A 71,203-nucleotide genomic window follows, 5' to 3' on the forward strand; every position below is an offset into this window, starting at 1 on the left:
CCTCCTCTCCCTCCTCCTGTCCCCTCCTCCTCTCCTCTCCCCCCTGCCTCCTTTCTCCTCCTCTTCTCTCTCCTCCCCCATCCCTCCTTGAAGGGACCACTGTCATCCATGGTCACTGCCCCCAGGAGCTTGGCAGACATTCTAGACATGCTCTACTCCCTTGCCACCCACATTTTTCTATCTTTTGGACTCTGCCATCCCCAGTCCCCACAGCCCTCCCTATATTAGGAAGCAGCTCCAAACCTGCTCTGGCTTCCTTCTGCTCCAGAACCATGCTCTTCACTGAGCCACAGGGGTCTCTGCCTACGGAAGTCCTCCCAGTGCCTCCACCTGCCCAAGCCCTTCTGCGGCTCCCCTTTGCCTCTGAGTTAAAGCTGTTCTTGCTCAGTCCCACCTACCAAACCCTTTGAGCTATGGCCATGTACCTCCTTGGGCACCTCCCCGGGCTGCCTTCCTGGTCTGTATAGCTCTCTAACCAGAATGAGTCACACGGCACACAACAAAGGTCAAACTCCAGGCCTTTGGAAATGCTATTCTCTCTTCCCCAGGGTTTCTCTTCTGCTCAGGCTTCCAGGCCTGGATCAGATGTCTGCTCTCTTTTGAGTCCATATGACTTCAGAGTTCCTTACCCACCAGCGGCATTCTCAGCTCCCTTTGTGGCAGTCGGATGACGGGGCTTAGATCTTGCTAGTGGAGGTCTCCTGTGGGCCAGCCCCCAGCTCAGCAGGAAAACCTGCTCCCGCTGGCTGGGGCAGTTTCTTCCCGATAGGTGTGGGGGGCGTCCACATTGTCGTGACAATGTGAAGCAGCTGGCCCCAAGAGTCTGGCCTGTCCCTGGCACACTGTGGACAGTTTTTCCCCTCCTCAAGGGTGAAGAGAAAATATCTGAATTATCTTTGCATCCCTAGAAGCTAGTCTGAGTCTGGAACAGACTATGTCAGTAAATGTTAACTAGATAAAGGAGAGAACTCATCAGAGCATAAGGAACAGACAACAGATGAAAGAGAGGAAGCAGGGAGGTTGGAGGCAGGAAAGGACACATGAGACACACACTCATCTTGGAGTGTGCTCCCAAGGCATGCACTGAAGTACCCATTTTATAGATGTGGAACCTGAGGCCAGAGGAGGCCTACGGAATCACCCCAAGACTACACACATGTGTGAACCTGTGACTACATCTGGCTTAATCTTTGAATGACTTATGGTCATTCTCACTGAGGGCACAACCCATGGAGGGGTCTGATCCCAGGATCCTGAAATCATGACTGGAGCTGGAACTGAGTCAGTCTCTGAACCAAGTGAGCCACCAAAGTGCTCCAGATATCTGAAATGTATTTAATGCAATAAACATAATTTCCATGAATCACCCCAGAAAAACCTCTATAAAAATTGTTATGTTTTCCAGGGCTGCCTGGGTGGCTCAGCTCATCTGCCTTCAGCTCAGGTCATGATCCAAGAGTCCCAGGATTCATTCGGATCCCTGCTCAGCGGGGAGTCTGCTTCTCCTTCTCCCTCTGCCCCTCCTGGCTCATGCGCACATGCTCTCTCTCTCTTTCTCTCTCAAACAAATAAATAAATTTTAAAAAATTGTTATGTTTTCTAGCCTTTTCTCTGTGTTTGTTGCACAAGTGGTTAGCACAGATTTTTATACCATTTTAAATCCTGTTTTTTTCATGCGATAATACATTGTAAGCACATCTTGATGTCATTAAACACTCTTCGTAAGCAGAGCTGTTAACCTTCATGTTAGTCACATTCTAAGTGTGGGGTCCTGTCGTAGGTATGGGTCGATATTCATAATTTACTGTGAAGATGCACCATAATTATGTGGTCTTCTCCTGTGGTTAGGCATTTGGGCAGCTTTGGTTTTTCACTATTGTAATGGTTCTACAATAAAATTTTATGAGCATAATTTTTTATCCATGCTTGGGTAAGCAATTCGGTTTGAAAAGTTAACCATTGCAATAGACTGAATTGTGCCCCTCCCCAAATTCCTACAGCTCTTCCTCGACCTATGATGGGGTTACGTCCTGATCAACACAACGTAAGTTGAAAACATTAAGTCAAACGTGCATTGAATATGCCTGACCTGCTAAACATCCTAGCTTAGCTAGCCAACTTTAAACGTGCTCAGAACACTCTTGCTGATATTAGCCTAGAGTTGGGAAAAATCATCTTGCACAAGACCATGTTATAAAAGAAAGTGTTGAATAGCTCATAAAATTTATTGAACACTGTGCTTAAAGTGTCAAAGAGGATGTTTGTAAGTGTATCAGTTGTTCACCCTCACGGCTGTGGCATTGCTTGGGGACCATGCTCACCAGCCCTGCAGAGCATCATGGGAGAGGTGGTACTGCCTGTTGCCAGCCCAAGAAAAAGATCAAAATTCAAAATTTGAAGAACAGTTGCTACTGAACACATATCACTTTCACATTCACCATGGTACAGTCGAAAAATCGAAAGCCGAACCATTCTAAGACAGGGACTATCCATCTCCCGTAGCTCTAACCACCCAAGTGACTATGTTTGGAGACAGGACTTCCAGGAGGCCATTCAGATTAAATGAGATCATAGAGCTGGGGGTTTGGAGAGAAGAGGAAGAGCGAAATCTCCGTCTCCATGCACACGCATGGAGGAAAGCACGCGTGAGCACACAGCGAGAGCACACACATTAGCATACAGCGAGAAGGTGGCCCTGGCCAGGAAAAGGCCCTCACCAGAAGCCCACCAGGCTGGAACCGTGAGCTCAGACTTCCAGCTTCCAGAAAGGTGAGAGAGTGAAGTTCTGTTGCATCAATCCCCTGGTCCGTGGTGTTCTGTTACAGCATCCTGATATAAGATGGATTTCATGTGCATGGTCTTAGTTGTGGGGAAGGCGTTATGGCTGTTTGCATTTGTAAAGCCTAATTGTACACCTAAAACATATATATATTATCGTATACAATTCTGCTTTGATAAAAGTGTTTTAAGGTAAATATCAGTGTTTAGATGGAACTGATTGACTACATCATATTTCATCTGGGTAAGTCCCTTGTTTTTGGAGATTCTTGCAAAATTTACACAGTACCCTCTTCATCCACATCAGTGATGCTTACTGGTTGGGTCATTCATCACATCCCCATATGCGGGACCAAGCTCCTCAGGGGCTCTGTTGCTCCCTGGGTTGATACGACTGGGTGATTCCCATCTTCCTCTGAGTCAGTTTCCTCATCAGTAAAGGAGGGATGGTTACACACTCCTTGAGGTCACTGTGAACTGAGACTGTGAGCCACGAGAGTTTGGTGTGAGGGACATGCTTCACACTGTGTATTTTTGGCATGATTGCCGTGGGAAAATCATACACGCTCTTGTGAGATGCCAAATTATATTCAGGCAGACCAAGCCTTCCACCCTCTCAGAACTCACCATCAATCAGTCTCCTCAGTGAAAACCTGGACCAGCTTTCTTAAAGCGGATTGCACCCCGTCACCCAGGAGGCTTGATTAAAATGCAGATTTCTGGCTGGGAGCCAGGGGTATGGAATGAGACTCTCCAGGATTGGACCCTGGGAGTGGGCATGGCCACATGCCCTGGAGAGATTCAGACAACTACCTCCCCAGCACATTAATCATGTTAATGAGACTCTCACCAGCTCCTGTGCATGTGCATTTATCCAGCTCCTTATCCAGTGCTAAGGACACAGCGGGGATGGTCTTCACAGGAGGTGGGACCGTAATTGCCCCCATTTAACAGAAGAGGACAGTGAGGCTCAGATGAGTTGCCACCAACTCAAAGGCGTGCTGCTGGGCTGAGCTCCCAGTCTGGGTCTGTGTCGCTACTAATCTCCACAGAACACATCTACCTGCTCAACAGACCTTTATTAAACGCTCACTAAGTACCAGGTTTGGTGTAGGCGTTAGAACCCAACAGTGAGCAAAACAGAAGAGGTTTCTCCCTACACTGTAATCATGGGAAATGGGCATTTGAAAGGTGTACTAATCAGGTGAGGGTAGGTTTTGCTGCTGTAACAACCGTCCCTCCAATCTCCAAGCTCAAAACAACAAAAGTATTCCTCACTCATGCTGCCCATCCCCCATGGGTCATGGGCCCCTCTGTTCCTCCCTCAGGGGCCGGAAAGATGGCAGTTACTTCTCAAACACTGCCAGTCAGCAACGCCTGTGGGAGAGAATGTTCTGGAGGACTGCACAACAGCTAGAGAAGTCTTTCTCCCCAGAGTGACATAAATCAGTTCCGTTCACAGATCACTGGCTAATAACAGTCACATGGGCCCATCATCCCAGGAGGGGCCAGGACAGATTCTGTGAGGATCTGCCATGTGCCTGGGGTCAGGGAGAACACACAAGAAATAAATTGCTAGCAGGGGAAGAAGCTCATTTACAATCAGAACACTGGCCAGCAAGGAGTTAAACTGGAGTTTGGGGATAAAGAGACAGGGGTGCAGAGGGCCCTGTGCACAGAGGGTGCCTTAGATGGGATGGTCTGGGGGAGTGACACTGAAGATGTTGAAGGAGTCTCAGCTTTGGGTTAAGGGAGGCCACTCTCTTGATAAACTTTTCTTTGTTTGGTGAACAATGTGGATTTATCAGGTTCAATTTGTTGGAAAGCCCAGTCTAGGCCCTTTCCTGAGTGTGTTGATATTCTCTGGATCAACCCTGGAAAAGCCACTGTCCTTTCTGAATTCAGTTTGCCCATCTGTAAAATGGGCACCATGGCCCTGCTGACAGGACCTAAACTGGCTGTCCCTACCACAGAAAGAGCCTAAAGAGCCATTGCTGTTGCTGTTAGTTATTAATGTCCAGCATTTTTTTTTTTAGAAAGAAAGAGAGAGGGAGAGAGAGAGTGTGTGTGTATAGGACAGGGAGGGGCAGAGGGAGAGGCAGAGAGAGAATCTTAAGCAAACTCCATATCCAGAATGGAGTCAGAGCAGGGCTCGATCTCACGATCATGATCTGAGCTGAAATTAAGAGTCAGAGGCTTAACCGACCCAGACACTGGGCACCCCAAGGGCCAGTGTTTTTAAGTGGGGAAATGTATAATAAAAAGTTAGGTCTCTGACTCAATATCCTCAAATAGCAGTAGAGGAGGCAAGCCCAGCCCAGGACTCCCACACCACACCAGCTGGGGCCAGTCCGGTCAGGGTCAACCTGTCCTGTAGGGCAGTGAGTTGGCTGTCTCTGGCCCAGAGGACCTCTGAGGTTCCCTGGGAGTGTTAGGAATCTCGGGGGTCTGTACACTTGCTCAGTGAGAGCTGGGAAACTGTGAGTGTGCACGAGTGTGCAAGTCGGCTATGTGTGTATTCATGCGGTATATGTGGGATGATGAATGTGAGACTGCCTTGGAATGAGTGATCAAGAGTGTGTGTTAGCTCTTGTGTGTGAATGTATTACTACTGTGTGTGCATATACACTCACGTATGTGTGTGTTGTGGTATACGTGTGTGTGCAAGCATAAGAACATGTGTGTGCGGTGAGTCGATGTGTGTGTATGTTGTGTGTGTATGTATAGGTGAGCGTACGTGGTGTGTAAGTGCCCGTGTATGTGTGGTATACGTGAGTCTGTGCGTGTGCGTGATGTACGCGTGCATGCACATGAACGAGCAGCGAGTGTGTGTGTGTTTTAGGAAGGATGATGCCCAACGCTACAATTGGAGGTTGCAAACCAAGATTATAGCTGATTGCCTCAGAATTAGAATAAAAACATTCATTTTTAAGACCTGGGGCAGAGGCAAGAAACACTAAACTCCGTTTCCTTCATTTCCTTAATCAAACCTTTTAGCGTAATCTTATCCCCTATCTTGCAAATCCTAATCCTTACTGGCGAAACCCCAGAGCCCAATGAGGAATGCAATCTTTCCAAAGGACTGAAGTGATAGCGGTCAGTCTCTGGGGAGAGGGATGAAGAGAGGCAAGTCCCACTGGATGAAAGAGGCCTGACCGCACCCCGCCGCCCCCCCCCGGCCCCGCCCAGCCCTGCCCCCGGACACACACCCGCTGTCTCCGTGTGCAGCTCCCCTCTCCCAACCCAGGGAAGCAGGAATCAGGCAAACAGGTTTGTTTGTTTTTTTTTATACCTTTTTTTTCCCAATTTATTTATTTTCAGAAAAACAGTATTCATTATTTTTTCACCACACCCAGTGCTCCATGCAAGCCGTGCCCTCTATAATACCCACCACCTGGTACCCCAACCTCCCACCCCCCCACCCCCGCCACTTCAAACCCCTCAGACTGTTTTTCAGAGTCCAGGCAAACAGGTTTTGATGGGTGAGACGTCCTGGACTTCTGTGCTGTCTCAAGGCGGGTCTCCAGCCCCCAAGCTCCCCTCCCATCCCCGTACCGCCCCCTCCCCCGCCGGGGTCTGGTCCCCATAAAACCCGGCCACCGCCTGCCGCATGAAAGGGGAGCAGGGAGATGAAGTGCAGCCCCACAGCCGGAGTGGGGTGGCCGGGTCCATCCGGAGAGCCGCCGGAATCACGTGCACCTCTGACCCTGAAGCCCAGCGGCGTGTCCTTCCCCTCCTGCTCCGGGTCTCAGCGTGGGGCCCGCTGCGACGGGGCCCTGTGAGAGGCAGCCCTGCCTCACAGGAAGGCACCGCGCACGGATTCCAGGCCTGTGGTTTTCTCCTCCTATTTGTAATCGTTTGAATGAGGTCAGAATTAAAATCCGTTTCCATGGTGAGAAAGGGAGGGAGGGACTTAGAAACCGACACAGACCGGCTCTTGAGAGAGACAAGAAAAGGGGCAGAGACTGAGAGACCGGGACTGGAAGGCAGGAGGGAGGAAACGGAAGGGCCCAGGACGCTGGGCTGGGACGCAGAGGCTGGTGCGTCCGCCCATGCAGGTCGCCGACCGCTCATAGAGCAAGAGCACCATCCTGGCGCTTGCTCCCTGGGACGGGGTGAGAGGTGTCCGGAACAGGGGGCTCAGGTCTCTGCCCCAGGCTTTGCCCGCGATCTCTTCCCCCGCACCTTCCCCCCACTCCGCCCAGAACCAAGGGGAGGGAGAGGAAAGGAAGGGGCAGCAGGAAAGAAGGAGTAAGGATGGGAGGGAGGAGCAAAGAGGGCCTGGGTCAAGAAAAAGGCAAATGGGAAAAGGGGCATGAAGGCACAGCCATCTGAAGACAGACCCAGAGGCAGAATGAGGAGGCAGGGTGAGGAGGTGGCCACGGGAGGCCACCCCAGGCAGGAAGGAAGGAGCCCTTGGCCTTAAACGCTGCAGCCCAGACCATACCCAGAACCCTGTGACCAGGTGGGGGGGGGGTCCCCTTGCTGGACATAGGGAAGGAGGATGATGGGGGAACTAGAGTCCACCTCCCTGGAAGTCCCAGGAACTTTGCTAGCTCAGCCCCTGCCCCATGAAGTCTCTGCTTTGGGGCACTGGAACTGTCACCTGAGGGGCGCAGAAAGGTTGAGAAATCCATCCACAACCACAAAGCTGACCAGTGGGAGAGAGAGGAGGCAAACCAGGGCTCCTCCTGCCACAGCCCCCCAGGGCTCTTCCTGAGCCTTGGGCCTGGCAGGCTGTTAGAGGGCTCTGTGTGTCCACGCCTATGTGCTAAAGCTGCAGACTTCAGCTCCCATTCAGGTCACTTGGAAATATTATTAAAAGGCAGATTTAGGGGCACCTGAGTGGCTCAGTAGGTTAAAGCCTCTGCCTTTGGATTGGGTCACGATCCCAGGGACCTGGGATGAAGCCCCACATCAGGCTTTCTGCTCAGCAGGAAGCCTGCTTCCCACCCTCCCCACCCTCGCCTGCCTCCCTCCCCACCCCACCGCCCCCGCCTGCCTTTCTGCCTACTTGTGATCTCTGTCTTTCAAATAAATAAATAAAATCTTAAAAAAAAAAAAAAAAGGCAGATTTGGCTTGGGCATTCTAAACATTTTTTAGAATGTAAACATCCATGGCTGACCAGTTCCGGTGAAGGCTGATGCTGCTGGTCTGGAGACACACTTGGAGCCGTGAGGGACCATGCCCTCCTGAGGATGGCAGCCCTACAGGACTCAGTTTCCCAAGTTATTCAACCAAAAGACTGAGGGATATCCTGGGGAGCGGGGAGGGGAGAAAACGAGGAAAAAGAGAGTCCTGGGAGCAGAGGTGTTCTGGTTTAAGTAGAGGAAGACTGTTGTCAGCACCTGCTTCACTGGGAGGCCCAAGCCCAGAGCAAAGATAAAGAAGTCATGGTCACGGCTGCCCACAGGTGGTGCTTCATGCCAGCAAGGCTATGGCAGGGACACTAGTCACCATACAACACCTGGCCTGGGACCCTGGTGACCCCTGGGTGCCAAGTAACCCCCCGGGAAAAGCCCTCAACCTTTCTGACCCCCAGCCTCCTCATCTGTGTAACAGGGAATACTACATAATCTGACCTTGGGGGACAAACACAAAATCTGCACTCCCTTCCTGGGGGTGACAATAGGAACCACTAATGGCGGGGGACTTGTAAACAACACAACTTTCTCCTCTCACAGTCCTGGAGACAAGAGCTCCGAATCAAGCTGGGGGCAGGGCCACATTCCCTCTGAAGGCTCTCGGGGAGATGCTGTCTGGTGCCTCTTTCTGCCTTTGGTGGCAGGTGTGTGTGAGGGGGCAGTCCTTGTCTCCTTGTCTGTGGCAGCACCATTCCAATCCATCAGCCCCTGTCATCACCTGTTGTTGGCCCACACTAGGGCAGGAAACATGCCCTGTCTATTTCTCCCTACAGAAGGTCTAGAAGCAGAAACGGACAGAATGGGGACAGGGCAGGTCAATCACTGCCCCTGTTCTAACTTCCCTTCCGAGAGCTTCCTCGAGGGCTGCTTTGAACTCAGACCTATTTCCTTCTCTCTGCAGGCTTCCAGCATCCCCCAGACGTGACCCCCACACTTCCTCCTTCCTTCCTCAATATTTGCCCTGGGGAAGCGGGGGTGGGGGCTGCCGGGGAGGGAGAAGGGGCGGTGCTGTGCGGATCCATGGGCAGTTGCTGCTGGTCCTAGGACACGTGCTTCTGTCTGGCCAGTACCTTTCCTGCTAGAACCACTATCTACAGCCTCATTTCAGCCTGGAGGAAGGTATACCAGCACTTCCCTGTCTCAACCATCATTTCTCCTGCTTTATCGCCCATATCACTCTTGGCAGTACCCAACTGGCTTCAAATCCCCCGGGGCCTGCTGGGCCCCAGCACTTCTCATTCAGCAGCAGGTCAAGGGTGGGGCCCAACTGTCAGCATTTCTCACAAGTTCCCAGGTGATGCTGCTGCTGCTGGTCCAGTTGAGAACAGTGTTCTGAGATGAGTATCTAAGTTGGGTGTCATTAACACCATAGTATAAATAGGAATGACAGATTCAGAGAGGTATAGCAATTCACCCAAAGCCACACAGCTCCATGGGCTGTGCTTCCATGGCTCATGACACTAGTCCTCAACTGGTCTTCAGCCTCCATGTTCGCTGCCCCACCTCAGTGCCTGCCATCCTCCTCCCACTCCCCAGCATCAGACCCACCCTCGCAGAGCTCTACGCTCATGGAGAGGGAAGACATTGACCATGAACATGGCAACTCCAGCACCAGGTGGGAAAGGCAGATTCCTATGAGCCCGAGGGCCAACCAGGAACTCTGGAAACACCTGGGAAAAGGGACGGCTTCCAGATGGGGAATGAAGGCAGGCCTCACAGAAGGGACTTTTGAGCTGGGTCCTGAAGGACCAGCTGACCCTCCAAGGTGGAGTCAACTTCCTCATGCTTACAGATCCACTTCCTCATTGAAGCCCCCTCCTATCCCACCAGCTGCACTCAGCTCCCCCAGCACAGAAAGGAGGAGAAGGAGGAGATGCATACAGAGAGAGGGGGAAAGGAGCAGGAGGAGGAGGAGGAGGGAGGGAGGGTCCCATCTTGGGCTCTGAGGCACAGGGACTTTACAGACACCCTGGGAACCAGCGCAGGTCTGTGTGACTGGTGGAGGTTAAATGTAGCCACAAGGCCCAAGTTGGGAAGCCATTCTTCAATTTGTAATAAAACCCCCGATGTTGGGATGACACGCCGTAAATCAACACTCCACGAGTCCCATCCCGGAGTAATCTTTTCAATTATCTGCTTGCCCAGTGCATGTCTCCTAAGACGATCAGAAATGTGCAGCAGGGATGCCCACCATGGCCAGGAAGCACTGAGGCCTGAAGGGTCAGTGTTGGGCTCAGGGGCCCCAGGCACCTCCCAGACCCAGCTGGCCACACCTGGAAAGCAGCTAAGCACTGTGGCACTGGGGGCAGGGGGGAAGGGCTAAAAGGAGATCGGTGTATCTGCAGTATCTCAGGAACAATATCTCTGGGCACACTTGGCACTCCAGGCTCTGGGGACTGAGCAGGGAGCAAGGCAAGCTCCCTGCCCTCATGGAGCTGACCTTGCAGTGGGGGAAAGAGACAACAGACACAGGTAGAAGGAAGCGTGATAGAAAATGGGCAGCTCAAGCTATACCAAGACCTCTCTGAGGAGCTGCACTCTGAGCTTCTCAAATCTGCTCTCCCACTCAGAGGCTGGGTGATTTGGAGAGTTACTTAACCTCTCTGGGCCTGTGTGAGAGCTCCACGAAGGGGAGGAGACATCAGCACGTGGTGAAGCATGGAAAAGTGAACTGCTTCCTGGCTGCCCCATTGCTCACCTCTCCTGCCCAAATTCCCCTTTTAGTTCTTGCTTCTCCAGGGAGCCTTTCCTGGTTCCCAAGTAAAGTGCTTCTCTTTCTTCTGTAAGCCCCATTACCTGGTCATTCATTCTCTTCACCCGCTCCTACGCATCCAGCTACTGGCATTCATGTTTTCTCACCCCTACAAGACTGAGAATTCCTTAGGCCAGGATCCCAGTCTGACTTGACACTGTGGGCCTCTCAGAGCTAGCGCAGGACATGGTGGCTAAGGGACAGGTGTTCACATGTCTATAGCCCTGATGGGGGATGGGTGTGGGACAAATAGGTAGGTGAATAAATAGGTAGGTGGACAGATGGAGACTCGAATGTGTGGGGGATAGATTGGTTCAGGTGTGGATAAATGGATGGGTAGATGAATGGGTGGGTGAGTGAATAAAAATCATGGATGGATGGATGGATGGATGGATGGATGGATGGATGGATACATACATGAATGGATGGATGGATGGGTGGATGAGTGGATGGGTGGGTGCTTGAGTGGATGGTTGGATGAGTGGAGGGGTGGATGGATGGGTAAGGGATGGATGCGTGGAAGGACAGGTGGCTGAATAGCTGGGTGGGTAGATGGCTGAGTGGGTGGGTAAATAAATGAAAGTCAGGGCTTGGAAAAATAAGTGGATTAGAATTACGGGTGCTGAGGATGGGCAGCTTTGCAGAAGAGGTGGAGTATTTCTCCCTCAAAGATAAAGAAATTTGTTCTGAGACATGAAGGGGGGAGTTGAGAAAACATACATTTTTTTCCCTTCATGTATTCAAACATTTCCCTGGTGCTGGGCTGGTTTCTGGGGATCTAAAGGAATGGGCTGCGTGGCAGAAGAGGGAAAGCGACAAGGGGGTGGGTGGTATGGGTCGCAGTCAGCACTATTTGAGCAGAGCCGAGGGGACCAGGAAGAGCCATTGACCTCCCACTGGTCACCACAAAGAGGGCCACTCAAGGGCTCTTCCATGCCAGGTGATGCTGTCTTCTAAGTGGCCCCAGCTCTTGGCAGTGAGGTGGCTTGGCACCCTCCTTTGCTACCTCTGGCAAGCCTGCCCATGCCTGAGCCCTGTCTCTGGAGCTAATGACTGCCTGGGCTCCCCGGAGACCACCACCATTTGGCAAACGCTTGTAGAGGCCAGGGGATTTTCCTTGGTGGTTCCATGTGACAATGCTCCCCACTCCCCGGGATAGAATATTCTCCATCTTGTAGATGAGGAACGAGAAACTCAGGAAGGTAAGCCGTTTCACACAAGGTCACCAGCTGGTGGGGCTGAGGGGTTTGAATTCGTACCCTGGACCGAGTAACCCCAAATCTCAGGCTCGTCCCCCCACACTGTGCCACTGCTCTGCATGGATGTCCCATCTCCGTTGCTAGGGTAACCCCCCTCCCAGCCCAGCAGTCACCCCTCCTGGAGCGTGATTCTTGCACCTGACATCATAATCCTCTGTGACATCTTAATCAGCTCCCAGGCAACTAACAGTGCCCACAGCAAGCAAGCCCAGTGAGTCAGCGGGACCTGGACGGGGCCCACCTGCCCTGTATCTGCCTTAACCCTTGCCTGCCCACCCCAACCCGGGTGGTGGAGTCAGGCAGGTAGTGCTGCAGGCCCAGATGATACTGCTAACCCTCCTGAACTTTCATCTCCTCGTCTGTAAAATGGGCATAAAGATTCCTGTCTAGTGGTTGCAGAAGTCATGCAAGGCTCTGCCAAAGGTGGTGAAGGCACTGTGTCATCTTAAGGAGTTATTATTGTCATGATTCTGCTCTGAGCTGGGTATCCTCAGAGTCTGGGTCTCCAGCAGCCCCACAGAGCTCCCTGGGAGAAAAGGGGTGCACACACACTTTCTGTTGTGGGTTGCATTGTATTGTCCCCCAAAATATGTTGAAGTCCTAACTGTTTCCCATGCCTTCATACCAGCCAGTAGGACCTTGTTTGGGAGATGACATCTCAGAGGAAGAAATCAAGTGAGGACAAGGCCATACCCAAGAAGGTGGTGGGACCTTAAGAGAGAAACTTAGACACATGGAGGGAGGATGATGTGAACACAGACGGACCATATGAGGCGGATCCTGCAAAGGCTTGTGTCTACAAGCCAAGAACCACAGAAGATCCTTGGCCACCACTGAGGCAGGAAGAGACCAGGAGGGCCTCCGCCCAGAGAGTGTGAGGCCCTGCAGACCCCTTGATCGTGGAACGCTCACCTCTTGAACTGTGAGAAACCATATTTCTGTTTTAGGCCCTCCATTCTGTGGTGCTCCCTACGCTGCCCTTGGAAATGAACACATGTCCTAAGGCAACAACCTCAATTCCAATTCTCAGGGGGTGGGGCCAAGTCTCTCAGAATCACATGGACCCTATACAGTGAGGACGCTGGATGGCTTCCAGCAAGCCGCTGAACCCATCTTCCAGAAATCAGGACTGCAATCCCCCCTTCTGGGGCAGAGGTGAAGAGTGAATGGCATCAAGTCTGAGAAGTGTCAGCAGAGGCAGAGGGGGTGGGATGCTTTACTTGCTGGCATTCTGTAGCATGATTTCTATTTTTTAAAATTCTCATGGGAAGCCCTGAGTCTCTGCTCAGAAGTGCCCTGGCATCCTGTAGAGGACGGTCAAGCTCCTCGAAGGCTCCTCTTGGAAGCCACCCCCACCCCCATCCCACCCCGGGCCTTACACACGGACCACAGACCAAACGTGGCAGAGCAGGGGACATCTTTGATGCCCCCTCCTTTCCTCCTCTGTTCTCCCCCACCTTCCCCCTCCCTTGCATCTGGCTCCCTCACTAGCTGAGACCCAGAGCTGGCCTTGGTGTTTGAGACCTATTCTGCCCCAGCTGCACCAGCTGAGCTGAGGGGCCTACTGTCCCCGCCTTGGACATCCATGCACATGTGGGGAGGGAACAACCACAGTACAAAACATTTGTTTCCTCTCGGTTTGTTGGCCTGAGCCTCCTTTGCAAGGTTCAGATCCTCCCTCGCTCTCAGTACCTGATCCACCAATTTTGCCTCCCCTGAAATGGAGAGCCCAGCGCGAGCCCCATGTAGCCAGGAGGATTCAAGGAGCGAGTCTCATGGTGGGCAATCCTTACGCCATTAATATCCTCCTCGTGCCTGAGGTTGGAAGCAAACCCAGTTCAGTGAGCCCCTTGTCTTCAGCCACAGCCTCTTGATGCCCCTATTTTCTCATCTGTTAAGTGGGTTAATGGTGCCTGGGTTTAGGGGCTGGAGGACACAGTCACTGAGATGATGAAAGGGCTTACCACAAAGCCAACATCACCACCTTCTCCCTCCACTGCCTTCTTCACGCTGTGAGGGTGAAGTCTAAGTGTCAGTCCAAAGAATTCTTCCAAGTTTGCCCCACAGGATAGAAAGGCATCAATACACCCCCACAGGCAACCAGAGGCTCCACGCAGGAATCACTGCCCAGATCCGTTGAGAGTCTCAGGGAGAGGTTTTCTCTCTGTACTCAGAAAGTAGAAGGAACACCCTTGCCTGAGAAGTGGGGAGGGGTGGGCTGGGCTGGTTTTGTTTTTCTGGAAGGATTGTAAACAGGATAATGAGGACTTGAGAAGGCAGCTGTAATGTAATGACTATTATCGCTGGGGGAATGGAGTCCAGGGGAGCCCCACGCTGTCCCATGCTGTCCTCCGATCAAAAGTCCAGAGCATCTGGGAATGTCAATAGGCAGGGAGGGTAGCTGTGGAAGACTTGGGATTGCTTCCCCACCTCACACCCTGCACACCCTGCCCCTTCCCACCTCCCTGCTGTTCTTTTCTGAACTGGCTTATTCTCTCCCACTTGGCACATCCAGACTGTGTCCGGTCCTCCCAGCCCCCACTTCACAGGCTGCCTGAGCCCCAGGGTCATCCTTCTCCAGGGAACTACTTGGCACCTGAGAGGGAACCCCACGATGTGAACTTACACGCCAGTCCTTCCAAGGACAGCACCCAGGTCATGTCTGAGGGTATCAGCTTACAAGCTGCCATTCTCCGGATGGGGATTTGGAGCAGGACCATGAGAGTTCCCCAGCTGTGCTGCATCTGGACAAGTGTCTTGACTTCTCTGAGCCTCGACCTTCTCCCTAGAAAAAGTTTCAAACATCTCCCCGTCATTGCAAGGCTCAGATAACGTGTGAGATGGGAAAGTGGGTGTATCTTCCGGGATATGCTATAAACCTCAGTCACGGTGGCTGTTCCTGTCACATCGTGCCATTGCGTGACAGACCATCGTGTGACAGGAATCTTCTGGAAAGCCCACTGACCTCTTATAGTCAGAAAACAAATTTTACCTCAGGCTTCCTCAGTGCCAGGCACCGTGCCAAGAACTTCACTTGCTTTCTCTTGTGTATTCCTCACAACATAAGGTGGGCAGATGGCATTAGGCCCATTTTCCAGATGAGAAAACCAAGACAGGAAGAAATCAGCAACTTTGTTAAAGCCACAGCAAGTATGTGGGAGATTTTTTTTTTTTCAGTCATTTGAAAATACTTCCTGAGTGTCTGCTATGTGCTGAGCCCCGTGCTTGGTGAATTCACCCTGATGGGGCTCAGTGTGAAGGGGGCGAGACAAATAACAAACAAAGAAAGAGATCATAAAATGTCCAATGGCAGCACGTGTTATGGAGAAGAATCAGCAGGATAGACGGGCCCTTTGTCTGGGGGAGAGTTCTGGAGCCTTTAGAGAAGGTGGTCCAGGGAGCCTTCTCTGAGAAAGCCACACTGCAGCAGAGATCTTGGAGGAAGAGAGGAATGGAGCTCTGAAGGTGTCTGAGAGAAGAGGAAACACCTAGGGACTCTCCCCGCCTCCACCCCCAGGCAGGGTGCCTGGATGGCTGGCTGTAGGATTGAGCCAGGTTTCAGAGGAAGGGAGAGAGGGAAGGAGGGAGGGTAGAGAGAGATGAGGGGAGAAGGAGGGCATGGATCCCAGATCCCCAGGAGCCTCACATGCCCTGCTGAGGGGTCTGCAGACTTTGGGACCGCACCTCCAGGGGTCTGTGCCCCTCCCTACACCACGCAGGTGCAGGGCACTAAGCGGGAGCTGGGAGCCAGGCTCAGGGTGTGGTAGGGATGAAAGGACACTGCTTGGGGGTCAGAGGGCTGGTTTGGGGTGGTGTCTCTAGACACTGGCCCATCTAAGTCACTGAACCTCTCTGGACGCCCACTTTCTCATCAATTTGAAAGGGCACAGCAGTAGCCGCCTGGGGCTGGGTGGGTAGGTTGGGGGAAGGCCGTGTAGGCAGGAGCGGACGAGCCAAGCACTGCCCTGAGTCCCTGGGGCTGTGTCAGGAACAGCTCCAAACACTTAGGAGGTGTTCTTTTTTTTTTTTTTTTTAAAGATTTTATTTATTCATCTGACAGAGATCACAAGTAGGCAGAGAAGCAGGCAGAGAGAGAGGAGGAAGCAGGCTTACCGCTGAGCAGAGAGCCCCATGCGGGTCTCCATCCCAGGACCCTGGGATCATGACCTGAGCCAAAAGCAGAGGCTCTAACCCACTGAGCCATCCAGGCGCTCCTAGGAGATGTTCTTATTCAATTAATCATCACCTAGAAAAAGAAAGGGAGGCTAGAGAAGGCCAGTAACTCCGCGGAGACTTCTTGGGATTCTAAAGGTGGCCTCCTCCGCTTCTCTCCCACCGGACGCCCTCCTCCCTCCCCCAATCCCCAGCGGCCTCCCCTTACCTGGCAATCACGCTCCCTGCTGGCTCAGGTTACTGGAGGCCCTGAGGGGTCTGTTTAAACAAGTGTGTCTGAGCCGGAAAATCAAACAGACAGCGACCCTCCGGGGCCGCCGCGGGACCACCGCCGGGGACTACCCCTGAACCTGATAAGGCCGGATCTCTTTTCACTTAATTGGGCTGAGGCCAGGGGCCTACCTTTCCATCAGATAGGAGGTCTCCCCAGGGATGGAAAGGGTCCCCTTCAGGTGGGCTGTCGCGCACCCCTGGCTGGGAAAAGAGAAGCCCAAGGGGCTTGGGAGCAGCATCGGCCGGGGAGGTGCCCTGTGAGAGTTTGCGCGTTCCTGCCTGAGAAGCTAGGGAATACTTCTGCACCCCCAGAAAGGCCCGGGGAGGGAAATTCAGCATTCCGAGGAGGGTAGGGCCTGTGGATAAACGCCCCAGGGCCGCGACCTCCCAGCCTCCTCAGGCCCGACACTTGGCATTCCCCACGCGGCCAGGGGAGGCGCTGCGGAGCGGAGGTGGCCTCCTCGGCCAGGACTTTGGGAGGGACACCAAGTACGTTGTGTAATCCGTTTGGGCTCCAGATGCCTATCTTCAGAGGAAGAGGCAGCTAGAACTCCCCTTCAGGTTCAAAGATTTAAAGGCGGCCGAGCCAGCAATAGAGGGGGTGACTTCATTGCCCTTTTAAAAGAATCATTCAAGAACTATTCGATCTGCACTAAAAGGGTCTGTCTTTACCGTTAACCCTAAGGTTCAGCTCTCTGGCCCTATGTGCAGCTGGCACAGTGGGGAGGGATGCTCCGGGCTAGGAGTCTGGTTGGTGCTGAAGGTTTTCTGTCATCCGCTAGTCATCCATTCACTTCTCCTCTGAAGTGTCCCCTCTTTAAGGCAGCCTGGTGCTAGCCCCGGGGGCCCACACAAGCTTGCTAGGGGAAGCGAGACCGATGCCCACTCATGGGGATCAGAGCGGGGCAGAGCGGGGCAGCCGGAAACACCACGCTCTGTGGAGGGGCAAGGCTTTGCGTTCTTTGCCTTTCTCCCATCAGGGAGTCGAGGGTAGGGGTCTCTAACGTGGGGTACGTCTGAAAATGGGGTATGCTGTGGGGCGCACTGAAAATACCCTGTGGTGCCAGGAGAAATCTTAGAACATTTCATGTCTTTTTGTTGTTGTTGTTGTTGTTTTGCTCCTGTAAATATTTAACTCCAATTTCTCCATATTGTAAACAAGGGATACAAGCAGACTTGCTGCTTGGATAAAAGCTTCAAGATTACGAGCTCAGAACAGTGCTTGGCAATAGTAATTGTCACTAGGTGTTAACTGCTATTAACAAGACTTAGTTCCCCATCCTCGCCTTCCGGTGTTCAGTTTTCCAGTTTCCTTGGACTCAGATCCTCCTCATACAGTCTCAGGAGCACGACAAAGCAGGGTCCAATATAGGGATGCAAGTACTGGGGTCTGGGCGGGCGCTGTCCACTGGCTGCGGTCAGTGGCAGGCTGGGCCCCGGAATCCGCGATCCCAGGGGGCGTGGCTCTGTTGGAGTTTGACTCCGCCCCTCAGCGCGCACCAGAAACCTGCGGGTCTGGGGAACCTCTCCCTGGACAACGCAGCGCCAAACCCGCTGGAGGTGAAGGAAAACAGAACTGGAACAAAGCCGCCGGCATTTACAACCTCCGCGGCTCACCTGCCCGGTGCCAGAGGCTGGAAGGGCGCCACCAGACAATTCCCACTCTTTCCTACATGCGTGGCACAGCGGAAGTCGTCTGTGCTGAAACCTGTCCCGGCGCCTGCGATGCCCAGCAGCGCGGCCTGCAGCACGCGACTTCAACTCTCCAAATCTAGGTTTTCTCAGCTAAAAAGAGAGATGCCCACCTCGGGGATTGTTGTGAGAAGTAACTGTACTGGGCGCCTGGGTGGCTCAGTGGATTAAGCCACTGCCTTCGGCTCAGGTCATGATCTCAGGGTCCTGGGATTGAGTCCCACATCCGGCTCTCTGCTCAGCAGGGAGCCTGCTTCCTCCTCTCTCTCTCTCTGCCTACCTCTCTGCCCACTTGTGATCTCTCGCTGTCAAATAAATAAATAAAATCTAAAAAAAAAAAGAAGTAACTGTACTAAGGCATTTGAAGCATCTTGCACATGCGGGTGCTCAGTCAGGGTGGGTTCCCACCAGCACCCACCGCCCCCCCCCAGGGAGGTGGGGAAGGATGAACACTGGGTTAGGGTTGGGGAATCCGCATTTTAGTGCCATTTCTGCCAGTTCTGTTAGTCCCAGTCTATCTGGGCCTCAGTATCTCTATCTATCTATGCAACACTGGTGTTCCACTTAGTACTGATTGAGCACTAACAGCATGCTGGAAGGGTCCCAGCCACTGCCTCCCCTAGCCCTTCACTCTGCTCAGGAGGGCGGCTGCTGCGGCTCTGGGAGCACCTCAGTTCACTTCAGGGGATGAACATCCTGGTCCCAGTTGACAGGCAAGGAAAGGGAGCCTCCAGGTTCTCAAGATCTCGGGGCCGAGGGAGGGAGGAGTGCATAGGGCAGAGGCCAGTTGCTGTCTTTTCCAATGGCTGACGTTTGGTGCAAAGAAAGTGCAAAAAGGTTGAGACTTTTGGGGGGGGAGGGGTCATCCTCTTGGAGATAGCAGGTCAGGTCAGGAGGGAAGGGCCAAGTGAGGTGGAGTCTGGTGTCCTTTCCTGGGTCCAGAGCAGAGCAGGGCCAATGGCCTTCCACAGAGCAGCACTTTTGCCACCCTCCTTTCCTACCCTCCCACTGGCCCTAGGAGGAAGGTGTATTGTGCAGCTCAAGTCCAGATGTGGAAACTGAGACTCAGAGGAGAAATTACTAGCTCCAGCCCATTGGTAGGAGAGGTAGGAGCCAGAGTGGGGAGGGATGCTTCCCCAGTGCTCTCAAAGGCTGCTCCAGAGATGGGACACTGTCTGCAGAAAGAACTGTCTGGAGTTGCATTAGCTTCCGAGTGACTTGAGGGCAGTAATTCTAACTAAATCATGGGTGCATGACGGGGGTGGAGTGGTGGTGAGGGAGACTCCATCTGAGAAAGGGACAGACAGGCAGTGAAGAAAAGAAACATGGCACAGGAGAGAGACAGAATCACAGACAGAGATCACAGAGAGGGAGAGATAGAGGCTGTGAGATCCATCCTAAAAGATCAAGAAATAGTCCCTTCTGGAGTGAGAGAGAGTGAGGATGTAGGGAAGGAATGTCAGAAGCCAGGGACCCAGGAGAGAGAGACCAGAGAAAGAGGCATGGTGTGGGAGTTGGGGTGGGAGAGGGGCCATGGGTGGGCTCCTCCAACCTCATTCTCCACCCCTCCTCCCAAAAGGGATGCATCCCACAAAGTTCTGTGGGCTGCCTTGATGGCAGGCCAGTTCCATGTTTCTGAGGGCCACTCCCTAGGCTTCCCTCCAGGGCTCTCTTTTCTAGTGTCAGCTCTGGATTTCCTTGGTACCCCAAACTGGCCTTCCATTTCACTTAATACATCATCTTTCAGTAGTGCCTGGATGGCCGGAGGCCCTGGCTGTCAGCACGGCTGTATCCGTGGCTGTGGGCTGTCTCTCTTTGCCTGGGCTTCTCTGCCTTCCAGCCTGTCTGTGTCTTTCCCTCTGTCTCTTTCCCAGGATTGCAGAACTGGGGATGAAATCCCAGGTTCCTCACCAACACAAGTACCTTGGGCCTCCCTGGATTTTCCTGCAGGGGTGGGATCCCCCAGTCCAGAGGAAGGCCCCAGCACCCCCACCCCCCATGCCAAGTGCTCACAGCAGGGCCAGGAATCTGCCACAGAGCGGGAGTCAGCAGCTTGGCCTGGTGAGCAGCTGAGGGAGTGCCAAGGGCCGAGCTCACTGTATCTGAGCGGGGAAAGAGCCTGCCCATTTTAAAGTGAATAAACTGAGGCTCAGAAAAACTGATCCTCAGCCATTGGCTGCTGGTCCATCTCACACTCCGTGTCCATTCTCTTCTCTGAGAGAACGGAGATCCTGGGCTTTTGATAAATTCATACAAAAACTGAAAACTGTTCAAGATTCTCAAGCAGGTGGTAGGCAATGGGGGAGGAGCAGGAGAGAAGTGCACTAAGAGCTGAACCCAACACAAATTTTTGCGGATTGGGGGCGGGGCTAGGAGGAGGTGCCACCAAAAGCAGCCGGCACCTTCCGTATTTCAATGCATTCATTTCATCTCTTGAAAGTGCAGTGAGAGAGATCGCTCCCTGCAGTGTAAGGAGTGCATTTCGGGGGTTCAGACCCACCTACATCCAGATCCCGACGGCACCACTAACTAGCTGTGTGATCCCGGGGAAGACACGACGCTTTACCTCCCTGATTCTGTTTTCTCATGGGGGGCGGGGACTATAATAGTGCGCGTCTTCCAGGGCTGAGAGGATTAAATCGGATAAAGTTTTCGAGACCTCTAACGAGAGGCCTGACACCAGCTCAATAAAAGTCAAATTCTCTTCTCCCCATTCCCTCCAATCCCCTAACCCTTGTCAGAACCGAGACGGGGCCCTCAACCGGGCTGGGCAGCGCCTGGCGGGGAGAAGGGCAGGCCGTCCTCGGCGCAGGGAGGGCAGAGCCAGGATGGAAGACGTTTGGTCGGCCCCCGGAGCCTCGGGGTCTGCCTGACATCTCCAGGCTTAAATAACCGTGCGCCTTTGTTATTCGTCGGCAGCAAAGTGGTTCGTTACGCCTGATTGGTCTAATTGCTTTGAAATGGGATATATTATCTATAATTATAGAGCTCTAGGAGGAGCCGGCCGGCCTCCGCTTTCATCTTCCCCAAGTGCACCCTCATGTCGCGATCACATTAATTTGGGCCATTTGAAAGGGGGCCCCCTCTCTCCCCCGCCGATCCAGGCCCCCTCACCCGCTTCCGAACTTAAAGACACAAGGAAGCCCCAGCCTGAGCTAGGGGAAAGAAGCCAGTGGGGGAAGGGCGGGAAAGGGGGAAGAAGCGGGGAGTCGGACTTGTCTATTTCTTCCTGGCGCTGGGTGAAATCCACCGCACTTGGGCAGTTGCATCCAAAAAGCTGGGCTGACTTAAGGCGGAGGAATTAGAAAGGAGGAGAAAACATTTTTTACAAGTAGTTTTTTCTATTTCTTTCTCTTTCTTTCTTTCTTTCTTTTTTTTTGTCTTTCTTTTCTTCTTCTCTCTCTCTCTTTCTTTCTTTCTTTCTTTTTTTTTTTTTTTTTGACTTTATGTTAAAGAAGGGCTCCTAAACTCTTAAAAGGTTTCAGTTCTGCCTAGGTCCCGGGAAAGCAGAAAGCATTTTGATCTGGATCCGTGCTGTAGATATTCAGCCAGTAGCTGAATACCCCCTGGAGTTCCCAGCTCTTTAGAGTTTTTCTCTGGGAAGCTGTGAAATCCTCCCGAAGGATACCATCAGTGACTCCCAGACAGTTTCCCAAACCTCTGACTCCCAGCCCTTTACTTCCAGGCGACAGAGGCCAGAAGACTGGAAGACGAGGCGTTGGGAGGCCCTCTCTGTAGGTCGGGGGGATCCCGAGTTGGTGCTTTCTGTCTACCCGTTAACACCCTCCCCCAACCACCCCCAACCTCAGGACCAAATACCTCCTCTCTCTCCCCCTCCGCCGCCCTCCTGGAGATCGGTGAATTCCCACCAAAATAAATCGTTCCGGGTAATCGGTTTTCATAGCACATTCATTCTATTAAAGAGGACTGTTTGGGGCTCGCTAATTGCTGGGGGATCCCACTGAGCTGCACATTTTTAAAAATGCACGCGGGATTCCTGGGTCGAGGCCACAAAATGCACTGGAAAGGGTGGGGGGAGGCGTAAACAAAAACCCGACGGAGGTGACAACGAATGCCCAAGTGAGGGGCTAGCCTGTAGGCTCTTCCGATCCTTGCGGCAATACCCTGATAGTAACAGCGCTCTTCAAGATCGGATCCCTCTAAAAACTAGTCTTTGCCTACGACGGGGGAGTTTAAAGACATCACCCTTCCTCCACCCCCGCACACCCTCCTAAACCAAGCATTTGGAGGAAAAAGATCAAACCCATCACCAGTTTAGCTGCCCAGTGAGTGGACGCAAGGCAATCATCCGTCTTTAGGATCCTAACCGCCGAGGCGCTTTGTTGGAGGGGGGGGGAACGGAGAGTGCTTTAAGACTCCTCGAACTGAGGAGGATGGAGCGAGGCGCGAGGGGAGGGGAGGGCAGTGCGCGAGGATGCTAGGCGAGCACCAGTTCCCGAGCTTTATCTGCTGCGGGCCAGCCCTGCCCTTGCCAGGCATGAATTACAGCCTGGCTTTCTCGGCTGCTGAGGCCGAGCGGAGAAATGCCGGGGCAGAAGCGCCTGGGGGTTAGTGTTGGCGGCGAGATAACGGGCGCAGCTCCCCCGGCCCTGTCAGCTAGAGAAACCCACCAACGGGGAAATCCGGAAAGGCCCAGACAAAAATACATGCAGAGAATGCTCCCTCTTGCCGCCCCAAAACTCGTGTCTCTCCTCCCCCCACCCCACGAGCTCCGAGACGCCTAGACATTGTTTTTCTCGAACTCCCTTCTCTGAGGCCGAGGGGGTCCCTACTCCACAACTCAAGGGTGGCTGGGCGGAAGAGCGGCGCGCTTTTCTGAGCGCTGACTCCACGTGGAGTCTCTTCTGAACCCCTTTCCCTCTTCAGACCCACTCTTCTCGCCTTGCAACGCATGCAGCCGGCCAGCCCGCCGCGCCCGGCGAGAGCAGACGCGAACCCAGACCGAACCTAAAAAGATACCACGGGGTTCAGGACTTGCTTGGGATGCCTACGAGCGGGCGGCAGGGCCGGGGGGCTGCGGGCGCAGGCGGTCTGCTCCCAGGAGGCGGGGGCGCGACTTCAAGGGCCCCTGAGCCGGCTGCTGCCTTTGATCCGGCCGCCGCTGGCGCCTAAAAACAACATCCTCGTCTGCCTATTAGGCGCGCTGAGGGATCGTGACAGATTGTTTATCCCCGCAATTAGCGATGCGGCCCTTCTCCCGCCGCCCGGCTGGCCGGCCCCCGGCCCTGCGCTGGGTCTCGCAGCGCCGCCCCCGGGAGACAGCCCTGAGACCCCTCTGCGCCGCGCCGCTGCACTCTCGGGGTTCGAGCCCCTGCTCTGTCCCAAAGCAGGGGTTCTTAGCTGGGGGACTCCAAGTGGGTAAGAACCCCTGAAGTGGTTTTTACTGATGCGTATTTTCCCACGGAGGAAGTTCTTAGTTATATAGGGTTCTCAAAGTGATCTGAGAGTCAAACATTTTGAGATGGGAGACGACGGTGGAACAAAGCAAGCCCGGGTCAGAAAGACACACGGCTCGCTTTTGACACGATAACCTAAAAAGCCAAGGGCCCTCGATTTCCTCTCCCGCTTTAGTCCCAGTCCAGAGATTCCGGCTGGGCTGCAGGGTGTTGTTTCAGCTACAGATAAATTAAAAATGCGGCAATGGAAGTTCGCTGTCCCGGCTGGCCTGCTAGCAGCGGGTTCCGCCTACAGCCTTGCTCAGCTTCCGTTCGGTCGGCCCTAAAATGGATCGTACGATCCCCTATCCTTGCACCCTCAGGCGTCCCTCCAGGACCTCGATTTCACTGCCCGGTGGAAGGACTCTCTATTCGTCCGGCGCGCCCCCCTCCCGGGGCTACGGTGAGTTTAAGATAGGCCCCGTGGATGCACCGCGCCTCCAGCTGGGCCCGATGTGCCAGCTAAAAGCCCCAAACCCTGCCCCATGCTTGTGTTGCAGTCCCGGGTGAGTAAGAAATCTGGAAACGTAAATGTCACAGATGCGAGTATTCCTGAACCCGCCCCAAGGCCTGCACATATCTCCGGAGCCTATGGACAGATGTGAGGCTGCCGATCACCCTGGCGTCCGCAGTCCGACCCCTCCCGCCAGACCCCAGACGCCGTCAGGGTAATAAAGTTCCCGCTCTAGCAATTCATTTTCCTTAATCTGGACGCCCCTAATCTACAGCTTTTATTGGGCCCAGTTAAAAGGCGAGGGAATTCGCTGTCCCTCCGCGCTCGGATAATTACCCCTAAATGGCCGCGGCAGCCCCTTGTGTTTCCTGGAGATTAGAACCCCGCAGTCATCAATGGCCGGTCCCGATGAGCCGCCAATCACCGCCGCTGGCTCCCCGGGAGCCGCCGGCCTGGGCCCCGGGATAAGAGGCCATAAAGAGGAGGCGCAGAAAACTGCCCCGACCCGATTTTGCATAGATCTTAAGTCTTCCACACTTCCAACTCCTTTTCCTCCATTTTTCCCCCCCAAGCAGAGAAAAAAAAAAAAATCACGTTACCTCCGAAACTGGCAAAATAAAAGTTCTCAAGCCTAGCTACCAAGGATCCATCCCAGGAACCATCCTCTTCCGCCCCCACCCCGGCCCCCTCCCACAAATGTGCCTCCCCACCCTTGTGCCACCCTAGACCCAGAGACAGGGATGTGTTTTTGTTTCCGCGGATGCGCTGAGGTCACGTTAAGGCCAGACCAGTGTTTTGTTGACGTTTCTGCTTGTTTTATTTCAATAAGTTCTATATCAAAAGGACCCGGCGGCTCCTTCCCCCAGCTGGTCGCGGGTATAGGTGTTGTAATCCTCCCGGGGAAGTTCACAGCGGGGAAAAGTACACATGAATGAAAATCGATTACCGACCCGGGATAATATTATGTATTCTTATCCTTAGCTTCCACAACGCCACGGGAGCGTGGCTTCTTTAGCCAAACTTCAGTCCAGCGCTTAGAAAGAGACAAAGGCCCACTTCTACTCAGAGGTAAAATCTGAAAGGTGGGAAAAGGAAGAAAATAAAGGCGTCTAAGAAAAAGAAACGAACAAGCCGTCTTTCTAGTAGAGTAAATAACCATGCGGATTTTTTCAACTATAAAAGAAATACTCATGAAATGACTCATCTCAAATGGTCGTGGTAGAGAAGAGGGGAAGCAGGTAGCGGATGGGCACAGAGAAACAGACCCAGCGGCTGACTGAAAGAGGAAGGTTGGAGAAGCCTTGGTGGAGAGAAACAGGGAAGGAATAGAGAAAAAGGGGAGGTGTGGGAGAGAGGGGAGGGCAGAAAAGTCCCCCAAGAACACAGAAAAATAGGGACCGACGGGGACCCGGAAAGAGACAGGCGGCCCAGGCTACAGCGCGGAAGAAAGTTTCTCTCGCGCCCCCTCCCCTCCTTTGCCCTCCGGGGGCCCGGCCCTGTCCCGCGAGCCCCGCGGCCCAGTGCGCCTCGGGGCCAGTCCGCAGGAGCACTGTCCAATGGCTCGCGCCGGGCCCGCCCCCTCGAGTGCTGATTGGCCGCCGCCGCGCTAGCCTCGCCTTATTAACAAGTTCTCTGGGGAGCTGCGGCCCGACCCGGAGCCGGCGAGTGCGCCCGGGAACTCGGCCTGCGCTGGGGCGCCAGCGAGGAACCAGGCCCCGAGCGCCGGAGCTGGCCTTCTGGGGAGTCGCGGGAGGCGCGCGCGCGAGGGCCCGCCCGGCCAGGGCCCCGGGCGCTCCCAAAGGCCGGCCGCGCTCCCAGCCCGCCCGAAGCCCATGCCCGGCGGCTGGGCCGTGCTGCGGCTGGAAGGGGGGCCCGGCTCTGCATGGCCCCGGCTGCTGACATGACTTCTTTGCCACTCGGTGTCAAAGTGGAGGACTCCGCCTTCGGCAAGCCGGCGGGGGGAGGCGGGGGCCAGGTCCCCAGCGCCACGGCGGCCACGGCGGCCGCCATGGGCGCAGACGAGGAGGGGGCCAAGCCCAAAGTATCCCCTTCACTCCTGCCCTTCAGCGTGGAGGCGCTCATGGCCGACCACAGGAAGCCCGGGGCCAAGGAGAGCGCCCTGGCGGCCTCTGAGGGCGTACAGGCGGTGGGCGGCTCTGCGCAGCCCCTGGGCGCCCGGCCCGGGTCGCTGGGAGCCCCGGACGCGCCGTCTTCGCCGCGGCCACTGGGCCACTTCTCGGTGGGAGGACTTCTCAAGCTGCCAGAAGATGCGCTGGTCAAAGCCGAGAGCCCCGAGAAGCCCGAGAGGACCCCGTGGATGCAGAACCCCCGCTTCTCCCCGCCCCCAGCCAGTAAGTAGCCAGGAACCCAGGCGGCGGGGGAGAGGGCCGAGGGCGGGGGATGCGGGAACCGCTGGCGCCAGGCCGCACGCTGGCGCCTGCTTGTCTCCAGCGGCTGCGTACCTGCAGCTGGGTACCTGGAGCTGGTGCTGTAGATCGGTTGGCTGGAAGGAAGAGTTTACTCCTCTCCGCACTCCATCAGCTAAAGGGCTGGAGACCTGGCTGAAACCCAGCTCTCGGTCCACTTTCGAGGGCTCTCCGCCTTGGCCAGGGGACGCTGCGGGTGGGAATTAACTTGTAGGACAAGGTTTCTGAGCACCCTCTCCTCCTGCCCCCATCAAAGGACCCCAGGAGTCCCCAATTCCCTAACTGCCCCCAAACCCTGTTACTTTGCCGTTATCCCTACGGGTGGGTCCAAGTAGTACGGACATCTTCCCGGCGCTCAGAGTTTCACTTTCTCGCAGTAGAAGACTGCCCTCACGCCCCGCAATAAAGCATCTCTTTGCCCAGAGGTTCTTAACCTCTTGCAAATTTCCCCTTCCCCCTTAAAGTTTCAGGAAGATACTTAGTGCTCCTGGTGGATGGGTCATTTAGTGGGAGGGGGCGCTCAGGTTCCAGTGGAGGGGGCGGGGCACCAAGTCAATTAGTGGGAGGCGCCCCCTCCATTGGGGTGGGAAGCTCCCAAACCTCACGGACGGGGCCACTGAAGCGGACTCCAACCGTCAAAGGCGCGTTCGGGGTCGTTCCAAGGCCTCATGGCCCCCCGGCTTCTCTGTCCAGCAAACACGCTCGGAGATATTTCAGGAGCACGGGAAATTCCCAAGTTTTCCTCGTTTCCTCCGATTATTTTGCGCGGCATAATAGCAACCCGAATTCAATGGCGTGATGCTGAGGAATGATTTTTATCAGGGGATTAAACGTCTTTGAAAGGCCAGCCCCTCCCTGGGCCTAATGGCTGGAGAAGGTGGCCCCGGGCTGTGCTGTCCCTACCGAAGAGAGTGACGTTTTCCTCGGCGCCCGCCCCTGGGGCGGCCGGGCGGAAAGCGAGTTGGGGGCCAACTGCTTCCCGGACTCTCAATGGCCTAGAGCAGGGAAGAAGGGGGAATGTTAACAGGAGGTTTCATTTGACTCATATCCTGGTGGTCTGTGAGTCCAAAGGATCATTATTTAAAACAACAACAACAACAACAACGGGGAAAAAAAAATGCATGCTTAGGCAAAACCCGCATGGTGAAACATTCTCTACTTGAATTCATTTTTCCCAAGGGAGGCTGCTGGATAGGGAAAGCTGCCTCTCCCGGATTTGGGAATTCGGTTAGGGCCCCTGCCCAGACCCCAAAGTCTTTGCAATCCCTATTGTCCTGGAAATAATTTGTTCTACGTTTTATCTGGCCTCGGCTGCCCAGTGTGGCAGGGGTTGACTGGCCCAGAGGACTTAGTCTCAGACCTGCGGGAGCCCTCTGTGTGTGTGTGGGGGGGGTGCTCCCTCACCGCCCATCCTTGAGGTACATTTGGAAGCTATAAGAAAAAGCCTGGCACCTTTGATCTCTGCGATGGGAGACACAGGTCAGGACAAGTGATTACAGCCCCCCCCTCCCACCCACTCCCAATTTTGTGTGTCCAGAGGGCCAAGGCGCTGGCGGTGGGAGAGACTCAGGAGACAATGGAGACAATTAGAAGTCCCCTCCCACCCCCACTGGCACCATATTTGAGAAATGGCCCTGGTGCCACCTCCCTGACAGTCTGACAGCAGGCTTTGCCCCCCCTCCGGGTCCCCAGGGACGGCCCTTAGAACCTTGTAGGAACATGCTGTTCCAAGGGAGAGAGTGGAATTCCGAGATCTGGGTTGGATGCCGCACCACCGCCTAGCCTAGCGCAGAACACTCGGTGGGCACTCGGGGTGGGCGCAGAGCCTAAAGTTCCATCGGCCTTATTAACACCTACCGTGCCAACACAAGCGTGGGTGGGAGTAAGCCCGCTGAGGAAGGCCTTCTGGAGAAGCCGCCTAGCATTAAGACGTTCCACCTCTTCCCAGTTAAGTTTGGGCCTTGAAACTGCGGCTGTTTCACCTGGAATCTTTGTTTCCTCATTCGCGAGAAGTAGACAGGAACGACTACCCCGCCGGGTGCGGCAACTGAAGAAAACCTTTTCCAAGTGTTCTTCCCAGTGCCTGGCCCCGAGGTGCTCCACGAAAATGAGTAGCTGTTATTATTGACTACTGCTGCTACTCGGTCGGCGGATTACACTCCCACGCCGTTCTCTTAACGCCCTGCCTTTTTCTCGGCCCCCTAGGGCGGCTGAGCCCCCCGGCCTGCACCCTGCGCAAGCACAAGACCAACCGCAAGCCGAGGACTCCCTTCACCACCGCGCAGCTGCTGGCGCTTGAGCGCAAGTTCCGCCAGAAGCAGTACCTGTCCATCGCCGAGCGCGCGGAGTTCTCCAGCTCGCTCAGCCTCACCGAGACGCAGGTGAAGATCTGGTTCCAGAACCGCCGCGCCAAAGCCAAGAGACTGCAGGAGGCAGAGCTGGAAAAGCTGAAGATGGCCGCCAAGCCCATGCTGCCACCGGCTGCCTTTGGCCTCTCCTTCCCGCTCGGGGGCCCCGCGGCGGTAGCGGCCGCGGCGGGCGCTTCACTCTACGGTGCCTCGGCCCCCTTCCAGCGCGCCGCGCTGCCGGTGGCCCCCGTGGGACTCTACACAGCCCACGTGGGTTACAGCATGTACCACCTTACATAGAGGGTCCCAGGGTCGCTTCTCTGTGGTCCTAGCTGATTCCTCCAGCCCCGGGCTCCTGCGAGCGGCAGAAGCCATCCCCCAAGGAGCTCCCTTGTTCGGCACCGCCCGGCTCCTTCCCCTTGAACCCCTCACGCTGCTCCGGTTTATCGGTTTATTCTCGGCTGCTCCTTGCGTTCACTCTCCAATGTCTGATCCCCTTCCCCAAAGAGGCTGGTAGAGGCCCTTAACACTCTTCCAGAATCTAGATCTACCCTTTGTGTTACAGATGGAGAAAATGGGGTTAGAGAGGTGTAGAATTCCCAGCGGTCCCAGCAGAGTTAGTGTTTGGATCGGCGCTGGGTGGCTGCGTACTATCCTGACACCAGGCAGGAGAGGCACAGAGAAACTCTCGTGTGAAGATTTTGGAAAATAAGAACTGTTGGAGAAAAAGAGAAGAGCATGTTAGGGGAGATGGAAACCCGGTCCTTCCATCGGAAAACTTCAGAGAACTTCAACTGCAAAACGTCTGCTTCGGTGGGGGGGAGGGCGGGTGACACAGATGCGTTGCCAAGGTAGGTTGAAGGGACCTCTCTCACCAGTACCAGAAAAAATTGTAAAATAAAATTTAAAACTCCTGTTCTATTTAACAGTACATTTGTGTGACTCTCAAGAATCCCTTTGGAAGGGATTGTGTGTAATATACTGTATATTTGAAATTTTATTATCATTTATATTATAGCTATATTTGTTGAATAAATTAATTTTAAGCTACAAGAAATGATCTCTTCATTCATTTAGGCATTTATTTGAATTTTACTTCTTGCCTTCTGTTCACATACACAATTGCTTTTTAGCTCGATGGTAGTTTTACGCCAGCACCTTTCAAAGGTGACAACAGGATATTCAGGGACCAGTGGGGGGATGTCTTTTGGAACACGCAGGACAGATCTGCGTTAGCAAAGTCAAGTGGAGAATTGAAGCAATTACCTAGGATAATTAGGCTCAATTTTCCAATTCACTTTAAGCTGAAATCGACACTTGCTCAGGCGACCCATAACCGACTCTTTCTTTTTTCTTCCCTTTTAACCTGTCTATGAAAACAAAGCAAATCACCCAAATGGTTTGATGACTGTAGACAGCTAATCCAGACAATTCCCACCCCTGCAAACCTGTTTTTCCCACAGGAGGCCAGGTGGGGGGTGGAGGCCATTGCTTTGCTTCTCTAACTCACTGGACTGGTGTAGACCTGGTTTGTGGATCTAATTTTGAGCTGCCAGAATGTGAACGCCTTCACACTCTCTATTACGACCCCCAAAACAAAACACTTTACTGAAAACCCAAGGCGACAGTACACTTCCCACCTTGGCGTGTCCTTTATGTGAGCCCCTGCCTCCAAATGCTCACAAACTCGGCCTTTCTTTTATACAGTAGGTTAAATTCAGGCTTCCAGGAGAATATATTTGAATGGCTGCCCAGTTTAGCCTTCTGGGGGGAATTCTGCAAGGATGTTGATGGCAGAAAATGACCTCGTAGTAAACAGAGTCTACTATGTTCCAGGCACCGCTCTGTTCCCTTTTGAGTTAGGGGCCTTGGCTTAATTCTCACCAGATCTGCGTGCCCTTCCCTCCCCCGGCCCTGCTTCAGTCCCGCATTCCCCGGCGCCTCAAAACTCCACGCAGGACAGGTAGCTTTTGCAGCCAGCCGTTAACCCTGGAAGCCAGCAGGCCAAGGGTTGTTAGAACTCCAAATACCTGGCGTTGGACTTGGGAAGGGTGGACGTCTCCACAGCTAGAGGCCGCGGTGCAGGGTGGAAACCAAGTCTGGGGCACATAGAGCGGTTTCTAGCCCCAGGGGCCAGAGCTCTGCCTAGGAATTCCAAGAGAGCGCAGAACTGCGCACAGACACTCCGGCGGGACTCTGAGCTGGTGTGGGGCAAGTTCCAGGATACCCTGGGTCTCCCATCCTCCAATTTCGATAGCTCTGGCAAACGCTCAGTCCCGGAGTCGGGGGCTGAAGTCCCAAAATCGCACAACTCCTTCTCCTTAAGAAAAGAAATCAAGCTTGTGGTAGAGCGCAGCTCGCCGCTCCATACAGACTCCTGGGTTCCCCAAAGCACGGCCAGAACCCGAATCTGGGCCTCTTCCTCCCCAGGAGAGAGGAGTTAGACCTAAAACGGTCTCACACTCACGTAGTCCTTTAAAGACGCTTGAAGGCTGAGGTACAACGCTGCGTTCACAACAGAAAGGAGTTGTGTCCTCTCTACAAACTAAGCAACCCAAGAGTGACGGAGCGCAGGACACTGACTCCTACAGATTTTTCGGGTTCTTTTCTGGAGCACCCCTGGTGAATCTTCTGTCCTGGGGATGGTATTGAACTTGAAGTCAGACAAGCCGACGTGGTTCATCCCAGCTCTGCTGGTTACTGACCTCGTGACTTTGGGTAGGGAAGATATTCTATTTCTCTGTTCCTCAGTTTTCTCACCTGCGAAATGGGCCTGGGACGGCTTCCCCGCTCCTGGGATATTGGGGAAGAGTCAACAAATCCCCGCGGGAGAGGGCGCCCAGGGAATAGTGGTGGATCTGATTTTTCCCAGTTCAGGGTGCGTCCGCAGCCCTGGAGTCTTTTACTCTAGTGTGGGTAGGGGAATGGTGGGGCAGGATCAGGTGTCTCCTCTGGCTCGGACTCCCCGGCCTCCTGGCTCCTCGAAGTTTGGCAATTTAGGTTCGAGGCAAACTTAGAGCAACATAATTGTAGTAATGAGCAACGGCTCGCGCTCTGCAGACGCGCCGCGGCTCCAGAGAGGCGGTAGCTGCAGGCGAGGCGGGCGCGCCCCCTTCCCCCACGCAGCACCTCTGCCGGGCAGAGGAGGTCGCCCGCCGGGGACCCCCGCTGGCGTCGGCCTCCTCGCTCGCCTCCGCCCGCGTTGCCGGCTTGGGTCCGGGTTTCCTTCCCCTCCCGTGCCCCCTACTTTCCCCATTTTTGTTTCTTTTCGTCTAGCTCTTTCTTTCCCCCGCTTTTGTTTTCGAATTCTCTTTTTCAATACAGCGTGTACACAGAAGGTGCCCAATAAATGTTGGTTAGATCGAAGCGGCGCACTGATGTGGGCTGAAGACCCTGGGCCAGACTCCGCCAGGTCTGGCGGGAAATGGCAGGGCTCGGCACCGCTTCTCCCTCAGCCCAGTCCTTCGAACTCAGTTGCTTGTTTATCAAGAGAAGGCAGAGTGGGAAGAGGGTTCCCAGGCCTGGTCCTTTACAGATCAGCTTCCTCCTTCGGCAGAAAACCCCGGATCATTCACTAAGAGTCACCACCTATGGCACCCAGAGGAATTCCTGCGCAAGCCGCCTCCCCCGCGCCTCCCAAGAACCTTGTGGGATTTTTTTTTTTTTTTAAACAAGAGAGTATATCGGTCCAGAGAGGTTACGTGATTTCCCAGAGTCACACAGCCCATAAGGGGGAAAGGGGGATTCGAACATAGATTCCACGCCGCTTTCTATGCTTTCCCCCACTGCCCAGTCCTCTCTTGTTGAGGGTCACCTAGTGCCTGAACAGCTCTTTGGTTTTAGAAAAGATCCACGAAGCGGGCCTGACGCTGGAAAACCGGCCTCGGGGAGCCCAGCCCTAGCTCCACGAATTTAACTCCTTCGTGCTCTGACCATGAGCAAGGCCCGTCTTTTCGGGGAAATCGGACATCTCATCTGCCCTACAAGCTGTCTGTGACGGCATTTTCGTTTTGTTGGAGAGGAAGCAAAGGCTTAACCTGCAAACTCAGCTTCTGACCACGCAGGCTGGACCGAAAAGCCCCAAGGTCCATGGATTGGAAGCCCGGGTAGGAGAGAGTACTTCGCGGCAGTGGCCCTGGGGCGCTCTCGTTCCGCGCAGGTCCGCGGGGTCCCGGGCAGTCGCAGATCTGCGAGGCCTGGGTGGGGCTGGAGAGCTCCCGCCCAGAGCGCCTTGTATCAGGGCTCATTTCTCCGCCGGTTGACCCCGGGGTTGAGGGCCCAGGTCGCGCGGGAGGCCCAGTGGAGACAATTACTCAGGAGGCGGGGGACCTCAAGTGAGAATCTTACGGACCGTGAGGCTGGAGGGGTCCCGCACCGAACGATGCCCCCCCCCCCTAGTGACCCGCGGCCCGGAGGTGAGCCCGGCCTGCGCCCCGCCTGGAGCCCTCGGGGGTGCAGTGGGAAACAGCAAGGAGAGGCTGCGGCCGCCTTTCAACTTGGCGGCTGGCGCCGGCCTGGCCGGGCCCCCGGGGCCGTGCGGCCTCCCCGGCTCCGTCCCCGCCCTCCTAGCCGCTCGCACCGCGGCACCGCCGGGACACTCCCCCAGCCCCGACTCCGACCGCTCCTGGGAAACACCTTCACTGCCCCCCACCCACGACCACCAAATGTCCATTCTCCCGAGCCCCCGTAGTCCCCACTCCAGACTCTCGGATTTCCTTTCTCTCCACTCGACAGCTTCCACTCCTCCAGCCTCGCGAAGTACCCCTGCTCCAAGCCTGGGAGGACCCTCTCATCGCACAGGCCTGCCTCCTGCACAGCGCCCTCCCGCGGCCCCGCGGGCCTACAGCCCCTGCTCTTTGCGGCCCAGGAGCAGGACGCGGGAGCGGGCTCCCTCCGACACAGAGCTGTTAACGTTAGCGCGTCCTCATCGTCCTCCTGGTCATCGTCATCATCGTCGCATAACGCATAACAACACACCAACATACACGGCGACACACACACATCTAACACAGCAATGCAACCCATGTTCAACCAAGACGCACACCCAACACACCTACAACCAGCGAGCGCGCAGACACACACCCAACACATACACACGTAGCCGACAAATTCACATCCAGACAACACCTCTCAAACAAATGCAAGGTGACACATACGCGTACAACCAACAGACACCCAACCATACAAAATCAACATATGCTGCACACTCTGAACACGCAAAGCTAACACGCGCAAGCCAACACACACCCAAAACCCACAATAAACATGCACATCCTGATAAACACACAGCTCCAGCTTACAGAGGCAAACGCACGTTGTTAAGGCCGCACGCTTCAACGTTCCGACTGAAGTTCTGCCACCCAGAGTCTAGTGACACTGAGAGACACGCATAATCTTGGTGGGGGAGACCCAGAGATAGACACTGAAGGGGGGGTGGGATCAACCTCCAGAAATTCTGGACATCCAGTCACAAGAAGGGACGACCAAAGAAAGGCCTACCAAAGCCCTTTGAAGCTACTCAGACTGGGTGATGAGCTTGACACAGGAGCAAAAAGCACAGCTCAGAGCACAGTGGGTGCCTGGCTGGAGGTACACCATGTGGAGGACCTGGGGAGGAGTCTCCGCTGGTGCATGGAGTCAATCTTTTAGATCAGAGCTTCTACTTGGAAGGCTGTTAGAACCGCCTGAGGGATTGCTGGGAGTTCCCTTGCCTGAGCCCTGCGGTGACCAGCTTTCCTTTCTCCTCTGGGGCTCCTCTTCTGGGACAATGCTCCCTCCACTCCCACCCCCTTCTGCAGCCCGCCTTCTCCTGCCTCTGCAGAGTCTTAGAATGCCTTCCAGGGAATCAGATCCCACGCCTGCTCTGGCTGGGCTGAACTCAGGCTCAAGATCTGGAAATGTCCATCCAGTCACCCAGCACTCCCCCCTCCACTGCACCCCACTCCCCCACTGAGAAGGCGGTGCTTGGAGAAGCAGTTAGCTACCCCAGGGTTAAGACAGTGATGGATCGCCAGCCTGGAGCCAGACCATCTGGTCTTAAGAATCCTGGTTTGGGCATTTATTAGCTGTGTGACCTTGGGCAAGTTACTTAACCTCCCTGAGTCTCACTTTCCCCATATATAAAGTGTAGAATTATGGTAACAATATCTTCCTATTATTATGGGTATAACATGAAATGCTCTGTGAGATTCTTGGCATTTATAGAATTAAACATGGATCATGAATACTTAAAAAAGATGAATTTCAAAGGCGCGTGCCCGCGAGCACCGTGTGTGTGTGTGTGTGTGTGTGTGTGTGTGTGTGTGTGTACCTTTCTGGGGACTCCAAAAGACAATCAGGCCCACGCCTCAAACATGAGGGCTGGAATCAGATTCTGCCTGTCTGAGTGGGGTCTCTAGCAAGTCGCTGCGCCTCTCCAAGGCTTTGGAATATGTCCCTAATGCCTGGCTCATAAGGGCCCAGAGCACCGCAGCGGGATGCAGTAAAGACAGATTTTTAGGGGTGGTTAACGTGAATTCAAAGCCTGTTCTTACTTCAGGGCCTTCCCGGGGGCCAACGGAGGGGATGCCCCGGGACCTGAGACTCTGCGGTGGGGGGAGCAGCAGTCCCACGTGGCGGCTTTTGCTGCCCATTTTACAGGCGGGGAGACTGGCTCCGGGCTGCGCAGCAGGGAAGCTGGATCGCAGCCGGCAGCTTGGGGACCATGGAGACCGCCCCCTAACCCGCCCGCGGAAAGCGGGTTTTGACAGACATGCAGGGCTGCGGTGTGTCTGTGAGTCTCCGAGAGCCGCACTCCTGGCTCTGGACACACTTGCGGGTAGGCACCGGGAGCCGCGCTTGCGGTGTCGCTGTGTGACGCGGTCGCCGGCGCTCGGTACCGGCAACCTCAGAGTCTCTCCTGCACCGGGCCAATTCTCTGTCTCCTCCTCCAGGTACCTTCTGGCCATCCTCGCAGAGTCCTGCTCTTTGTCTCCGCTCAGATGAACTTCCCGGAGGGTAAGCTGGACTCTGGGGCTTAGGGATGTTATTGTTAAAAGATACCCCGTTTTCTCTCTGATGACAACTTTCAATCCCCCCATGGCAGCAGGGGCTCCTCTACCAGAGAAACAGCTACTGTCAGGGCTGCACCAACTGGAAGCTAATGTTTAAGGCAAGCCGTCTGTTATGCCAGCCGGTTTCCCAGCACAGTAGACTTGTCCCTGCTATAATGTGACAGCAGCTGACATGTACTGGGCCCTTGCCTGCTCCTGAACCTCTCCAAGTGGTCCATGGGGGTTATTTCAACACATCCCCACTATAGGCATGCACGCACCATTGTATCCCCACTTCACAGGCAAGGAAACAGAGGCACAGGGAGATGAGCGACTCAAGTAAGATTCGCACAGAGAATGAGAGCTGGAGAAGAGCTTCCGACCCAGACTTTGCTGAGCCCTGCCACTTAGCCTTTCCGAACCCTGGTTTCCTGGTCCGATTAATGGAGTCACTCCCAGGCTGGTGAAGGGAAGCTGCAGCTGATCCCACCAGGAACGTGCCCTGAGACCTCCAGAGCACAGGGCACAGGGCACGGTGGCTCCCCAGACAGCCCCAGCCGCTTGGAAGTCAGGAGGTTCTGATACTGAGACAGAGGGGGCGGGAGTGGGGAGGTGTGGGGGTGGCGGTTGGGGGCTTGGTCTGAGGCTGGAGGGATGGGTGGGGCTGAAGCGGAGGTGTGTTTTAGTCTTCAGAGGGTGACCCAAAGAAGGAAGACTGGGCTACTGAGGACTCGAAATTAAAAGAGATTCTTCCTTTAATCCTCTCTCTGTGACTCAAGTACCCTCCTTAACTCACGTTACCAGTGAGGCAATCAAGGCACAGAGTGAGTGAGTGACTTGCCAAAGATCACACAGGAGTCTAAGACCAGATCTGTGTCCACTGATCTTGGCTGCTGTCTCCAGAGGTGTGAATGCAGAAATTCATCCACATGCCCAGGAGGGGACCTGGAAGCATTTACTGTAGGCAGCAGCACTTGACAGAATCTCCTCCAACCATGGTCAAGATCTAACAGTTGACCTTGTTCTGGTGCTTCTCACATCCCTAAACCCAGGAGGGAGTGGAGAAACCGGTCTGGATGCCATTTTACAGATATGCCATTGTCACCAGTGGGCTTATGTACTCATTTACAGATGAGAAAACTGAGGCTTGAAGGGATAGTGGGATTTGGCCAAGGTCATGCAGAAAGTCTGGGCAGAGTACGCATCCCTGATTTTAGTCCAGTGTTCCTTCATTACTTCATTCATTGACAATTCAACAAGACCCGCGCACTAACAAGTAAGTATGAACTTCAGGTAGAGCGAGTGATTGCAAGGGAGAAAATAACAGGATGAGGACAGGGAGCACAGCGGAGGTAGTCAGAGTGGACCCCTCCTCGGACCCCTCGGAGGAGGAGCAGTGTGGGCTGGGATTCAAAGGGAGAGGAGGAGCTGAGAGTTCCAAAGAGCCAAAGGAAGACTCCACCTGTAGAGGGACCAGCAAGAGCAAAGCCTCTGAGAAGGGAACAGCCAGTGGGGCTGGAAATGGCCTTTGGTGAGTTTAGAACAGGAGCCCTACAAGGTCAGCTTTGGTTTTCAGAAACTCTGTGGGGCTTTAAGGAAGAGAGTGGGGGCTGAGTAGGAGACATGCCCCCAGTAACAGGAGCAGTGATGGTGGCCTGATGGGGCCAGAGAGAAGCTTTTTCCTTGGCCTCGCCTCTTCTGTGACAGACCTCCCTCCCACACCATGGAAGGTGTGAGGATAAGCTGAGAAGCAGCTCTGGACCCCAATGATGTTTCTTGTCTTTCAGATTCTAGACTCTGTGTCTTGGCTCTCAGCTCCCAGCTCCCGTCCCGGAGTCCCCCGGACTCTGCAGAGACCCAGGGCCTCCGCTGTGGGGCAGATTTTGGGTGGGCTTGCATTTTTGCAGTGAGTTCATCTGTCCCTGTCCTCTCCTCCTGAGAGCTCTCTGAAGGCAGGCTCTGGTTTGACAGACTTTTTGTTTTTTTTTTAATGCAAGCTCCTAGTAGGGTTTGAGAGGGGAAGCGAGGTTCTCATCTCCTGAGTGACCATTTAGTCTGAGCCAGCTTCTGTGCCAGGCATCCCACACTCGTACTCTCACTTGATTCACTGCATGGCCTTAAAAGGAAACTATTCTCTTTATTCCCTCTCACAGACGAGTCAGTTGTGGTCCAGAGATGTCAAGCAACACACTCACCGTCACCCAGCAGCTTCTGGGTGAACCCTCTGGACCCTGGATTCCTGACCGGGTTCCCCAGTTTTCCCACCTGCTCAGGGGGCTGGGGAAGAGATTCAAGAGATGGGGGTTGAGCTGGAACCGTCACCGCGCGGTGACTCCGGTGGGACGCAAGGAGGCGCCCCGGGAACCTTCCTGGGCGCTTCAGCTCCTCCTGAAACTCCCTTGAGAGGCTGGTCCTTCAGGCACAGAGATCTAATGCTCCTCCCGGTGGTAAAGCGGCTGCCCTGGGCTGGTGCTGCGCGCCGCGAATCTGCGCGGCTGGGTCAGGAAATTCCCGGCCCAGTAACTACTACCAGGCTTGCGGGCGACGGCTTGGGGCAGGTGCGCCCGGGTGCTCCCCCGCTGTTCCGAGGTGCCCCTGCGCTGTGACCTCGACTTCTAGGAGGTGGACCCTGGGTCTGACTTCCGGAGGTCCCCCGACAGCAGGGCGGGGGAGACGGGAGGTGCAGATAGGACGTGAGGACCCTGCAAAGGGGTCGCTTTTTTCTTCTCGTTCTTCTTTGCCCCTCTAACTGACTTCCCTTTTCCTCTCTTTTATGTTATATCCAATATGATTCATATACTTTCTTTTTTAAAAAAATTTATTTGTCAGAGAGAGAGAGCGAGCGCCAGCGCGGGGCGCTCAGAAGCAGGGGGCGTGGCAGACAGAGGGAGAAGCAGGCTCCCCTCCCAGCAAGGAGCCTGTGCGGGACTAATCAGATTTAGTGACTCTGGGACCCTAAGCTGAGCGGGAGGCAGAGGCAGACACTTAACTGACTGAGTCACCCAGGCTTCCCTGATTAATTTACCTTTTTATGTTAAAAAGTTGTAAAGTTGCCAGTAGAGGTCCTAGGACACTCCCTCTTTTAACCAATTATTACTGGGCCCGGCTGGCTAAGTGAGAGGTCCTGGGCACGATCCTGTGACAGGACAAAGTGACTGTCCCTGAGCAGCTCAGGATGAGACTGGACGCCTCTGGCCTGGGACTGGAAGGGAAGAGGAGGCTCCCAGACCAGATGGTACATGATGAGAGGGTGTGTAGGGGGTGCTTCCTGGGGAAGGACAGAGAGGACATTAGATTGAATACAGAACCTCCAGGCCAAGGGACCAGCAGGTGCAAAGGTCCTCAGTCACTGACCTGGGCAGAACTGTGAGGCTGTGACCATCCTTCAGCGGTAGAAAGTGACTGGTTTCTGGTAGAAAAGTCGTTTATCTTGATCTGGTAGAAAGTGATTTATCTTGATCAAAAACATCTCCGCTTTTAAACTGATTCACGACTCTAGTCATCTCTGTTCTTCATCATAGAGCAGCCATAGGGCCATGCTCGCTGCCCATTTTCCAGATAGGGAACTGTGGCCCAGTGGGATGACCTGGTCACTCAGTGGGTGAGGGAGTCCACCTGGAGTGAGAAGGCAGATCCTGGCCAATCTAAGACAGCCCAGCTGATTTCAGATGAACTGGCTTCGGGAGAGTACTTAAATCTGTGTGGGCATCCCACAGGCACATGTCTTTAGGGATGGGTCACAAGGAAGATTCCAGTGCCTGCTGGAAGTAGCAGAGCATGGAGCGGATGGAGGAACATCACTGTCTTAGGAGCTCTGGAAAGGGTCGGGGATTATTGGGTTCTGAAGATCCAGAATTTGGAGGTACTCACTGATCTTGGGGGGGGGGTCCTTCATTTTCCTGTGTAAAATCTGATCCTCCTGGATGGATTCAAAAGTTGCTGGAGTTCTGGGTTCCCTCTGGGAGGGTTCGTGGCTACTGGTCCAGCACAGCACTGGCTAGGCTCACTGGGATTGAGAACGTCTTTGAAAGAGTTTACTCGATGAAGCCCTTCCTCCCACCGCACCTGGTGAGCTGCAGGGCCCATTTCAGTTTCCTTGTGTTGGCTTCATGGGCCAGTGACCAGGACAGTCACACAGGGACCCACTCTCAGAAGGGCCTCAGCTTGGGGTCTAATGCTGCAGGTGCCACCTTGAAGCTCTTAGGAAGTTTAGCTTTGAATTTCTGTTTTATGAATAACATCTAGTGCTCTGGGGGCTTGGACCTGTCCCCAGCTGCCTCCATGGGATAGTTCTTGGCTACACGCTTCCTGGCTCCCTAGTGAGTCAGTGCTGTGTGCACACCCCTATGGCATTTAGAGGTAAAGCAAATGTTGTGTGGGCAAATTGTGGGTGGTTAGCCTCCTGCCCACCCATCATCCAGATGCCTAGTAAATCCCAGTACAGAGATTTCAGTACCCCCAGGGATCACCATCTGAGATGGGTTGGGGCCGTGGGTCCAAAGGAAGAGGAGGTTCCTAACTTGAACTTCCCACCACTGTTGAGATCTGGTGGCTGGCCAAGGGCGGGGGGCGCTGCTGGACGTACTGTGCTTGAATGCCAGGTCATAGTTTGGGGCCCTCAGATGCCTGTGAGTGTCTCCCTTCACCTGCCAGGATGCCTGTGAGGGCACAAGGGGGAGGGACATTAAGTAGCAATAGGAAAGTCCAGGTCAGGTCAAGAATAAGGGCACAAGGGAAGGAAAAATTTTATACATGAGTACCTTTAACAGTGCTTCCCCCCACAACACCTTGCTTTTTGAACTGGGAGCTATGCGTTTTCATTCGGCACCAGGCCTTATAAATGATGTCGCTGATCCTGCCCCCAACTACTAGATGGCTTCTGGGTAGTTATTTCTGGAGGCTCGTGTGCCGCTGACCCGGTCAGCAGAGCTGAAACTCCAGGGGTCTGGGCACAGGTAAGAGTAACCTCTCTGCTAATAAACAAGTCTTCATAAAATTGGACGCCATGAACCTCAGCTTTACGAGGAGGGACTCTTGGCAGCATGCCAATAGGCACTACTGCCCGGTTCAGGGATGATGTGTCGTCCCCAGGGAACTCTCTGGAACTCTGGGAGTTCCATGCTCAGAATCAGAGAGCTAGTCAGGCCCACGGACCCCAGCCATAGGTGCACATCTTGAGAGGAGGAGGAGGAGGAAACTGAGGGCCAGAGGGAGTCGGTGACAGTCTTGGTGTCACACAGGGAGGTGAAACAGAGTGAGATCAGGCTACTCAGGTCACTTGGTCCAACTCAGTCCAAGACCTCTTGCTTCAGGAATCCACCGTGAAGGGACTCCGTCACCAATTTTCCTTCTGAAGCCATGGAGGGGACAAGGCGTATTCTTGGAAGGGATTCTGGAATCCTCTAGCCTAAGCCTCTTCTCTGCTCCTTGAAGAGAATCATCTGAACATCTCTTTTTCATACTTTTTTTTTAAAAGATTTTATTTATTTGATAGAGGAGAGTACAAGCAATGGGAGCAGCAGGGAGAGGGAGAAGCAGGCTTCCTCCTGAGTAAAGAGCCTGATGTGGGGCTCGATCCCAGGACCCTGAGATCATGACCTGAGCTGAAGGCAGATGCTTAACAGCTGAGCCATCCAGGCATCCCTCTTTTTCATACCTCTTAAGAGATGGCTGTGTGCCTCTGTAACTCTCTGCTTTATATTCTTTTCCCTCCTAGTACCTGTCACCCCCAGACATTATCCGTTCTTTTCTTGTCTGGTTGCCCCACTGGGATGTTCAACACTGACTCCAGTGCATACCATGGGTGCTGACACATTGTGGATGACCAAGGATGATTGTTGAATGAATGAATGAATGAATGAATGCAGCCAATCTCTGCTTCTCTGCTTCCTTGTACATTTCCAGGAATGGGATGCCCACTACCTTGTGAAACAGTGAATCCACTCACCTCTCTGTCCACTCACTTATTTAGCATTTATCATACCCATAATGCATCAGGCACTCTTAACTCATTTCACAAGTGTTTATTGAGCACCAAGTATATACCAGGAACTGGGCCAGCACTGGGAATGTACTTGTGAGGAGGGAAAAAGACTGAACCTGTGTCCTTTTTAAAAAAAATTTTATTTATTTATTTGACAGATAGAGATCACAAGTAGACAGAGAGGCAGGCAAAGAGAGAAAGGAGGAAGGAGGCTCCCCGCTGAGCAGAGAGGGCTTGATCCCAGGACCCTGGGAACATGATCAGAGCTGAAGGCACAGGCTTAAACCCACTGAGCCACCCAGGCGCCCCATGAACCTGTGTCCTTATGGAGCCTAGATTCTAGGGGGAGATAGGCACTAATTGAATATGACACAAATACATGAGAAATAATCATTTTAATAGGTAACATTCATTATACTAGTTAATAATCCCCCTTAAAGTAAGATCACTGCTGCATGTGGAGATGTTATGATCTGTCTTAGGCTGGAAGGGGAGGTCCAGCTCTGAGAGGAGGGGACTGAAGGCAGACACAGAGGGAGTGGAGCTGCCGTGGAGGGAGCAGAGCCTGCCGCAGGGGGTGCAAATTGAAGCCCAGGGTTCAAGTCCAGGACTCTATCTACCATGTTCCAGGTGAAGCCTTCTTATTTGGCAGAGTCTTCTTGTTGCATTGTCCCAAGTTCCTTTCTGTCCTTTGGAGGTACTGGGGCTGAGCTCAGAGAAGATAAGCAGCTTCTCCGTATTCCAGTCCCTGGCTGTGCCCTTGGACGCATCTGCTCCTTCATGCTGCATACCACCACGAACTCCGTTTCACGAGTGCTGGAATGCATCATCTGAGGCTCCACAAGGACACTCTCCTCACCAGCTTCACATGGTCGGGAAACAGCAGCACCAAGGGCCTGGATTCCTGTCTCACTTCTGCCACTTCTGGACCAGGTGGCCTTGGGCAGCCAACTTTCCTCTCCGAGTACTCATTTCCTTGAACGAGTATGTGTCATTTCGTCTCTGGGTGTCCATCTCACCAGGCTTTTGCGAGGGCCCCTTGAGGTCCTGCGTGCAAAGTGACCTCCCTAACAGTGTTGTCTGGGACAATGTGCTGTGTATTGTACACTGTGCTTTGCTGTGCTATTTCATTGAATCTTCACAATGACCCGTTTTATAGTTGGGGAAACAGAGGCCCAAGAAAGTGAAGGAATTACTTTGCGGTCACATGAGTTTTAAATGTAGTGGCTGGGATGCTTTCCCAAGTCTGTCTGACTCTGGAGACCGGGCTCCATATGCTTGCCCCCAGCCAAGTGTTTTCTTCATTCCCGCTATGGTTTTTAAGACTCTCTTGCTTGCTGCTTGGAGGGATCTATTGGACACTTAAGTCGAAACACTTAACTCCCCAGGTGTGAACCCCTCAATGGCTTCCAATCTCATTCACAATAAAATGCAGAGCCCTTATTCCAGCCCATAAGGCTCTACATGACTTGACTTCCCTGCCCCCTGTGACTTTCCTGACCACTCATGCCATGGTATCTCCTCCAACCTTCTGGCTATGTCACAAGCACAGCACACTCACCTGTGCCTCAGGGCCTTTGCACTTGCCCTTGCCTAGAATGATTTTTCCCCTGGGTATTTATATGCCTCTCTCTCTCTCTTTCTTTCTCTATTATGTTTCTGCTCTGGTCTCTCAGAGAAGCTGTTCCTGTTCCTCTTGTCGGGGATAGCCCTTTTGACTCACTCTTAACCTGGCGTTCTTTCTCTTCATAGAAATCACTATCTGATGACAGAAGATGTGCTTATATGTTTATATATTCTGTTTCTCTCTCACTTGATGCCTAGCATGAGGAGGGGAGTCATGTAGTTCCCCACTGGATCCCCAGCACCCAGGAAGTGCTCAGTACACAGTAGGGCTTCAATATTTATCAGTTAAATGAAGAATTGCCCCACCTCATACACAGTAGAAGCCCAAGGCTCTGAATTTTGTGACTGGCTCCAAGCCCCACAGGTCCCAGTGGAGCAGCTGGACAGCAAACTGGGCACCCTTGAATGCTGAGCTCTTGGTTCCTGTCCTTATTGCAGTCCTCTTTCTTAGAGGAGGCCCCAGGATCTGGGTGTCCTAGAAACAGGAAGAAGGGCATGGACAACCAGTAGCCTTTGATCTGATGGCCAGCCCTAGCAGGTCTGGGAACCCAGACGGGGTGTGTGGGGGGGAATGGTAAAGGAGGAAAAGACCATCATTTCTATGTGGGTCTGCCAGCTCTCACTCTTATCTTGCTACTTACCCCTCCCCAGCAGAGGTAAGATACCCCAAGATCAAAGAAGGGACAGGTTCAAGGTGACAGGGTTTCCTGAGTCAGGAGGTGAGTGGGGATGCCATTCTCTGGAGCCAGAAAGCTGAGGTTCAGGGACGCCTGGGTGGCTCAGTTGGTTGGACGACTGCCTTCGGCTCAGGGCGTGATCCTGGAGTCCCGGGATCGAGTCCCACATCGGGCTCCCAGCTCCATGGGGAGTCTGCTTCGCTCTCTGACCTTCTCCTCGCTCATGCTCTTTCTCACTGTCTCTCTCTCTCAAATAAATAAATAAAATCTTTAAAAAAAAAAAAAAAAAAGAAAGCTGAGGTTCAAATGCTGACCCCTCACTCACTGGCTGTGTGACCTTGGGCACATTTGTTGCCTCTCTAGGTCTTATCAGTCTTCCCATCTGTGTAATGGTGTTACAATTCGTGCCTCCTAGAACCATTAGAGGATTCTATGAGTTGATGGAGGTAACATGCTTGGAATAGTGATAGGGACATAGGCCTCCATAAGCCATCAGTCACTCCTATCAGACCCCTGGGACTCAGAAGCTAGAAAGCCTGAGGCTCCTGCTGTTTCCTGCCCTTCCACCTTCACCCCACCTCGGTCACAGTGGGAAAAACAGGGGGGAAATCCTAGAAGAAGAGACATATGGACACCAGCACTCTCATCTTGAAGATCCTAACCCAAATCATTGAGCCTGGCAAAGCAGGAGTTAGAATTGTCTTTGCCAACTGAGAAAGCCAGGGCCCAGAAGGGTTGAGGAATTTTTCCCAAGGTTGCACAATAAGGACTGGTCTGCAGTTAGCCTCAGAGTCTGGATTCCTGGACCTGTACTATCTTCCCATTCCATTTGCACACTGAACTGCTCCTCCTTGGATCTGCCTTCTGCACCACAACTACTGATTTTTTTTTTTTTTAACAACTTGGATGAGCTGGAGCCTTAAGATATCTCTAATCCTAGGTCAGGGCCCAACCATGAATCTACAAGCCTGTCACAGAAGTTTTCACCAGGCCCTACCAGACTCTGACCCCTGTGTGATAATTACTGACAAAGATTTTCCAGAAGTGATCAAAATGCAAGTGAATGTAGGAAATCCAACTCAGATGAAATTATAAGTCTTTTAAATCATTAGTACTTGAGTACTTTTCTGTATATGTGATTGGGGGAAAAGAAGTTATTTTGTTTCTGGAGCACCAACTAGGTTCCTCATTACTGTTCCTTAATTTAATATTTAATGATAGGTCATCCCGTCCTTGTATCCAGGGACTACTAGAGCCCAGGGCGGGTAAGTCAATTGCTCAAGATCACACAGTTAATGAGCCAGTATCTGGAATTCATATTAAGTTTTGTGTGACTCTAAAGCACATGTCCCACACTGGATTTAAGTGCCTCTTTAACACATTAATAAGCTCAGAAAGCACTCTGGAAGTGGTGGCAAAAATACAGATCAAGTAAAATGTTTATAAGAAGAGGAATGTTTTTAGAAAAAGCAAACAAAAAACAAACAAACTCGAAACCCTCTCCTGGTGTTGATGGTTTTCACTGGAGATTATAAAGAAACAGAAACTCTTAAAATCAGTCTTTGGACTTGTTAATAATGAGCTGGTAAGAGAATGCTAATGAAATGTTATTAGTTTTTTTCTTGTTAAAATCTCATTTCAAATAATTCCGTTCGTCATCCATTTTTTACGAGGAATGAAAACAAATGTTTTCCAAAGCTTCAAACCAAAGTCTCTGTGTGGGTTTCTTGTTTTGAGCCAAATACACCATGTCTTTTCCCAGCTGGGAATTCCCTCCCCCTGTCCCTCTGTTGCTGCAAATCCTGCACGTCCTGCTGGTCCAGCTTTCCCCTTTTGTCTCAGAAGCTAGCTGGCCCTGTCACGACGAAGTCAAGTCCTGGGCTCAAATTTGAGATCCTTTTTGTTAACCACTAAAACCATGAGAGACTATGGACTCTGAAAAACAGTCTGAGGGGTTTGAAGTGGCGGGGGGGTGGGAGGTTGGGGTACCAGGTGGTGGGTATTATAGAGGGCACAGCTTGCATGGAGCACTGGGTGTGGTGAAAAAATAATGAATACTGTTTTTCTGAAAATAAATAAATTGGGGAAAAAAAAACATTAGTTTTTGATGTTTTTTAAAAAGATTGTATTTATTTATTTATTTATTTATTTATTTGACAGAGAGAGAGAGAGAATGCACAAGCAGGGGGAACTGCAGTCAGAGGGAGAGGGAGAAGCAGATTTTCTGCAAAGCAGGGAGCTGGATGCAGGGCTCAATCCCAGGACCCTGGGATCATGACCTGTGCTGAAAGCAGATGCTTAACCGTCTGAGCCACCCAGGCGCCCCTATTTCTAATATAAGCCATACTTAAACACATTCCCACTGTAAAATAAACTGGAGATACATGAGTATAGAGCATATTTCACTCTTATCCCTAGGGGTTATCAGTTTTTTGGTTGTTTTTAGATTTAATGTTGACTCTTTATTAAGGAAGTAAGTTTATATAGTTTTAAAGGTCAAATCGTTCTGAAAGGCTTGTTATAATGAAGAAGAAAAGCTTCCATCTTATCCTTGCCCTCTTCAATTCTTCTGCCAAGATGCAATCATTTTCAGCTTTTGGTTATTTCTCCTGGCATTTTCTTACCTCTTTCTAAATAGCATCTCTACACTAATAATCCTTTATTTTTCTGTATTAAACATCATCAGTGGACTTCCTATTACAAAGATAAAAATATGCTTCTACATTAGTTTCCCAGTTACCTTCTCACCATTCTAGTTATAGTTTTATCTTTTTGTTAAATCAATATTTGGTGTTTATTACTATGACCATGTAGTGTTCACTAATACACCAATAGTGATACCACATGGTATAGTAATTTTAATTGCATTTCCTGTCTTACATAACTTTTTCTTTTTCCTGGAGTTGACAATTGCTCTATGTTTTATTTAGTTTCTTACCTGCCTGTCATTAATTCATGTCCTCACCTCTCTCAGAAATGGAAACTATTCTGGGAAAATTAGCACATACCAGGTAATCTCTGAGATCCATTCCTGCCCCCTCCTCCACTTGGAGTCATTTCCTGAGGATCACTGGTCTCCTACCACTGCTTGCCCTGCAGGTCACTGCACAGCTGTCAGCCTTGAATATCTGTTGCTCATAGTCCAGGAAGCTCCCTTTGCACTTCTCTTAGTTTGGATCCCCGATTTTCTGGGTTCCATGCCTTTCTTTGGTTTGGTTTGTTTCCTGTCTTGGTGGAACATTTCTTTCAGTAGCTTCCTGAGGCAAGATGCTTAGGAATTAAAGTTTCAAAATTTTGTACTTTTAACACTGTCTTCATTCAGCTCTCACATATCAGTGATAGTTTCCTTTAATGTAAAATTGTAGTGCCTTCAACCCTGGAACCATGTCTCTGTATTCTTCTTACTTTCAGCCATTGATACTATGGTGTCATTGCATTAGGCTTTGGGATCGTTTCCTTATCCTTGTTGCTTTTGAATTTCACCATCATGTACCTTGGTATGGTTCTTTTTTTATATTTGTGTTGGGCCCTAGGTAAATCCATTCAATCAAGAAACCCATGGTTTTTAGTTGTAAGAAAGTGCCCTGAATTATTTCATTTGATCTTTTTAGAATTCCTACTGTGTCCTAGCATTTGGATGTTAGTTTACTTACATTGATCTTTTAAAAATTAAGAAAATGTTTTTATCAATCTTTTTTCCTCCCATGTTCTACAGTGCTATTGTAGAAGATTTCTATTTTATCTTTAATTCTTTTATTCGATGTTTTTATTTCTGTTGTACTTAAAAGCTCTTCTGTGTTCTCTGAATGCTCCCTTTTTATAGCATCCTGTTCCACTTAACAAATGCAATATTTTCTCTCTCTAAAGCTTTGAATTATAGATTAAGACATTTTTTTCTTCTGTTGCATTGTCTTTCCTTGTCTTCAAGTTCTTTTTGCCTTTAGTCTTCCTCTTTCATGTTAAGAGGTGTTCCCAAATGGCTGGCAATCTTTGTGCAAAAAGTTGACCAAAAACTATGTGGATATGAGCTGGGCATGTGGAGAGATGGGCTACCTATTTGGGCAACAAGACCATGATCCACCTTTTTCACTGGGGCAGCCCAAATCAAGTTTCTGTGCATCTTTCTCCTTAAGACAGTGGGTTTCACAGAGAGGATCCTTCCAGTTTCTTTCCTGGGGAGGACATTAAAGGCAGGACCTGGCCACTGGCTTTCTGGGAGTCGAATAGACAAAGGTGCCCAGAAGTTTTACCATTGTGAGTGCAGAATTTCTCCTAATGCTATTTTCAGCCAGGTGCCATGGCACCTTCTTCAGATTTATTTGGTGTCTGGAAACCAGAGCCTGTCTGTCCAGAGAAGAAAGCTCTAGTGGTGCACTAGAACAGGAGAGGAATATGTATCTTGCTGGATGTGAGGAGGTACTTTCACCAGTCCTCCTGTGCTCACTTCTATCTCTTGCCCTGTCTCTAGAGGCACCTGGGCCTCTAATTCTGAGCTGTTGCCCTCTGGTTCTGGGCATGCCTGACTCACTTGTAGATATTCTTCTCTAAAGCTTGGATTTCACCTGAGTCTGCTCTGATAAGTTCTGTACCACTTGTCCATCTGCTTACATTATTCTAAGATTTTATTGACATCTCTTGATTCTTGCTTTCTTTGCTGGGGTATACTAATGCTTCTTCAAATTCCTTTACTGTCATTTTAATGAAAAGAAATGTGTGCAGTTAATCTGCAATGTTTAAATGGAAATAGAAACTTTTTGAGATTTTATATAATAATAAATCTACTGATGATAATGAAGCTAATAATAATAACAGTAGCTATTTTCCCATCACTTACATTAATTTAGTACTTTGTAGCCACTGTCTGATATCTGCTTAGGAGCTAAGCATTGTTTCATCTCTATACTACAGATGAGGAAAGGGAATTTCTACAAGGCTGTGTTATTTGCCCAAAACCAGTGTTGATGAGTGGAAAGGAGGGGGTTAGGACCAGGTCTGTTTCTGGAGCCTGGTGTCTAACCTCTACCCTGTGTGGTCTCTTAGCCTTGTGTGCACAGAAACACACAGATGGATAGAACATCACACAATCAGGTTGTAAGCGTCATTCTGTAGCTTCCCCCTTTTTTTTTAAATAAAGATTTTATTTATTTATTTGACAGAGAGAGAGAGAGAGATCACAAGTAGGCAGAGAGGCAGGCAGAGAGAGAGAGAAAGGAGGAAGCGGACTCCTGGCTAAGCAGAGAGCCTGACATGGGGCTCGATCCCAGGACCCTGAGATCATGACCCAAGCTGAAGGCAGAAGCTTAACCCACTGAGTCACCCCGGTGCCCCTGTAGCTTCCTTTTCTAATTCAACTGTAAGTTTTGAATATCAGCCTGCATTAGCCCCACTAGATCAACTGTGTTCTTTTTAATGACAGTATAATATTCCACAACAACCCACACCAAAATGCATGGATCATCTAAAATGTATTTAACTACCCCCCATGGAGGGACATATATGTTATCTCTAAACCTCAAGACTTTTTAGCCATGTGATTTGGGGTAAGTCAAGTATTCTCCTTGGGCCTCAGTTTCCCCATATTTAAAAAATGGAGGCATCACAAGAAGGTACATTCTAGCACAATTCCATTATGTAAAATACAAAGGCAGTTGAAAACTCAAACATGTGGTGTAGAGGGTGGACTAGGTAAGCCAAAGATACGTCCACATCCTAATCCCTGTAACCTGTAATGTGACCTTATTTGGAAAGATAGTTTTTACAGCTGCGATTAAGTTAAGGATCTCAAGACGAGGAGATCATCCTGGGTGATCTGTGCGGGCCCTAAATCCAGTGACAAGTGTACTACTAGAAAACAGAGTTTGGAGTGATGCAGCTATCAGCCCAGGAATGCCCACAGGCACCAGAACCTGCAAAAGTCAAGGAAGGATCCTAAGGCTGATGAATCACAGACCCATACCCCTGAAACAAATAGTACATTATATGTTTATTTAAAAAATACAAAGAGAGAGAACCTCTGGAAGAAGAGTGGTCCTGCCAACACTGTGATTTTGAACTTCAGGCCCCCAGAAGAGGCTAAATTTCTGTTGCTTAAAACCACCGCATTTGTGGGTAATTTGTTACAGCAGCCATAGTAAACTGCTATATGCTGTTGGAAAAATTTGAAGGAAATGAAAGTATCAGCTTGGAGTATCTTGGGATTTTCTAAGGCATGAAGAATTGGCTTCCTTGTGAAATATGGTATGGTTTCTGGAGACACACACAACAATCTTGGCCTCGTGTTCCTTTCCACTTCAGATTTGCCTGATTTCTTTTTTTTTTCAATTTATTTATTTTCAGAAAAACATTATTCATTATTTTTTCACCACACCTAGTGCTCCATGCAAGCCGTGCCCTCTATAATACCCACCACCTGGTACCCCAACTGATTTCTTATAGGCCCTGTTGTTTTCACTGAGTGTATGTGTATCCAACCCAGAGCTACCTCTCTAGAGATGAAGCCCAGTCACAGGCATTTAGACAAGGTTCTATGAGTGATTCAGGTAACACAGTCCTGGTGAAGAATCATGGATCCAAAACCAGCTTTTGTCCCCTAATATCCATGATATGAGACATGAGGTAGGGCCTGGAGAAGTCTCTCAGCCTGTTTTTGACCTCAGAAAATGTCAGGGTTGGAAGGTTCTTTGGAGCCCCAACTCCTTTATTGAGAAACTGAGGCCTGGAAAAGAAAAATGACTTACCAAATCCATGAGGCTAGCAAATTGTGGAGCTGGAATTTGAACCCAAACTAGAAGATGACTGCAATCTCCAGCCTGCTTCCATTTTCTTTTGTTAGGGATCTCAGAGACCTGGGAATATACCATCACAGACCCTTTCATGAACCAAGGCAAAGTGGTAAAATCTCATGTAGTTTTAACCCCATGCAGCCCACAAGTTAGAGAGCAAGGCAGAAGAAAACAAACCCACTTCATTTTTATTTTTAAAATAAATGAATTTTAATTAATTATTTTTAAAATAAATAAATTAATTTATTTTAAAGTAAATTAATTGATACTTTCTTTTAAAATTAAGACTAATTGCAATGTAAACATTGGTAAGGGGGAGAATCCAGAGGTTTATAGTAATAATAAAAATTACTATTTTTTCCTTTTTAAAAAATATTATTTATTTGTTTATCTAAGAGAAGATATCTAAGATAAGATTTATCTAAGATAAGAGAGAGAGAGAGAGCATGAGTTGGGGCAGGGAGGAGAAGAGGGAAAGGGAGAAGCAGACTCCCCACAGAGCTGGGAGACTGACTCAGGGCTCAATCCCAGGACCCTGGGATCATGACCTGAGCCAAAGGCAGACACTTAACCAACTGAGCCACCAGGGGCCCCTCCCTCCCTCCCTCTCTCCTTCTCTCTCTCTGTCTTTCCCTTCCTCCCTCCCTCTTTCCCTTCTTTCCTTCCTTCCTCCTTCTCTTATTTCCTTCTTTCTCCTTCCTTCCTTCCTCCCTCCCTTCCTTTCCTTCTCCTTTTCTTCCTTCCTTCCTTTCTCTCTCTCTCTCTATCTCTCTTTCTTTCTCCTCCCTCTCCTGTTTATCCCAACCCCTAACTCCACTGATCTGTTCTCTGTATCTCTGAGCATTTTTTTTTAAGATTCCACATATAAGAGAGATCACATAATATTTGCCTTTTTCTATCTGACTCATTTAACTTAGTGTAACAGCCTCAAGGTCCACCATGTTGTCACAGATGGCAAGATTTCATTCTTTTAAATGAAAATTTATGAACATATAATGTATTATCTGTTTCAGGGGTACAGGTCTGTGATTCATCAGTCTTAACACATCTCACAGTGCTCACCATAGCACATATCCTCCCCAATGTCCATCCCCCAGCTACCCCATCCCTCCCACCCCCCTTTCCTCCAGCAGCCCTCAGTTTGTTTCCTGAGATTAAGAGTCTCTTATGGTTTGTCTCCCTCTCTGGTTTCATCTTGCTTCATATTTCCCTTATTTCCCCTATGATCTTCTGTCTTATTTCTCAAGTTCCTCCTATCAGTGAGATCATATGATAATTGTCTTTCTCTGATTGACTTATTTCGCTTAGCATAATACCCTCAAGTTCCCTCCATGTGGTTACAAATGACAAGATTTCATTCTTTTTTATGGCTGAGTAATATTCCTATATAGAAAAATAACATATGTAGGAATATTATTCAGCCATGAAAAATTATATCTCCATATATATCTATGTATATATATTCCATGATAGATAGATATAGATATAGACACAGATATAGATATAGAAATAGATATCTATCAGAATTTCTTTATCCATTCATCCACTGATGGACATTTAGGTTTTCTTGACTATTACAAATAATTCTGCAATGAATATGGAGGTAAAGATATCTTTTCGAGTTAGTATTTTTATTTTCTTCAATTAAATTCCCGAAATAAAAATTCTGTATCCAGAATTGCTGGATCATATGATAGCTCTATTTTTCATTTTTGAAGTACCATCATACTGTTTTTAATAGTGGCTGCACCAGTTTACATTCCCACCAATAGGGCACGGGGTACCCTTTCTCCACAGCCTCACCAATGCTTGTTTTTATCTTTGTGAAGATAGCTATTCTAACAGGTGTGAGGTGATGTCTCATTGTGGATTTGATTCACGTCTCCCTGATGATGAGTGACCTTGGACATCTTTTCATGTGTCTGTTGGCTATCTGCATGTCTTTGGAAATGTCTGTTCAGATCCTCCGCCCATTTTTAAGCTGCATTGTTTGCATTCTTGATGTTGAGTTGTATGAGTTTTTAATATATATATATTGGATTTTAATCTCCTATCAGATGTGTAATTTGAGAATATTTTCTTCCATTCAATAGATTGCCTTTTTATTTGTTGATTGTTTCCTTTGCTGTGTAGAAGCATTTTAGTTTGATATAGTTCCACTTGTTTATTTTTTCTTTTGTTCCTTTTACTTTTGGCATCAGAGTCAAAATATCCTCACTAAGGCCAATGTCAAGCAGCTTACCGTGTGTTTTCTTCTAGGAGTTTTATGGTTTTGGGTCTTCTGTTCAAGTACTGAATACATTTTGAGGGTTTATTTTTGTGTTTGTGTTACAAGATAGCAGTCCAGTTTCATTCTTTTGCATATGGTTGTCCAGTTTTCCCAATACCATTTATTGAAGAGATAGTCCTTTCCACATTGTTTGTTCTTGGTTCCTCTGTCATTAATTAATTGGCCATAAATTCATGGGTTTATTTTTGTGTTCTCTGTTCTGTTCTATTAATCTATGCATCTGTTTTATGTTAGTACCATATTGTTCTAATTATGATAGCTTTGTAATATACTTTGAAACCAGGGAGTGTGATACCTCCAGCTCTGTTCTTTTTCAAGATTTCTTTGGCTATTTGGCCATAGGATTGTTGTTCTATTTATGCAAAAAATACCATTGAAGTTTTGGTAGGGATTATATTGAATCTGTAGTTTGCTTCGGATGGTATGGATATTATAGCAATGTTAATTAACATTTAATGCTAAATTAACTTTCAGCAATGTTAATTCTTACAATCTATGAGGCAACAGATTTTTGTACATTGATTTTGTATCCTACCACTTTACTGAATTCATTAGTTCTAACAGTTTTTTGATAGAGTCTTCAGGGTTTTCCATATATAATATCATGTCATCAGCAAATAGGTAGTTTTGCTTTTTCCATTCCAGTTTGAATGTCTTTTAATCATTTTTCTTGACCAATTGCTCTGTCTAGAACTTCCAAAACTCTGTTGAACAGAAGTGGCAAGACTGGGCATCCTTATCTTGTTCCTGATTTTAGAGGAAAGCTTTCCTCTTTTTTTTTTTTTCTGCTGTTGAGTTTGATATTAGCTGTGGGTTTGTCATATATTGTCTTTATTATATTGTATTATTATATTATATTATTATATTATGTTTATTATATATAAAACCCACTTTAATTAAAAAAATCATCTTTTTGCCTCCTCCATGCCTGGTCCCATTCTAGGAGCTGGAGATGAAAGAGCAAATGTAGTCTTTGCCATGGAGGATGTTAGGGAAGGGAAGAAGGAATTGAAGAAGTTAATGAAGGAAGTTAAGAAGCACCAGACATCATGCTGAGTACAGACCCGTAAGCACAGACCACTCAACTAGCTGTAGGTATCCCATTAGTCAGGTGATTTCTCAGAACCAAGGCTCAGAGGGCAAAGTATCTACACAAAGGTGACACTGCTTTAAAGTGTTGATGCCAGGTTTGAACTGAGCTCTTTCCAACTCACAGTTCCATGGGCAAGAGGGAAAGTAAACAGGTGCAGCCTGCCCCCAAGATGTGCAATCCCAGGCAGTTCACTTTGCCAGAAATCCTACCTACCACCAACCTTGGAATATAAAGTTCTGGGAGTGGGAAGAAAGCAGGGCACACTACTCTGAAAAGCGTCTGCCCCACAGGAGCCTGGTCTGAGCAGGAGGACTTTGACATAAGGTGTAATATAGCTGAGTTATGTTTACTGATCGGGCTCTCCTGCTGGAGTAGGGGTGGTTGCAATAACGTTAAGCCTGGGGTTGGCAAGGATGTTCAAGGTCAGTTTGGAAGATCTTGCTCATCCATTGAGTTCCCCAAGAGAAAACCTGAGTAATGGGGCACCAGGCAGGCAGCTTGCGACCATGTGGAGTTGGCCAACCCCAGCTGCCACAGGCCTGAATCCCCTCCAGTGTTACCTGTGAGCAGAGGAACCCCCCTCCCCACATACACACTGAACTGAGGGAGCACTCTGAGACCTGCTGTAAGGCATGTCTGGCTTCTGTCCAGCTCCCGAACTTCTCTTGAGCTTGTTTCCTCATCTCTAATGTGGACTAGCTACTGGTTATAACAGTCATACTGATCATGCAAGTTTGCTTAGAATATTAAAAATGAGCTTGGGTGAGCATGCATTATAAAAACAGAGATGCTGAACAAACATGCATGTTTGCAGGTCCTCACCTCTGCCTAGCCCAGTTACATCACTATTATTTTTAATGCCCGTCTCCACTGTCAGAATAGGAGCCCCTGCAGACAGGGGCCTGGGCTATGCCCCTCACTATGGATGTCTCCTTTCTGAATGCCTGAAGTGCAAGTGTGCACTCATTATTGGTTGAGTGAGTCCACTAGTGTGATTGTTAATATGACATTGCATGATGTTGAATTAAAAATGAATGGAGTATTACAGAGATTAGTTCATACCTACTGAATGTAATCAATATGAATAGAGCATTATATACTAGCTTTTGTCTGTATGAGCTGGGAGAATTTGCTGATCATTGTCTGTCTCTGTCTCTGTCTCTGTCTCTGTCTCTCTCACCCCTGGGTCTAGGCTCCCACTCTGGCCTATGGTTACCACTTTCTTCTTGGTCTGATGATCTTAGTCTGACGAGCTTGGCTGCCTATATCTTCTCCTGGACACAGTCTGAACAGGAGCAAGCAGGGACCCTTCCTCCGTGATGTTCATAGGCAGTCTCCAACTTTATCACGGGCATTTCCAAGCCCAGGCCTGAGACCTTCTGGAGCCCCAAATCCAGGTTCTGGTTCACCCCAGTGTTGGTCTCAGTGACAGGGCTGAGGGTGGGTGTGAACCTCCTGATAGATGTGAAAAAGATGTCAGGAATCTGAAAAAATATATGTTTTGGCTGGAGCCCCGTCTTAATCCCTCATGAGCTGTCTTAGTTGAAAATCATTTTCTTTCTTTCTTTCTTCCTTTCTTCCTTTCTTCTTTCTTTTCCTTTCTTCCTTCTTTCTTTCTTTCTTCTTCTTCTCTCTCTCTCTCTCTCTCTCTTTTTGCGTGCAGATTATCTGAGAACTGTTTGGCACTTGGGAATTTTCCATTGGCGTGAGCTAAGCCTACGGGTGCCAAGAAAGGAGAGAAGAAATATCAGACAAAGTGGGCCCCGCTTTCCTGCCAGTCTCAATTTGGGAGACTTTTTCCATCCTTGGGGCCATCTGTGAGAAACCAAGCTCCGAGGCCTTCTAGGGAAAATCTTTTGACTTTTTTATTCTCCAGTGTGGAAATTCTCCACATTTGAATATTAAGTGGTGACATGAGAAGGGTGTAGGGCAGCGAGGCCAGAAAAGTTGTGTGTACTTATTTTTTCTCTTGTGATAGGGAAGCAGTGAGATTTCTGCAGTCTGGACAGGCTGAACCCAACTGCGGCTTCACGGCCCACTGCAGTATGTACTGGGCAAAGACCACATCTTTCGATCCTGTTTCCTGATCTGTAAAAAGACCTAATGGTACTTACTTCCTTGAGCTTCTGCAGGGAGTAACTGTACATTCTGTGCTCTGCCTCTTTCTGGTGTGTGTGTGTGTGTGTGTGTGTGTGTGAGCTGGGTCCTTGGCAGGGAGGCTGGACCTTGGAGGGTGGGCCCAGGGTGGGTGGGGGAGGAGAGATGGCATAACCCACAGAGATACTGGACTTTTATGCTACTCTTCACATTTATTCCCTTTTGAAATCCTTTGGCCTCTATGGAATACTCCAGATAGGAACTTTCAGCCATGACTCGACTGTTCGATAGGACATTAAGGGGGGAGCATCCCTGTGAAGAGAGGAAAAATGTGTGGCAGCCCGGAGCAGGCTGACAACTGGCCCTTCAAACTGGCATCTACTAGATAGTGACATTGTATCTATAGGGTGAAGTGGGAGGTGTGGAGAAGAACCCCAGGTCCTGCCTCAATATCCCCTTGGCTATCCGAGGTTTTGCAGGGTTTTGCAGGGTAAATAAAACAAAATGCCTGCAGCTAACTGGACCCTCTCTCCTGAGGTTAGAGTTTACAGTCTTCCATTGATCCTCACACTTGCCATCAGGCGGCGGGGGGCGGGGGGTCTTATCCCTTAGCCCTTGTGGCTCCTCCTGGGTTTCTCTGGGCCACATCACCCTTGAGAGAAGTTCTGCTGAATACAGTTCCTTCCACCTTAGCGTCCCAGGAATGAATGGCTCCACTTACAGTCACTGCACTTGGGGGTCACTTGGTAAAACAACTTCATCAGGATTTATTTCAGATGTGGTCATTCATTGGCTTTCACCATGAAGAACATTTGTAGCAGGATGTAGAGATGGACAAAACATGGTCTCTTCTTTAGAGACATGTGTTCTGGATTCCCAGGAAGCAGAGCCTGAGACCCTGGCTTCTGTGTGAGCACTCTGTCAGGGCGTGTGTCCCAGGGGGCTGTTGGGGGTGGGGGATGACAGTGAGTGTAACTGGGTGCAGGACACTCTGGCCCCATCATGCGGGACTGTTTCCCAGACCGACAGCCTCCATTGATTCCGTGAGAATCATCTCAGTGATTTCCCAGGGAAGAGATGGCAGAGCTATTTTCCATGGGCTCTTGACCCCGTTGGTCAAAAGTTGACTCATGCAGTGTTGATTCCTGGTCCTTCTGGCTGGCACACATGTGGGCGCAAGCCAGGCACCGGAGCCCAGTGTGGGTGGAGCATCACTGCCACTGGTTTAGGGTCCACTGATCTCATCTCAAGATCCTTATCTTAACTATATCTGTAAAAACATTCAAATAAGGTCACAGTCTGAGGTCCTGGGTGGCCATATGTTTTGGGGCCACAATCCAACCCACAAAACTCTCACTGAAAAAATTCCACTGGACATTTTCTGTTTTAAGGGTCTGGAACTCAACACCAACTTACTTACATAAAAAAGGAATAGATGTGAGACTGGGAAGGCCAGGAGTGCAACTGGCCTCAGACATGGCCAGGCAACATCCTTTTCTCTCCTCTGTCTTTCTGTTGCCTTGATCCCATCCTCTACCTGTGTCCATGAGCTTCTCTGGATGGGGAGGGGAAAAGCAGGGTTACAGGCCACTGCCAATGCCAACCAAGTAAGATATAAGGGAGACAGAGATTTACTCTGGCGGACCTACATGGAGTCTCAGACCTGGGCTCTATTGGCCCAGCCTGGGTGACATGTGTATCCCTGGGCCCTGTCCCATTGTCAAGGGGGTGAGGTGGCAGGATTCAAGACGCAGAACCACCTCCAGAGTAGGGGGAGTACATTGTATAAGGACAGTGAGGCTGCTCTTCATGGGGCTGGGGAGAAGCAGACACCCCCGGACACCCACCCACCTGCTGGCTGTCTCTCTGCACTCCCCGCACCAAACCCTCTGTGCTGTCACATGTTTTTCCCTGCCTGCAGTCTTCTTCAGGAAGTCTTACTGCCCTCCCTCCCACATCTCCCTGCCTACAGCCCCCAGGCCTGGCCAAGTTTGGTCTGCCTTCTGAGCTTGCATGACCTCCTCTGCTTCCAGACATCACTGAGCTTACCCCACTGTGTCATGAAGACCCGAGTGTCTCCCTCACTGGACTGGGAGCTTATGGAGCTCAGGAGACAGATCTCGCCATCAGTATATTCCCAGGCCCAATACAGAGCAGAAGGTTGGGGAGTGTGTGCAGGACGAATGAATGAATGAAAGTAACCTTGGACAATCCCGGAGAACTTGCAGCAGAAAGTGTGAGTAAACATGAATGGACAGCTCCCCCACACCTGGTCTGCCGTGGTGGTGGCTATAGCCACCCTCTCTGGGACTCCCATCACATTCCCGTGGACCCCTCTGATTTTGACCAGAGCCTCCAGTTCTTGGCTAGTTCACCCCCTCTGAAGTGTTCCTGCTCAAGTCAGCTCTGACTCTTTCTGCATTTGTGCCAGGGACTTCTCCAGAGTTCCTTTTGCAAGCGTATCACTGAAGTGCAGGCAAATTACCCACCCTATTTAACCTGATGCTCTGGTTCCTGCCCTGTGGGTGGGCAATTATGGGAGGCTGTATTAATTCCTTGAGGTCGCCATAACAAATTACCACAAACTGGGTGACTTAAACAATAGAAATGTATTGTCTTGCAGTGCTGGAGGCCTGAAGTTTGAGATCCAGGTGTGGGTACAGTTGACTCCTTCTGGAAGCTCTGAAGGAGGAACTGTCCCAAGCCTCCCTCCTCACTGCTCATGGCTCCAGCCATCCTTGGTGTTTCTTGGCTTCTAGATGCATCACTCCCACCTTTCTCCCTGTCTTCACATGGCCTTCTTCTCTCATGTGCTTTTACATGACCTTTCTAAAAGGACACTAGTCATTGCATTTAGGGTCTTCCCTCATCCAGTATGACTTCATCTTAAGTGATTACATCTGCAAAGATCTATTTCCAAATAAGGTCATGTTCTGAGGTTCTGGGTGGACACGAATTTCTGGAGAACACTATTCACTTCAGTACAGAGGCCTTCTACATACTTCTCAGGAATGGAATCCCCATCTCCCACTTGATAATGCTTATGTTAGAGTCTCCATCTTCCCTGTTCCACTGCTCCCCTGCCTGTTTCCTGACACCCCCTAAATGAACTACCTGCACACAAGCCCTGTCTCAGGATATGCTTTTGAGGGCACCCAAACTGAGACAGTGGTAGACCACCTGTCAAACTTAGATTTCATCTTAGTACTAGCTGATGGGGCCAACTTGTTCCTCACCTACTGGCTGCATCCCTGAGTCAATGCCCAAGAGGCACAAACCAGAATTTTCACGAATTATAGTTAACATTGACTGAGAACTCACTGTGTGCCAGGAACTGCTCTAAGCCATTTATATGTATTAACTTATTAATTCTCACATCAACCAGGTAACTATCACCATTGTTCCCACTTTATAGGCAAGGAAACGAAGGTCCAGATAGGTCATCTAATGTGTCCAAGGTCACACAGCTAAAGATGACAAAGCCAGGTTTGAATCCATGCAGCTCACCTCCAAGGCCCTTGCACCTGACCTGTCTTCAGGGCTCATGGTGACCACTTGACTCTGTCCTTGGGCCAGCCCGGACCCTATGTACCCCCTGGTCTTGTGCGTATCACTGTCCAGTTCTGCCTTGAACTTGGGGGACATTGTGATGAAAGACGAAATTCTGGCTGATGCTGGCAACAGGGGATGACTGAAGAAACCCATGATTTTTCCCTCTTTATACATTTCTTTAGAGTAACTTATGGTTTGTCTCCCTCCCTATCCCATCTTGTTTCATGGATTCTTCTCCTACCCACTTAAGCCCCCATGTTGCATCACCACTTCCTCATATCAGAGTAAAAAAGATGCTCTTGCCTTCATGAAGATCCTTTGTAGAATGTGACAGAAATCAGGATGAAATCTAAAATTACAGGTGTTCCTCATCGTCTGTCTGTCCTGCTTTCTAAGGGCTCTGACTTGCCTGGGCACCTGTCAGGCTCCTGTATGGCCACCCAGGGTGAGGGGAGGGGTGTACGGGAAAGCTGGACCAGGGGAGAGGAGGTAAGGGGAGAGGAGAATGGCAATTTTCACTGGATTTGGGGACAGAAGGGCAAAGAACATGTCTTATTCTATTTGTACAATGAAACACCCCTTCGCTACTCTTCAGAATTGTTTAGGAAGGATTGACATTGTTGTTCAGTGAACTGGAGTTTGATTTGTCCTTTTCTTGGTGATTGTGATGTTGAGGAAGTCATATAAAAATGAACTCGCCATATGCTGGAAACATCAGAAAGCTCATTTCCAGCTGACTTACCAGTAAGGGTGGGGTGCATTAGCTCAGTAATTGGAACTTAGAGGTAGAGTTGACTTTGGGGTTGTCACTCTAGGGTACATATATCATCAGACTGAAGCTCAGTTTCTCTGTAACTCTCCTTGTCTGCCCTGTTCTGGGTGTCGTTTGTTGGCTTTGTCCCCAGATAGACTTTCTTCAGAAAAGCCAAGTGACACAAGAAGCTCTTGGAGCTACACACTTTCTCCTTTGCAGGTGGACCCACCAAATGGGTATCCCCTGCCTTGTTGTGATGGCGCTAACTCAAGCCACTTGACACCTCTAACCCAGTAAGTATGGCTGGGAAGGGGTAGGAATTCTTCATTTGGCTTTGTCAGATCAAGCTCCACCCTCAGACCTGGGGTGGATGGTGGTGAGTCCTTACCAAACCACAAGGCTTCTGAGTAGTTGGCCTTGGGGACATGGGCCATTTTAGACCTCCTGAGCCCATATGGTCCCCTTATGTGATTTAGGTAAAGGTGCCACATCCAATGGTATGTTATGGCTCTAGTTTCATGGACTGAGTGCAGAGGGAGGTGATTCTCAGCCCTCATAGCTGTAGGTGGCAGATCCAAGGGTGGGTGAGGAAGGTGGGCAGGGCACAACTCTATTATCCATTATGTAAGAATAAAGTGAGAACAAAGAAGACCAGTTTTATTCAGGTTACAAGTATTTCCATTAAGGTCAGGACACTTCCCTTCAAAATGTCTTCATCTCCAGAAGGGCAGAGTCCATCATGAGTGTGACCTAAAAGGTCTTTCATGATCTGGGGGTCTGTCCATCTGTCTCACGTAATTTCCTCTGGCATGTGCTGTTCTACTTGTCTGGAATACTCTTTCCTGACCCTCTGGTAAACTTAGGACTCAGTGTCATCTCCCAGAGAGCCTTCCCTGATCCCCCCCAGGCAGGGCTTGCTACTCCCTGTTTGGGCATACACTGTGCTTCACCTACAGCACCAGCACATTTTACACTGCATTGCCTTTGTCTCTTCAAGTGTGCAACTCGCTCACTTGGGGATAAGTTCCTTGAGGGCATGGTCTGTGTCAAAAAATAGCCACAGCAGTCATAAGATGGTTTTTCCCATTGTGCACATCAGGAAATTGACCAACCAGACAAACCTCTGCTGGTGCACATGAGTCTATGTATATCCTTCCGTCGACCCCTCTCTTCTCAAACCAAGTAGTTGAGCTGATCCACATCTGTCTTTTGGGGCCATCTTTGAGTCAAGCTATTGGAGAGGGCAGTCCACTTTGTTTTACATCACCACACCCAACTGACCTATCTGTGGACCATGCACAGGTGTTTTCTCCTCTGTCAATTTCAGGCAACAGCCACAGATAAGGAGTATGAGCCAAGGGTGCCACGGCTGTCTGGGCCACCTGTTTGTTCAGCAAACTTATATCCTCTGGACTTGTTTAACCCCATCTCAGATCTACCACTTCTATATTATGAAGGGTTGCTGTTGGGCACCCCTGACTCCATGGCTCAGTGGGTCTGACAGCACTCAGCAGGTGACAGGCACTTTTGCTGCACAGTGACTTGATACTCTGAGGTCAGACACTCTTACTAGGACCCACTGGCATTTTAGGACCTACTTCCCAAATGGTCTCAAGTGTTCTTGTGCAGGTGGTGTGGCCTTGCTACAGAGTCCTTGGGGTCTTGACTGCAAGTTTCCTCTTGCAGCTTGCCAGGCACCCCACATAGTGTCTTTTCCTATTATCGTACCTCTAGAACCACAGATTCACTCTAAACAGCCCCCACAACAGTCTGCTTGTATCATAGCCTGGAACTGCTCCTGAGTTGTTCTAAGGTTCCCACTTAGAGTTAGCAGCCTCTTATGTTACCTGATAAGTAAAAGAAGCAGTATTACCAAGAGTAGAATATGCTGACTTTCAAGCCCAAAGTGATCTACCAGTCATTGTGCTTCTTTGCTAGTGGTAAAAGGTGCAAAGTGCCATGGTTCGTCATTCACTTTGAAGGGATATCCCAGCACACCCTAGACCACTGGACCCCTGAAGACTTCATGTATATGGTGGTCCTTACCTTCGGAGCTCATGTATTTTAACAAGGCATTAAGTCCAACGAGCACGGTGCCATCAGTATTTGAAATCAATATGACATTCTGAGGTATGCTAGGATTCTGAGGTCTGCTCTACTTATACTGTGACCAAAAGTGGGAGAATTAACCTAGACCTGGGGAAAGCTGTGAATTTACACTGGTGTCCATCCCACATGAATGTATATTGTTTCTGATCCCTTTTCCCAACAGTATTAAAAACCTGCACATCAATAGCTACAATCCACATATCAGAAGCTGGATTAAATTTGCTCCAGTAAAGACTCAATGTCTGGTGCAGCAGCTGCAACTAGGGAAATTGGTTGGTTAAATTCGTGGTCCTCTACTGTGGTCTATCATGATCCACCCAGTTTTTCTAGAAGCTGGACCTGACTCCCTTATGCCTTTACCCTTATAGGAGAGCCATAACAGTCCTTTAGCACTTTGCATTGTTTCTGCGGAGACCATGTCTCTAACAATCATCAAAAGATATGGGTATTTATTTTTATCCTGGGTAAGATTAGCCATGAAATGGTTACAGGTCCTTTTGGAGAAGATTGGTATAAGTCAGTTCTATTTATCCTTACTATGGCGTTACATGGTCTTTCCTTGTGGAGACTTAAGCTCTTTTTTAAGAAGTGGATTCTTCAGAATCCATTCTTAAAAATGAGCCAGGGATTGTGAATTTTTATAAGTCATAGTGGCTGACATCAGCCTTCTGCTCATCTTTCTGCTTGATCTATTTTAATGATGCATTAATTTATTAACTGATGTCTTTTTGGGGCTTCCTATCTTGCCTTAGGAATGCCACGTCTTATTTGATGTATCCACAGGTATTTGTGGATTAGGAACCTTCAGTTGCCTGTTTAAAGTAATTATCCCCACCTTGTTTTTGACAGTTAAATGCTGTCACCTTTCTCCTGTTATTTGGAGATTCACCTTTCTCCTGTTATTTGGAGATTCTATCATCCCCCTTGCAACTAAGTAGCCTGAATTATACAAGCATGTCCTACCATGAGCTCTAGATTACAGAGGACCACAACTGTAGAGCTTCTTAGTGATGCATCTGCCTCTCATACCAAGTCATTTGTCATCTCAGGGTCCTCTGAGCCTTTCCGAAGAGCACAATCAGGCACTGAGCTCTCTAGTTTGATATATAGATCCATTATAGTATGCTTATTTATGTTAGTCTTTGATTTCTTCTTCCAGAATCTTCCATCACAGTCTTTTAATCTCTACTTCATACAATGAGGCCAAGCTTCTAAGAAAGGCACATTAGAATCATTTATTGGGTCTCTTGTCAAGACATTAAATCCTGTGTAATAGAAGTGTGCTCCCATGTCAACAAAATCCTTACCCAGCTTTATAGTCCACCTCTCTGATCCAGTACCTTCAGGCCTACTCCCAATGAGACCTTCAACTTCCTGCTACTATTGTTAGTCAGTCCTGAAACTTTTTTGGATGTATTGCCCCTCTTGTCCCTTAGAAGACTTAGCACTTCCCCAGCTGGGTCTTGCAGAGATTAACCCTAACTATTGATCTGATGGCTGGAAGAGGAAGTGGGGAAGATTCCGGAGGAGTAATCCTCCTGAAGGCTCCTACATAGTTCTCCAACAAGGGATGCCCATGACCTTCTAATGAGGGGGATGTACCATTCAGGGTCAGAGGACTCAAGGGAACTTCAAAGATCTTGGTGGAACCTATTCAGGTATCTTCAGTCCAAGTGTCAAGAGTCTGCATTTTCTTTGCCCTAACATTGGCATAGGAGACTCACTCAGCCCAAGGATTCAACCTTCCCTGATGTTCTGCCATCTGATAATTAAGTCTTGTGAGCAGTGTTCAACACAGTCTGCTCTCCCACTGCAGAGATGAAAGTCTCTGAAACACTGCCAAGGGGATTCTCTGACTCACACATTTGGCTTTTAATTGATGATTAATCAATTTGAGCCCATCATTTTCTCCCTTCAGCTCATCATCAGTGTTTAGCCATAGCCATTCATTTGCTCAGATGTTAAAGTTACTGTTTCTCCTTTACCTCCCCAATGTTAGAGACATGGCCCAGACTAAAGCATCGCCTTCTGACCTGTGTATTGTCCCAATGAACACAGATAAAATTCTCAGCTACACTGCTACAACATGCCAAAGAATGCCCCTACTACCAGTGATGGGGTTCTCATCACCATCTGGCAGGCAAGGGACCCAACTCCAGATTCTGTCCTGAGGCTCTATATTCTAGGATAAATTCTGGTATCAAATGTGTTGGCCTGGGTTCCCCAGGATCAGTTCACAAGAAGGGGATGCTTGTACAATTGATATATTGAGGGAATGCTTTCAGATGAAGTCCATAAGTGTTAGAGAAGACAGGGCAGGGATGCCTCTTGGCAAGGAAGTGGGTTCATCTAAAGTCTATCCTTAACTTGATCCCATGGGAGCTCTGGGGTGTCTCATTTTGAGACAAGGTGGATAAGACTTTGTTTACACACATTAGTCAGAAATTGGCTGCAGGCAGACCCTGGCCAGCATGGGGAAAGGGTGTAACTCCTCAAAAATAATCCAAAAATCAGAGGGCAGTTGTCCAGAGAAGGGGCGGCTGAGAGTCATTAGCAACCACCATTATAGCAGTGAGACGGACAGACACCCGCCCTGGTGCATGGGGTCTGGCCAGACACCAACAGCCTCTACTATGTTTTATTTCTGAATAGGTATTATTTGGTTCTTTTATCTTTTCAAACCAGCATCTTCATAAATACCTTCAATTTTTTTTTGTCCCAGAAATCCTAAAATGAAGTGAAACTAATGAAATGATGGCTGGAAAACAGGACAGAAGCTGCAAGAGGGATTGAACTTGGCCAGTGAAAATGCTTTGACTTGAGATTTGTTTCTAGCTGTTAACTAAAAATCACTTTTATTCCTTGACACTTCAGTTTTCAAAACACACTCAAATCTCTTTGACTTGAATGATCTGCAAAGCAACCTTGCAGTGGGTGAGGGGAAGGATGGGCCTCATTGTTCCCAGAGGAGTGAAATGACTGTTCTAGCGTCACAAAGCTGATGAGTAGCAGAGCCGGAGAGAGAGAGGCCGATGACCTAACTCTGTTGACTTCTGTATGTTCATTTTGGGGCTGCCCCTTGACCTTAAGAGCATGCGTTTTCCTTCACTCAGAGGAAAATACAAGCAAGTGTGCCGTGTGATTTTCTTGAACTGTAAGCTCATGTTTTAGAATGACATGTATGAATATATTCAACTTTTAAAAGTTAACATCCTAAGTTGATTTCTCTCTCTGTAAACAGACGATGGCCAGGTAGTCAAACAACCGTCTGCATCTCTGGCCTCCAACGTGTCCATCCCTTTCTGGGCTGAAATCAAGATTTGCTTTTCCCTCCACTTGAGGCAAAGGCTGGATGTTCTGACTGTGGAAACATTTGGTTCTGTTACCAGCTGACAGCTGTTTGGCAGCAGCAGGTGGGATGATGGGCTTCGCACACAGTAGGCAGGTTTTTCTGAGTTCTAAGTTTGAAGCTCGGCAGGCAGGTTGTCCAAGAAACTGTCTCACAGTCGCTGCGTTATGTGCAGCTGCAAATCACTACAGTATGTCACTGACATTTTCCAACCTTCAAACTCGGCCGTAACTGTTTTTCCCCCTCTCCAGATGATAGAAAATGACAGACTTCAGCATCCAGGCCAGCGGCCCTTCCTCCCACCCTGGCTGCATAATTTCTCCACTCTTGTGACCTTGTCACAATCTGGGCCATGTCTTGAAGTGCCTTTCTAGCTAACCCCCAAACCACCTCTTGTCGACGCTTGCAACTCTGAAACTTTGAGTATCCATCCGACCAGTCACTATCTGGACAAGCCATCTTAATTCTCTGCATTGTTCTCATGGCCAATATTTTTCTAGATTATGTATTTTTCTAAGTCCTACTCCCTCCAACCCCTTTTAGAGATAAGTTCTGCGAGAACTTATAGGGCAATAACTGGACCTATCTTGTTCACTGATGGATCCCTAGTGCCCCAGCACATAGTAGGAGTTCAATAAATATTTACTGATGGGCACCTGTTGTATCCCTGATCCTTCCATTCCCCCAAACCCCTCACTGGGAGGTGGGCAGTGTGACAGGCGAGGAGACAGGCTGGGCCAGTAGATGACTCTCCCAGAATTTCAAAGGGTAACCCATCACAATCTCCTCAGAATGTCATGGAAGTGGGGCTTCCTGGTTCATGTCAGTTCCTGCCTCAGCTGACTGAAGACCCTCTTCTTCCAGTGGGGGACCCTGTTGGCCACCACTCTGTGCAGAAAGTAAAACCAGATGCAGATGACCAGCCACATGGCTATTTGCAGATGCTTTCTGATGGACAAAGTGTCATCTAGAGAATCCATGCATGAAGAAGACGATGCCTAAGTTAACACTACATCCACCACAACATCTGGGATGTTCACCGTGTGAAACCAGGGATATGTGAGTCAGTGGAGGTTAACACTACATCCTTAAAGTCCTACGAGATCCTCAATCTATAGAAGGAAAACCATTTCTAGAGCTCATCTGCCAGTCAGTGTGGCTTTTGTTGTAGAAAAGAAGGAGACAGGGAGCAAAGCTTGTTGTAGCACATGTTAGGTATCACCTACCAACTTTGTCATCAGAATATCTAGAGTGACTTAGAAACATGCAAAATCCAACTCAGTTAACAGAAAGCTGGGAAAGAAAATTTCACCTCAAAGAGGAAGTAAGGTTAAAAAAAAAAAATCAAAGGCAGCCAGGGTGAAGTTGGTCCACAGAACATGAGAACGTGGGCCGTGAGGTTCAGGAGACCTGGCAGCAGGTTGAAGATTCAGTTCTGACCCCTTGGCCAGTTCAGAGCACACAAGGCTTGGTATCCCTGAGATGGAACTAGATGGGAAGCTCGGAAACTGGTATAGGGCTGAGTAACACAACACATTTCTGGTTCTGAAGTGGGAAAAAACATCTCTCATGGGGCCTCAGAAGGATAACAAAGTATGAAGCAGTGAGCAATGTCCTCAACAATGTCCTCACAGTAACTACAGTGGGCTATTCCTTATGGCTCTCTGGTGCAGACAAATGGTGTGGCACCAGCATGAAAAATCAGTAACACCTTTTACGATGGGGCAGGGTGGGATCAAATTTAGAGAGAATAGTTAGGCATTTTCTCCAGGAGCTCCTCCATCAAGGCTTTGTTTTTCTTTCAACTGAGATTCTGATACTCTTGGGTGATAATCTTCAGAGCTCTGTTTTATGTGCCAATGAGGTATTGCTCACCTGTCCATTCATATAGTCATCCAAGCTGATCTTTTTACCCTCACACCGACCCTGTGAGGCAAGTGTCACTGTCTCCATTTTCAGGGGGAGTCAGGTGGACTTAGTGACTTGTCCACATCACCCAACTAGTAAGTGACAAAGTTGGATTCCAAACACAATTTGGTCTGATCTCAAAGCTGTGGTTTTCCCCCAACACAGTCCACCTCAGCTTCTGCTTCTCCAGGTGAACAGGCCTGGGAAAGGGAGAGCTGATGGGTTTTACTAATCTTATGAAATGGCAGCCAAGCAACTTCCATCTTACAAAATGGTGGCCAAGCTGTTTTCATCCAGCTATCAGGGCCTACTCTTTCACTCCTGTATAGTCCCTGGAACCCCTGGAACAGCCTGTTCTTTGAGCTGGAAGGAAACCAGGGTGAATTTCAATATTTTCTAACAGGCCTCACCCTTCTCACTCTTTGCCTTTGTTTGCTAATCTCCAGTTTTCCAAACCCAGACCCCCTGATTGACTGTGGGCAGCTGCCAAACACATCTGGCACAAAGGAAGTCCAGAATAACAGTCAGTCATCCAGGTGTTGGGGATACCCAGCCAATGGGTCATCCGCGGTCAACTGGGCAGCTTCCTGGTTGGTTGAAGTCTGGTCCTCCCCCCTTATCTTTGGAGCCTTCCTCCTGAGGACAGGCAATGAGGGGGAGGTTCAGGCAGAGGGACTGAGCCAAACATTTGGAAACGCTTGCCTTGCAAAGACTCAGCCAAAAAAAGGAGATTTAAACATTTCTTCTACCCACACAATTCAGGAAAGCTTAGCTTGGAATTTCCTAATTTTTATGCTTAATTAAGATAAAGTGTTGTAGAGAGTGTGCAGAAGAACTTGCCTTTGGCCCACAAAGGTAGGGGTCACTGTGGACCCCTGGCCTGGAGAAGCTGGTAGGAACCATGGAGGCCCCAGGACAGACCCTCTCACGTAGTGTGAAAACATTTGCCCAGGGACAGATGGAGAGCAACTTACCTGTGATGGCAGAATGGCTGCATTGACACTCCTCTCCACACCTCTCACCCCCAGTCCCAGGAAAACCCGTCCTCATCTCTCAGCTTCTCATGTCCACCTGCCAAATGAAAGGGTGGGCCTGGGGTGGAGGATGCAGGCTGAGCAGGGGGTGGGATGCAGCATGCCAAGGCATTGCTCAGAAATCAGCAAGTCACCATCTAAAGATTGCCTGCCATTCCTTTCCAGAAAATGCCATTGTTTCATGGATCCTACTGTTGTTGAAATTCAGGATCAGAGTAGCCAGTTTGCAGAGCCGCCTTGGATGGATGACTTTGACATTATCATGAGTCATACTGTCCATCAGCTCTCTGAAGTTACAGATGAGGAGACTGAGGTACAGAAGGATCATGTGACATAGACAGTAAGAGGAAGAGCTGTGACTTAGCTCAGGACTAGTCCTTCTCTCAGCCAGGCACCTGAGAATGTTTTTTGTTTGTTTGTTTGTTTGTTTTAATTTTCAGCATAACAGTATTCATTGTTCATTCAGTATTCATTGTTTTTGCACCACACCCAGTGCTCCATGCAATCCGTGCCCTCTCTAATACCCACTACCTGGTTCCCCCAACCTCCCACCCCCTGCCACTTCAAACTCCTCAGACTCTGAAAAACAATCTATTTTTAATTTCTTGAGGAATCTCCATGCTGTTCTCCAAAGTGGCTGCACCAACTTGCATTCCCACCAACAGTGTAAGAGGGTTCCCCTTCCTCCACATCCCCTCCAACACATGTTGTTTCCTATCTTGCTAATTTTGGCCATTCTAACTGGTGTAAGGTGGTATCTTAATGTGGTTTTAATTTGAATCTCCCTGATGGCTAGTGATGATGAACATTTTTTCATGAGTCTGATAGCCATTGTATGTCTTCATTGGAGAAGTGTGTGTTCATATCTTCTGCCCATTTTTTGATATGATTATCTGTTTTGTGTGTGTTGAGTTTGAGTAGTTCTTTATAGATCCTGGATATCAACCTATTGTCTGTACTGTCATTTGCAAATGTCTTCTCCCATTCCGTGGGTTGCCTCTTTGTTTTCTTGACTGTTTCCTTTGCATGGTCCTCTCAATTGATGCAGAAAAAGCATTTGACAAAATCCAGCATCCGTTCCTGATTAAAATGCTTCAAAGTATAGGGATAGAGGGAACATTCCTGAGCCTCATCCAATCTATCTATGAAAGACCCACAGCAAATATCATCCTCAATGGGAAAAAGCTTGCAGACTTCCCATTGAGATCAGGAACAAGACAAGGATGCCCACTCTCACCACTCTTGTTCAACATAGTATTAGAAGTCCTAGCAACAGCAATCAGACAACAAAGAGAAATAAAGATATCCAAATTGGCAGTGAAGAAGTCAAACTCTCTCTCTTCGCAGATGACATGATTCTTTATATGGAAAACCCAAAAGACTCCACCCCCAAACTACTAGAACTCATACAGCAATTCAGCAACATGGCAGGATACAAAGTCAATGTACAGAAATCAGTGGCTTTCTTATACACTAATAATGAAAATACAGAAAGGAAAATTGGAGAACTGATTCCATTTACTATAGCACCAAGAACCATAAGATACCTGGGAATAAACCTAACCAAAGAGGTAAAGGATCTGTACTCAAGGAACTACAGAACACTCATGAAAGAAATTGAAGAAGACACAAAAAGATGGAAGACCATTCCATGTTCTTGGATCAGAAGAATAAACATTGTCAAAATGTCTCTACTGCCTAGAGCAATCTATACTTTTAATACCATTCCGATCAAAATTCCACCGGTATTTTTCAAAGAGCTGGAGCAAATAATCCAAAAATTTGTATGGAATCAGAAGAGACCCCGAATTGCCAAGGAAATGTTGAGAAACAAAAATAAAACTGGGGCATCACGTTACCTGATTTCAAGCTTTACTACAAAGCTGTGATCACCAAGACAGCATGGTACTGGCATAAAAACAGACACATAGACCAGTGGAACAGAGTAGAGAGCCCACATATGGACCCTCAACTCTATGGTCAAATAATCTTTGACAAAACAGGAAAAAATATACAATGGAAAAAAGACAGTCTCTTCAATAAATGGTGCTGGGAAAACTGAACAGCTATATGTAGAAGAATGAAACTCGACCATTCTCTCACACTGTACACAAAGATAAACTGAAAATGGATAAAAGACCTCAACGTGAGATAGGAATCCA

General features: G+C 50.0%; 1 protein-coding gene across 1 annotated transcript; it reads left to right on the forward strand.

Moving 5' to 3' along the window:
* Nucleotides 1-25,773: 25,773 nt before the first annotated feature.
* On the forward strand, nucleotides 25,774-29,759 carry MSX1 (msh homeobox 1). The gene is made up of 2 exons (XM_044226218.1): nucleotides 25,774-26,333; nucleotides 28,614-29,759. The coding sequence occupies exons 1-2, from the start codon at nucleotides 25,865-25,867 to the stop codon at nucleotides 29,054-29,056; spliced, it is 912 nt and encodes a 303-aa protein (XP_044082153.1). The 5' UTR covers nucleotides 25,774-25,864; the 3' UTR covers nucleotides 29,057-29,759.
* The last annotated feature ends 41,444 nt before the right edge of the window (nucleotides 29,760-71,203 follow it).

This window comes from Neovison vison, chromosome 11, assembly GCF_020171115.1.
Source record: "Neovison vison isolate M4711 chromosome 11, ASM_NN_V1, whole genome shotgun sequence".
Classification (NCBI taxonomy): Eukaryota; Metazoa; Chordata; class Mammalia; order Carnivora; family Mustelidae; genus Neogale; species Neogale vison.

Bases quoted from the DNA above. Each gene is read 5' to 3' on its own strand.
- MSX1 (XM_044226218.1), top strand. From the start codon at position 25,865: ATGGCCCCGGCTGCTGACATGACTTCTTTGCCACTCGGTGTCAAAGTG. The intron at 26,334-28,613 runs GTAAGTAGCCAG...TCGGCCCCCTAG, and splicing joins CTTCTCCCCGCCCCCAGCCA to GGCGGCTGAGCCCCCCGGCC.